Below are 72,089 nucleotides of genomic sequence, written 5' to 3' on the forward strand. Positions count from 1 at the left end.
GAAACCACTACTATTAGGATAAACCCCAAAACAAAGGCAGGCTTCCGTATTCAGGACATGTCATCTCCTAATCCAGTCTCTCAAGCAATGTAATGATACTCCTGACTAATGCTGTTGATCCATATATCACCCCTTATTTGTACATCTTAATAACCACATCAACAGAGAAGCCCCACCTAATCTGCTATCACTTTCACATGTTGTAGAGAGAGAGAGACAACAAACTAGCTCCTACCATATAGCATTTGCTCTGCGATCACCCCAAATCAACAGACATTCCTAAAAGGTTCTCAGTAAACCTGAATGAAAGCTCAAGTCCAGAGGTGGCAGTACCTGTGGGCGCAAGTCTGTCTTTGAGAGAGAAGGTAGTTCTTACTCTATTGATGGGTAAACGAGGTGAGGCAATCTGTCATTGGGGAAATTGTTTAACATTACTTATAGGCGAGTAGATTTCCAAAGAGAAACTATGCCCAAAATGGTGTTCCTCATTAGGCACCTTTGACCTATTGTCCAGCCCTTGGTGACCTAGGACAAGCACTGTAGACAACTGGAACTTTGGGTTTTATCCTTTCAGAGTGCATGACATCTTTAATAGAAAGCTCACTAAAATCTAGACCCTACCTTAAACATACCGGGAGCAGATTAAAGTAACTGAAATACCTCCTTGAAGGCTGTAACACCTACTTTGAGAAGAAGCAGGTGACTGCTATACCAAGGTGTGAATTTGGAAGTAGGTAAATCTTGGCTTAAATCTCTTACTTTGAGCATGCCCAATAGATGGCAATGGAAGAGCACCACAGATTTCCATCATCTATGCCATTTGTGACGTGTCTTCATTCAGCAGACATAGCTCTGCCTTTGTGAGCATCATTGAAAGTTTTCCCCTATCTTCAACCCTCAATATGTGCATAAAAGTGTCCAGTCACTTGAGTTTTTAATTTATGAGTCAAGAATCTACATACTTTAGTCTAAAAAATTGTCATACATTTATACTTTCATTTTCAACTGTATTTTAAATTCTATATAATTGAATAAATTAATGATACTATCAATAGAATTACCATAAGGGTAAGCATCCATGGGGATGATTTATACTGTCCCTCAATAAACTGACAATGACTTTTCTAAAGTGGACCAGGAGTATATGTAAACCGGAAATATATGACTGGATTTGCAGCTCATACTTAATTATAACTGTAATCCAAGCACAATTGGTTCTTATGATGTGGTCCTACTGGATCCTTACCTCCATGAAGATAAGGTTGCAAAGTGAAGAAATTAGTTGGTGTCTTACTACCAGAAAGAATAATATTTTTGTTTCCATAAGTTTGTCTTAAACCATGTAACCCTGTAAGTGATGTGTTGGCTAAGTCCACATGCAAAGAGCATAACCGCGCATGTCATCCAAGGATTATAAAGAATGAGATCCAAGACCAGAAGAGGGAACTGTATTAGAGTTTCTATTCTGAGCCCCCAGTTTACAGAAGGGTATGGATGACAGGGAAAGTCCCAAATCCAGTTCCAGGTTTCCCACTTGGATGAAGCCTCTGGTGAATATCTTCTGGCAATTCATCAGCAATGTGACCAGCTTTGCTATCAAATACAGTGTGTTGGAAAAGTGTAGTTAGTTTAAAATGTTAACACCTTATCATTTGTTCCTTCTTTTGACCCATTTAAAATTTGTTCTAGTTTCATTATTTTCTGCTTTCTTTTTGATTGAGGATTTTCTCTATTTTATGTTGGTATTGAAAAAATTTTTGTTTAAACCTTTGGATGTTTTTGTGTATTTGAAATCCAGGGTAGGTAAATTTACAGAGACAAGTAATTGGAATAGAAGTTTGTTAGGGATATAGGAAGTTGAGGGGAAGTAAGGAGCTAATAATAATGAGTAGGAGAAAGAAGAAATGTTCTAAAATTGATTGTAGTGATGATTGCACAAATCCTTTAAATATGTTTAAACCATTAGATTGTATGCTATGGGAATTATATGTTATAAAACATCATTTTTAAAGGTTAAAAAAAGAAAGAATACAATCATTGCCAGCGTAGTTTACAAATATACTTATAACTTTGAAAAATGTATTTTTGGAATGAACTCTGGGGAAAATAGTGTACTTGATTATCTTTGGGATACAGGGCTAGGCATAGTAGTCTTATTTGAACAGTAAAAATATCACCTATACAAGGAGAAATAACATGAAAAATAGGATTTCAACAAAACTGAAAAGACAATATATACATTGGGAGAAATATTATAAATCACATATCTAAAAAAGGACAACTACTTAGAAAATATCAAGAAATTTAAAAGGCAATAGTGAAAAAACAAATAAACCAATTAGAAAATGGAGAAACACATGAAAAGATAATTTGTTGAACAGGACATACAGAGAGAAAATAAGCACATGGAAACATGTTTAATACTATTTGTCATGGAAAAATGTAAATTAAACCACAGGATAACTTACTAGAATGACTAAAGAGTAAATAATATTAAAATAAAATGCTGACAAAGCTGTAGGAAAACTGTATAAGACTTGCATTGCTGATGTGAATAAAAAATGGCACAGTAATTCTGGAAAACAGTTTGACCAAGTTCTCCAAAAGCTAAATGTACAACTGCTATAGAGCCCAGCATTTATTTATTTATTCTTCAGAGAAATGAAGATCTTTTTCTTTTCAAAAAATCGGTACATCAAGGACTATAAAAGGTTGTATTTGAAGCAAAAGCTCCCTTTATTGTTTTAAGCCTTTTGATACTTTTCGACTTCTGAAAAAATTGGATTTTGAGAATACTTACTAGTATCCTTATTGGTTTTATGAAGGTGTGAAATTTTGGATGTCCTTATTCCACCATTTTCAGAGTCCCTGGATGAGGGGCTGTGCTATAAAGAAATTTAGGTAAATTATTTTAATTGCAGGCACTATTTCCTTAGGGATGCCTAAGGTGTTGCTGTGATTAGTCTATGGGTGCATGGTGGTGGCAGTAAATGTGCAAAATGGAAAATACTGCTTCTTCCAATTTTTTCATGCATATCAATACATACCAAAAATTAGCTGCTTAAGACATGTATTATGTTTTTAACTCACTTATCTATAATTTGTTTAGTTGTGGTGGAATATGTTCATCTCTGTTTGGGATTAGCTTGGCAGCTGCACTGGGCCTAACTGGCTCAATCACGTAACGGACAATTGACTGCTTATTGTCATTTGGGAACTCATCTGCTTAGGGTACAAGGCCATCCTCTCCAGGGATAATTCGTACTTCCTCGCGGCATAATCAGGATCCCTGATGGTACAATAGGTAAAGTACTCATCTGCTAACAGAGAGACTGGTTCTTTGAGCCCGTTGGTGAGAAAAAAACTTGGCAGTTTCTATAAACATTCGCTTCCTCAAATTGTCTCCAAAGACTCACGATGGCTCTATAGGCCAGGCCAGGCCAGGCCAGGACTGTCTCTGGGAATTTCTGAGGCTGCAGATCTTTATGAGAGCAGAAAGCCTCATCTTTCTTCTGCAGAGTGACTAATAGGTTTGAACAGCCAACCTTGTGGTTAGTAGCGCATTGTATAAACCACCACTCTACTAGTGTGGTGTAGTATAGCATTTATCTTGTTCAACCATAAACACCATAGCCTAGAAAACTATGTGGAGTTGTTTTCTACTCTGGTTTTCTATGACCCGGAATCAACTTGAGGGCACCCAACTGCAGCGTGCCATTGTGATGCATTCTAAGAGTATGTGCCTTAGAGAATGAGGAAGAGGTTGCGTTTAATGAGTCAAACTCAGAGGTCATATAACATCATTCCCACTATCATCCAGATCCATGAAGGGGGTACAGAATCTCATGCCATATTCCTACTGCTTAATAGGCAGAGGACCATAGCTTCTTTGTAAGAAAACTGTGTGACATGAGAAATATTGTGGTTACCTTTCAAAAACACAATCTGTCCCAATGTCTTTAAACAAAGAAAAATCACACCCACTGGCACTGAAGTAGAATTGACTCGTAGTGAAACCACGGGGAGAGTAGCACTGCCTAGGTGGCTCTCTGGGGCTTTCCGTCTTTGCAGCAACAGAAAGCCTCCTCTTTCTCCCTTGGCAGTGGGTTGGAAGGGCTGACTTGGTGGTCAGCAGCACTGTGTGACCCACTTCACCACAGGGACACTTAAGACACTGTATGTTTGATCACGTCTGTAAGGGATATGTGTCTACAAGAAAGGATGATCTACGAATAATAAGTAACAAAATCCAAATCCTAAGGAGGGAGCTTTAATGGTGAACACCCAATTTGTAGAAGGCTGTGGATAACAGAGGGGTCCCCAAATCTTTCTGCAGGGTCCCTACATAGATTAAGCCTCTGGGGGGATCCCCTCCGACCCCAGTTGAGGGAAGTGAATGACCTTGCTCTCAGATGGGGACTATTGTAAACTTGATTATGACAGGTAGAATTAGGTGATAATGTGGTACCTGGTCATTTGATCTCTCTCTGGATCTGTTTTCAGTTTTATTCTTCTGTTTTTGTTTTCAGTGTTTCCTGCTTTCTTCTTGACAGAGGGTTTCTTACCCCTCTGACTTATTTGAGTAAGGTTGTTGGTCTTTTCTTTCTTTAAAAAAAATAGCGTTTTTATTTGTTTGTTTTGTTTTGTATGTTTCCCAGTATATAAAACAGGATTTGTGGCTATATAAAGACAATAATTGGTGTATGGCTTATCAGGACTTCAGGGAGGGGCATGTTGAAGGGAAATGTGTATATAGCAAATGACGAATACAGGAGGGAGAGAATGTTCTAGAACTGACTGTGAAGATGTGTATGTACTTATTTTCAATAGGACTGAATTGAAGAAGTGTATGATATGTGATACATTTCTCAATAAGACAAGTGGAGGAAAGAAAAGATGATCTCTGTCAAAGGCTCCTTTAAAAAACTCAGGAACTTTTATTTAAAAGACGACTTCCCTTGTTTAAAGTATGATAAAAGACACACACACACACATCACATCCTCTCTCGCTCTCTAGTGATTGGAGGAAGCTGGAGCGTGTGAGCTGCTGCTGGAGCTAGTCCTCTGCCTCAACCTTTGAGCTACACTATCGGTAGGCCCGGCCAAACTCTGGACATTTGGGTAGAACTTGAGGTTCCTTTGAGACCTGCTTCACCATGCTGCTGGTGGGTACATCACTTGAGCTTCAGGCTGGTAGATCCTGTCGCCTTGCATTGCTTGCATTTGATATCTCATCTGGGCCTGCTTCACTAAGATCCTGAGCTAGACTCTTGGTGACACACCCTGCTGCTTGCTGCCTGTGGGCACACTCTGCTTGCCTTGCCCCTGGAAGGACTCTCCTGTCTGCTTCTTTGACCTTGGACCTGGCAGCCCATGTGAGCTGAAGGACTTCCATTATATTAATTGTTCCATAGAAGTGACTTGAACTGAACCTTCTGTACTGCTGTGTGGACTAAATAGCTGTTATACTCCTTCTCGCTATATCTATCTCTATCTAAATCCATATCTCTATCTATCTATATATATGTATCCTGGTTTTGTCTACACTATTTTTTCCAACTATCATGATGTTGCTTATTGGTCCAGTTGTGATGATATTGTTTTCTTCACATTGAATTATAATCCACACAGAAGACAGTAGGTTTTCATCTTCATCAGTAAGTGCTTCAAGTCTTCTTGGCTTTCAACAAGCAAAGTGTATAATCTGTTTATCACTGATTGTTAAGGAGTATTCTTCTAACCCAGATGCTGATTTATTTTTCATATATTCAGCTTTCTAAGATTATTTGCTCTGCATACACATTGAATAATACCCTAAAAGGACACAACCCTACCGCAAACCTTTCCTGATTTTAAACCTTCAATATCACCCCATTCTGTTCCAAAGATTGCCTCTTTCTGTGTACAGGTGTTAAAAAAAAAACTGTAAGCCATTGCCATTGGGCCACTTCTGATTCGTGGTGACCCTATAGGATAGGGCGACTGCCCCTGTGGATTTCCAAGACTGTTTTTCTTTCAGGAGTAGAAATTCGCCTCTTTCTCCAAGGAGCGATCCAGATATTACACGAACACAATGAAATATTGTGGAATTAGCATTCTTAAACTTACTTTCCTCTAAATGAAAAAAGAAAGCTTGAATGATTTTACATCAATATTAGCTATTTCAATAATAACAAAAGCAATTTACTAGTTGATACTTTTGCTAATATTCAATATCTGATAGTCTATGACTTCATGTCCTTCTTTAAAATAGCTATAACATCTTTCTCATTTTTCGCCTCAAACCAAACCCTCTATAACAGAGTTGCTTCAGACTCAAGTTTTCGGGGCCATTGAGTCAGTTCCACCTTATCCCTGTGAAAGCACCAGTGCCCAATCCTGCACTGTCCCCACAATCATTGCTGTGTTTGAACCCATTTTTGTTGTCTCTGTGTTGTTAATCCATCTCCTTGGAGGTCTTTCTCTTTTTTTGTTTACCTTCCACAATTCCAAGCCTGATCATCTTGTCTAGGGATTGATCTTTCCAAATTACATGAGACAAAGTCTTGTTTCTTTCTAAAGATCATAATTACTCCAAGACAGGTTTGTGTGTTCTTCTAGCAGAACATTGTTCTCAATATTCTTTATCAATACCATAATTCAATTGTATCCATTCTTCTTCATCTCCTTTATTCATCATTCAACTTTCATATGCATACTAGGCTATTGAAAATACCCTGGCTTGGATCACATAGACTTTAGTATTCAGAATGTCACCCTTGTGGTCCAACACTTTAAAAAGGTCTTATAGAGTGTATTTACCAAATGAAATATGTTGTTTGGATATAGCATCTGGGGTCTTAAAGGCTCGAAGATAAGTAACTGGCCATCTAGCTCAGAAGCAACAAAGCCCATATGGAAGGAGTACAGCAGCCTGTGTGATGATGAGGTGTCGAAGGGACCAGGAATCAGTGATCAAAGAACAAAAAAGTATATCATTGTGAATGAGGGGGAGTGCAGAGAGGGGACCCAAAGCCCATCTGTAGGCAACTGGACATTCCCTTACAGAAGGGTCACTGGGAGGAGACGAGCCAGTCAGGGTGCAAGGTAGAATGATGAAACATACAACTTTCCTCTAATTTTTAATTTCTCCCCCCCTCACCCCCACTAGCATGATTCCTCTTCTACCTTACAAATCTGGCTGTACCAGAGGATGTACATTGGTACAGATAAGAGCTGGAAACACAGGGAACCCAGGATGGATGATCCCTTTAGGACCAGTGGTCAGAGTGGCCATAGCTGGAGGGTGGGTACAAATGGGAAACCGATTACAGGGATCTACATATAACATCCTCCCTGGGAGACGGACAACAGAAAAGTATGTGAAGGGAGACATCAGACAGTATAGTTTGTGACTAAATAATAATTTATAAATTATGGAGAGTTCGTGAGAGGGAATGATAAAAATGAGGAACTGATACCAAGAGCTCAAGTGGAAAGAAAATGTTTTGAAAATAATGATGGCAACAAATGTACAAATGTCCTTGACACAATGTATGTATGTATGGATGGATTGTGATAAGAGTTGTATGAGCCCCCAATAAAATGATTTTTTAAAAAAGAAAGTGCACTGCTGCAAACATCAAGAGGATGCCGATACCAACCTGAAAGTCCTGCACAGACTTTAGAAATACAACAGAATGTTTGATCTGATTATAATAAAATTTTAAATGTGTGTTTTATCCATTCAATTGACAAGGGCAATGTAGCAGCAAGGAATTGCTAAACCTGAATAACGGCTGAAAATGATGGTGGGACAAGAGAAAAGTGAAAGGAAATAGAGGAAAGAACCAGGAGGCAAAGGACATTTACAGAGCCCTAAATACAGGCATGCACATATGTAAATCTATATATAAAATGAGCGGGGAATAGAACTATGTAATCATATCTATATGATAAGAATTAAATTTGCAGCTGGACATTGGACCTTGACTCAAGTACTCCCTTAACACAAGAACACTTTGTTCTAACAATCCTGCATTCTGTGATGCTCACCTTCCCTACAGGATCACTGAAGACAAAATGGGTGTATAAGCAAATTTGGTGAAGAAAGCTGAAGGTGCCTGGCTATCACAAGATATAGTGTATGGGGTCTTAAAGGTTTGAAGAGACACAAGCTGCCATCTAGCTCAAACAAAGCCCACATGGAATAAACACACCAGCCTGTGTGATCATGAGGTGTTGATGGGATCAGATATCAGGCCTCTAAGACCCAGAACAAAACCATACCCAAGGTGAATGGTGGGGGAGGGGCATGGAGTAGATACCCAATGCCTATCTGTAGACAATTTGACATTCCCTTACAAAGGGATCATAGGGAAGAGATGAGGCAGTTAGTATAGTACCAATGAAACACACAACTTTCCTTTAGTTTTTTGGTGCTTTCTTCACCCCACTATCATGACCTCAATTCTATCTTACAAACTGTTTGAGACCAGAATATGCACACTGCTACAGATAAGAGCCCGGGAGACAAAGGCAATCAGGATGGATAAACCCCTTGGACCAACGGTGAGAGTAGAGATATCAGGAGGGTTAGGTGAGGGTGGGGGGAGAAGGGGGAGGATAGATCACAAAAGTCAACCTGGAGCCCCTTCCCAGGGAGACGAATAATGAAAAAGTGGGTCAGAGAAGACAGATGATGATGTAAGAGATGGAAATAATAATCTACACCTTATCAAGTGTTCATGAGGGAGGGAGGGCAGTGGGAAGAAATTGGGAGCTAATATCAGGGGCTCACGTGGGAAGAGAAAGTTTTGAAAATGATGATGGCAGTATGTATGGATTGTGATAAGATATGTAAGATCCCCAATGAAAGTATTTTTAAAAAGCAACAAAATTCTATTGAGAATTATGTAAGTATTGGTAATATTTATCAGAAGCAAAAGGATGTGAAACTGGCTATTTATCATACCTCTGTTTTGGGTGTAAATTGGTTGTACATTTCCCGAAAAGCAATTATAAGTATTCTTTAGAACTTATATATTTCAGAGAAATGGGTACCCTAAAACATGAACACTATTTTTAGATTTTTCTAATCTTATTTTGTTGAGAACATGCATAGTAAAACATAGTTTCTCCATGTAAACTTTAGTGTTACAGATTACATTCTTTGTTCTGCACAACAATTTGCACCTTTTCTCATTAACCAACTAATTGCCCCATAAGGTCTCTATCTAATCTTTCAAATATGTATTATAAATTTGATCCCATATAGACAAGCACTAAAATAGTATAATGTTTAAGGAGGCTGACCCCAAGAAGATTTAAGGGGATATGTTGGGGTGAAGCAGAAAAGGCCCATCATAGACATTTAAACATCCACTCACAGAACGATCACAAGGAAGAGACGAGCGAGTCAAGGTGCAGTACAGCACCAATGAAACATCCCACTTTCCTCTGGTTCTTTAATGCTCCCCACCGCTCCCCATCATGACCGCAATTCTACATTACAATCCGGTTAGAATAGAGCATGTACAGTGGCACACATAAGAGCTGGAGACAGGGAATCCAGGACAGATAAACCCCTCAGGACCAATAATGAGGGGAGCCCTATCAGGAGGGTAAAGGGAAAGTGGGGGGAAGAAAGGGAGAACCAATCACAATGATCTACATATAAATCCCTCTCAGGGGGGGTGAACAACAGAAAAGTGGGTGAAGGGAGACAGTGGTCATTGTAAAACATGAGAAAAAAACTATAAATTATCAAGGGTCCATGAGCGAGGGAGGGTGGGGGAGGTAGGGGGGCGCAGGGGCTGATACTAAAGGCTCAAGTAGAAAGAAAATGTTTTAAAAATGATGAGGGCAACATATGTACAAATGTTCTTGACACAATGGATGGATGGATGGATTATGATGAGAGCTGTGAATCAGAGCCCCCAATAAAATGTTTTTTTAATTCACTAAACATGAACAAATTTGAGGGGAAAAGAAGTTTTATCCAGCAACAAATTGGTAGAGATCAATATAATCAGCTTGCAGTGCAGGCTTGAAGTGGTTGACTGCACTCATTTCCTTTTCTAGCAAATCAGTTTATTTATTTTTAACATTTAAGTCGTTTATCACTATTATTATGCTTATGAAATAGGATAGAAGAGAAAGTTTGAAGAGTGGTTTTTAGAAACACTGGCATTTAGAAAAATACATTGTTTGGATTTCAGAGTTGCCATGTAGTGATACAAAAAAAAATCAAGTTAATAGGAGAAAAGTTCATTTATCCAACAGGGACAGATTCCTGGGATCAATGACCTTTATGTCCTGGTCCAAAGTATTGTCCTCCATGACACTTGGTCTTGCATCCCTCCTTTCCCTCTGCTTGGCACTTACCTCCTGCTCTGTCAATATTCCCTCTGCACTGGAGCTCACCAACCTCAATTCCCCTAAGTCCTCTCAGGGTTTTGTGTAATCTTCACAGTCATGACTATTTTGGCCTGAGCTTATATAGCAAAGATTGCTACAGAATATTCTGAATGGGAAGTTCCAGGTAAGTGAATAACCAGTAGCTTATGACTTCTTCTCCTTAATTTGGACTGTTAAAGCTTGAAATTATCCATCGGAAAAACATGGTATGGAATTTAGTCCTGTCTGTGCTACTAATTTGAATATTTAGCATATAATATCAATTCTGTCAGCCTCAACTCTGAGTAACTTTATATTCAAGCAGCATATTAGAACTGAAGGCTATTTTTCCTACTATTGCCACTCCACTTTATCATCTAAAATTAGATTTCTATTTAAATAGAAATAAATGTTAAATTGAAATAAGCACAATACTTACACAAAAGGCATTGGTAAGTTCAATTTCAGCTAACTAGACTACAAGGGGAACAATAATATGAGTGAGGTGGCACATCGTTGAATCTGCAGCAATCTGAGAGAGAAAGGGCAATGTGCACACAAGGCCACAGCTCCGAAGGGTGAAGCAAGACGGAGGCACGGCAGCAAGAAACACCAGGAGAAAGGGGGCAAGTGATGTTCCATTGTGGGTATTGCAGTTAGTGGATGATACAAAATATGTACGGGTTGCTGAATGAGAGCTATATGCTCTGTGAACCTTTTCCCAAATCATGAAGTCATATGAAAATCCTCAGGAAATTCTGGTGGTCAAGGAGGAGAGACGTGATAGTATTACTTAAACTGGATGTACAGATGTCACAATGAAGTAGTATGAGGGCAAAGTTTGATTCCGTCATCCCTTTGCTGATAAACCTTGTACATAAAACTAAACAACCAAATAGACACCCACTGCTCAGACATCAATTCTGACTCACAGTGACCGTGGTGGCTGAGGGTATGTCAGAGTAGTGCTGTTTTATGGGGACTGAGTATGTATTCTGGCAGATTGCCACATCTTTCACACCTGAGTAGACTAAAGGATTCAAATCAGAAACGTTTCCGTTAGCAGACAAGCATTGCACACCAACTGAAAATATGAACCCCTGAACCTGACACTTAAAGGTGAGCCCACAATCTACTGTTCCAATATTATCTCTCACCACTTTATTTCAAACTGAACAAATTGACTTTACCCAGACATACTCTCCACTGTTACATAACCACAGATTTTCCTAAACTTTCTCTTCCCTCTGAAATTCATTGTCCATCCCATCCTAATTTTTAAGTTAAAAATCTTATCAATTTCTATTAAAAGCTACTATTTCTTTGAAAAAATATTGCTACTACTCTCTTTTCAGGCTCTAGACTAGATGCTTTTGACACACTCTCTAATTTATGTTTAAAATATCCCTATAAATTATGAGTCAAGATCCCTAGTGAGGCAGTGGTTACACATTGGGTTGCAATCTGCTTGGTCTGCAGTTCAAAACTACGGCAGTTCCGGCAGAGGAAGACTGGGCTTTCTACTCCCATAATAGACTTGCAAACCCACAGGGGGTCACTCTGAGTCAGCTCTGACTCCATGGCAGTGGGTTTGTGTTTACTTGTATAAATTGTTGTTGTTCTCATTATATACTATCAGACAATGCATATTGTCCTGGTTAACTGCCATCCAGCTGGTTCTAGCTCATAGCGACACAATGTTCACTGCCTGGTCCTGTGTCTTCCTAACAAGGGTCCTTGTATTTAAACCAATGGTTGCAGCCACTGTTTTCAATTCATCTTGTTAGAATCCTCCTTTTTTCACTGCTTCTCTGCTTTACCAAGCAAGATGTCCTTCCCTAGGAACTGGTCTCTAACAGTCAACATGTCCAAAGTACAAGAGAGGAAGTTCTCACAGCTAATGGCTTCCAAAGGCTGAGATTTGGAGGCTCCAAAACACACTCTAGCCTCCCTAGACGAGCATGCTTCCAGATGTTAGCACACATCCCATTTATTGACCGACTCAAAGGTACCTGGCAGTAGAGATGCGTGACTCAATAAAACATGCTTCTTCCCTGATGCCTTATCATTCCTCAGTTCTCTAGGCAGAAGATATTGATCCCTTCCAGTAGCGCTAGATTTAGAAATTGTAAGCAGACTCTGTTATCTTCTTATCTTTCCCTGGTTGCACAATGCTTACAAGCCCACTCGTAGTCCAAAGTCTGCAATTTAAATCTACTCTGCACCAGAATGCGATCGCTTCTGTAAAGACAGCCCTGGAATTTCTATGGGACAATTCTCCGCTGGACAAAATTGATATGAGTTGAAATTGACTCAATGGCAGAGGTATTGGTTTGGTATTAATATTTCATCTAAAAGAAGTGTCAGGAAGGCTTAGATGTTAGTAACTTACCCATTTTTCTTCTAGGTGATAGTATTTTTTGCTTCACACAAGGTACTCTATAATTAAAGGATCCCTGAATTGGACTGAAAAGAAAATTCACACATGAATGTTTGTACAGGATGCTAGCTTAACATGAAGGTTGAGCAAAAATACAGACTACCAGTTAGATCTCAAATCTCCACTTACATGTTCTTGTCAAAGCCCTGAGGAATCCAAGGAAAGGTTTCCAGCAAGAGGAAACCTCACTTCACAGCCGCAATGAATCTATTTGAAATCAGCCACACGTGGGGAAGAGAGTTAAGTGTCTAGGTGAGGCACATTGGGCATACTGTTGGTTTCGTTTCAAAGACAAAGAGACTGCAACCGAGAGCGGTTAAGTTACGGTCTGTAGGGCACATGTGCATGCTATACATTAGTGGTAAAGCAGAGCTAGCCTACTCTGGTGTAATTTCTGAGGAAGTAGATTTCTGCCTAGTTGTTTACAGACGTCGAATCTAAGACTAGTATCTTCTCTGCTGGCCTGTGTAGGACAGCTGGCCCTGTAGCATGCCGTGACTGAACTTAACAAAGGTTCCACAGCAGACGCATGCTCTTTGAAGTGATTAGCTATTCTGTGATTTTAAAACCCAATTGTTTGGTCTAAGACAGACACAGATAATGAACACAAAAATGGTACCACATTATTGGATCACAGCCAACCTAATCATTGACACGACACTTGATTTGTTTTTGAGCCATTCAATAGAACTTTCTATGTTGGAAGAACTTCCTTTACTGCAATGTAGAATACAGAGGCCACCGACTGCACCTGGCCATTGAGAGCCTTTGCAATCTAGCTAGTACAAATATAAGATAATCTTAAATTTAATTTATTTTTAACTAATTCGATTTTAAATGGCTACATGTAGTTTGTGACTATCATTTTGTACAGCACAGATTTGGAACATTCCATGGAGTGTTTCAGTGAGATAGAAAGTTAAACACACACTAAGGCTATGTCATATTTCCCCCCATTTTTCCTATTTTCTGTATCTTTTTGGTATTTTCTTTTACATATTTTTTCAGGTGTCATTATTACGTTTTTGCTAACAAAAAGTGAAATACAGAACACAGTTGTGTATAAAATAGTCATTCAGTTCATTAGCTAGAGTGCTGTCTTCAGAACCAGCCTAGGAAGACCCTTGCTCAGGATCCTCTTTTGCCCGCATCCCTTCACCATGTGGGGCAGCATCAGAGGTGCCGAGAGAACGTGTTCACTGCAGCCGCATTCTCCCTTCCCTTCTAAACCATGCCTCGGGTACTCAAGACCCCATGATTCCCTGCCCAAATACTCCTGATCCCATTTCCAGAGTCTTCCCAGGTCTAGATTCCTGGGAGTGGATGATGATTTACGTAGTAGTCGGTACTCCTAAGTGATGGCAAGTGGTGATAACTGTTTCTGTGAGCGAAGCCAAGGAACAGGACTTGAACACACTTGCTGGGTTGCAGATGTAAATATATTGGAGCCCCTCCTGTGTAGCATGGGTCCAGAGGTGAAATGAAGGACATAGGACGATGTGACCTCTTCCCACTGTTACATTCTTAAGCACAACTAAGATGCTAAGAATTCTAAAATCCACCGGACTTCCAAGCCCATTATGAAAGTATATTAATCAATTTAGCAAGAATATAGTTAGACAATTTGTTAGCTTGACATATAACTTTAAGGATCTAGATATGTAAGTTGCCTCTCTTTGTATTTTGCCAAGGACAAATGTTGGGGACACAATTGGTTACTTTGACTAAATGAATGGATATGAGTGATTTAATAGTACATGAATTAATTTGTATCATTCAGTCCATATATGGAAAGGCAAGACCCAGTATCTAAATATGTAGTGTGATGTGAAGTGTTCCAGGAAGGGATTTCTCCTTACAGATTATCCTTGTTGCCCAGCACCAGAAAGTCTACCATTCATTCAACAAATATTATAAATTTTCTATTGTGTATCAAGCATCTTTAAAATTCTGAGTTAGAAACATGAAAAAGACACAATTTCTGTTCTTAAGATTTTGACTGGCTAGTGGAAAAGGCAAATGTTTAATGATTTGAAGAATAAAATTACATATTTTATATTAAACTTCCATCTGTTGCTTTTATATCCATTTGCAAATAGTAGTTATTATTAGACTTAATGTTGTGTGGGAAATTGGGGGGTAGAAATGGGAATTGTAAACTATACTGCCAAGCCTCCACAATTTATTCTGAGCTGATTCTCTTTAAATGAGTCTTTAAGTCTGCATACAAATATCAGTGCTTGATGAGTGAGGGGTGTGTTTTTAAGTTAAGCTATGTAGTCTAGATTAGTCTTGCAGTTGAACATCTTTTCATGTGTTTATTGATTATTTGTACTAATTTGTTCTTCTGTGAATTGTCTTTGCATGTACATTTTGTGTATTTCTCCTGGTTTTCTATCTTTATTAAATTATAGGTAGCCTTTATGGTCTATTAAAGTCATTCTGTGTTTTTCACATACCTCGATGCTATATTTTCCCCTAATTTTATAGCTTGCACTTGTATTGTGTTCAGTGTATTTTACATGCCCAAGGTTTGAATGGACCAAGTTATATCTGTTTATATTTTCTTTATTACTCTGCCTTGTGTGTCTTGCTTAGTAAGACATTTTCAGGTCAAGGTTATATTTTAAAATCGACTATTTCTTCGATTATATTCATGTCTTATATCAAAATTCAATTTAAATATGTAATATTTTTTACAGTTGGTATAAATCAAAGATTGTTTTATTCCTAACTACTTAGAGTTAGCAAGAAACACTTAATGTGTAGCCTACACTTTGCCCTGTAGATTATGCTAGTTATTATCAAGAAAGATGCACTTTCTTTACCACATGTTGAACTACTACATTCAGTGTACTCGTACGTGTATGTGTTCCTGAACCCCGCTCTGCAACACTTATCTTAGTTCTATTCTATAGTAACATTGCATCGATTTAATTGCTCCAGATATACTTTTATATCTGATAATACCTTATCTTTCATAATTTAAAATATATTCTTGAATTTTGGCTTTTTCCCTTTTTTACATGAACTTATAAATATGTCAGATATCTTAGCAATTACTATTGGTATTTTGTCTAACATTACTTTGAAGTATATATACATTTATTGCGGACAATTGAAATTTATTTACTTACTGAGGTTTCCTATCATTTAACATCACATTCATTTAAAGCATGTAAATAAATAAATCAGTAAAGTTCTATTCCTTTTGTACACTGGTACAGATAGGAACTGGAAACACAGGGAGTCCAGGACAGATGATCCCTTCAGGACCAGTGGTGAGAGTGGAGATACCGGGAGGGTGGAAGGAATATTGGAGTAGAAAGGGGGAACAGATCTCAAGGATCTACATATAACCCCCTCCCTGTGGGACGGACAACAGAAAAGTGCATGAATAGAGACGTCGGACAGTGTAAGACATGACAAAATAATAATAATTTATAAATTATTACGGGTTCATGAGGGAGGGGGAAGAAGGGAGGGGGGGAAATGAGGAGCTGAGACCAAGGGCTCAAGTAGAAAGCAAATATTTTGAGAATCATGATGGCAACAAATGTACAAATGGGCTTGAACATGATGGGTGGATGTATTGTGATAAGAGTTGTATGAGCCCCAATAAATGTATTTTTAAAAAGAACAACTGTTATTTTTTCATCCAAGGCTTAGCTACATTTTGTAACATTTATTCCAGCATATTGTGATAGTATTTGATACCATTAAAAAGTTATTTGATCTATATGAGGGGCTACAAAATACTTGTTGAAAGAATTCTATTATCTTTTACAGAAGCAGAAAGCATTACATTTCTTGTGCAAAGTAGCTCGTGGTTTTGAACGACTGGCTTTGTGGTCAGCAGTCCAAAGCATAACCCACTATGTCACAAGGGCTCCAGAATGCCATGATCTTCCAAAATTCTATTTTCCCATCAGGTTTTAAAGTGTGTTTACATGCATTTAATACTCTGATAAATGAGATTTTCCAGTATTTTATTAGAAATTTTACATCTGTTTTGAATTTGCAATATGCTTATAGTTTTCTCCTTCGCGAATATTTGATAATTGTGTACGCTTGTGGCAGTAGGATTACACTATCACCATTCAAAGGACAGGCGGCTACCATGTTTATCTCTGCTAATCAGTAGATGTTATATGTTCACCCTTCACTCAAAACACACTTAGTAGAATTGCTTACCTACTTTGGCTAGAAATTGTTTTAGGTTCTGTTGATTCAGAAATGTAGAAATAATCTGCCTCTTGGGGTTTGATAGCTCTTTCCCATAAAATATTTTGCAACTGGTGATTTTGAAGGAATTGGTTATTTATTGACTTTTAAATGTCTTTAATTATTGTCAAAGTCGTGTTTTAATATTTAATTCGAAGTTAAATATGCTATATATTTGCAAGTATGTATATCTTCCTTAAATAATATTTATTTCACAAATTTATATTATTGGTGAAACTCTGTCACCACTTTCTTTAGAATGTTTATCTGTATTGTTTGCTCTTTTGGTAGCTCTTACTATCATGTATGTGTGCAAGTTTTCTTGTTTGTTTTGTTTAAACTTTCCATATATTTGTCATAGGCCATTGTTTCATAAAGCCAGATTTAGTGTTATTATTTCCCTAGTGTTCTTTGGGATGAGGGCAGGGGAGAAGAACAATTCAAGTTTCATTTTCTCTAATGTCTTTCCTTTCTGATAGTAGCTTTTGTTGAATTTTTAATTCATAAATTTACTTCTTTCTATTTGCAAATGCTTTGAAATTATTGTCTTATATACTTATTAATCATATTGGTTTACCATGCTCTTCAAATTCTGTGTTCTCTTACCCCCCAACTTCCCATATTGAGTCATATAATAACTACTATTTCAAATGGATATACAAGCAATAGACAAATATTTAATATAAAATAATCTTTGGTTTACCTGATTTGATTGTTTCTGATACCTGGAGTTATTTTTTTCTCCTGTTATTTGAGAGTTTTTATATGCTTTAAAGCTTTATTTTTAGAAATGTAGATCTTCATGGCTGTTATACTTTCTTATCAGATGGTACATTTTATCAATACTTATGGATAAAATATATGCTTTGAATATTATTTCATTTACTATTAGTATTATGGCAAGTGTTTCTTCTGTGAGCATTTGCCAGGATAATTTTCTTTCTTCCTTTTCAAATCATTTTATTGGGAGCTCATGCAGCTCTTATCACAGTCCATAAATCCATCCATTGTGTCAAGCACATTTCCACTTACTTATTTAGTTAATTTGTATTTCAATTGGGTTCACCATTTTTATTGAAGTGGGAAGTATTTAAGGTATGGGATATTTTTCACCTCAGTCTCTTTAGCAGGCAAGAGAAATAGTTCTAACAAATGGGCTGATCCATCTTTTCCTGAGTATTTCTGGCTCTTCTAACATCCACTTTGGTCTTTTTTTTTTCCGTCTTCTTCTTTTGTAAAATAACCTCTTAGTTTTCGTCATGTATGTTATGCTGTCCTTGATGTCATCCCACAACTGTTTTGAACTTTGGTTATTAGTGTTAAATGTGCTCACTACGTTCTTGTGATGATCTCTACATTCAAGTGGAATGTACTCAAAGTAGTACATGACATCCATGAACTTGTGTTATTTTCTAAAACTTGAACTTTAATTCACAAAGGTACATGTGATTATCTGTACCCCAGTCAATCTCTGGCCTTTTTCAGACTACTGTTGGGTTTCTTTGTCTTTCTCTAAATATGTAATTTATTTGAATATTATGTATTACAACTGTGAAAATCTAGGTGCATAATCACCATTTATGTAGCTGAAAATAATACTTTCCACAAATAAGTCCCCAATTTGTCAAAATTCTATCATGAGATCTCTGCTGTAGTTTCTGTCACCAACACCATATTTTTCTTTTGATTTGTTTTCCGAATTTTTATTTATTTACAGACTGTGTAGCTGTTTATAAATAGACGTGGGAGGGGGGAAATAATAATAAAAATAGGCTATGAATACTTCCAGGTCTGTCTGCTGACCCTTATGAATGTTTTCCTGCCAGGTCTGATGCAGTGCCAAGCCCTGTCCCTAGTCCAAAGTCTGTCTTCAGAATTCCTCTGGGACTTTGTCGCTTTGCTTCCCTTGCTGCTCTTTGGAGCTCCCTTCCTGTTATGCCCTGGTGTGGGGAGTCAGACTGGGCACAATTCCCGCACTGTCTGTGGTGTGGGTCAGTAAGGGGACATCTTATCTTGTTGGGGGCTGACCCTATGGTCACTTCTGTTCATTGGCTGCTCAGAGCGGGGATTTCGTCCTTGAAGCTTGGAGGGCTAGAATGCTGTTCTCTCTCTCTCTCCCTTTTAGTTTGCTCCTGTGTGGTCGGGGAAGACCTGCCACTCTCCCTGGGCTGGATCTTCAGTGCAGTCCTCTGCAGTGCCTTCTTCTGTGAGGTGGGGGGTCAATGTAGCTGGAATACGGGCCACCCTGAAAGCCAGAGTTTACAACTACTGGTCTTTCTTTATTCACAACTTATTGTATTTCAATCACCCGACTTATCAATGCACCCTGATTGCATATTAGTTCAAGTTCAGAGTGCAGAGCTGATAAAAATCTTAAATTTGTCCATCTTTGGCATTAGTGATTGATGTGTAAATATTCTAGGTTACAGAGTCAGATTATACTTTCTTTCTCTGCTTCTACTACTAATGAACTGTGTGTACTTGGTCATATCAGTTAACCTGTCTGAATCGCAATTTCCTCAGCTAGAAAATGAAGATAAGAATAATACTGAGCAAACTGGGTTATTTTGAAAATTCTACTATATATATATGTATGTATATATATATATATATGGTACAAAAATAAGCCCATGACGAATATTGGTTTTATTTTTAATAAATGTTCTCACACACACACACACTGTCTTTTGAACCGTATATCTTCGTGAAGTAGGTAGAATGAGTATTGTTATATCATTTTACAAATGCGGAGAACTGAGGCTCAAAGAAAGACTTAGCAGGTCAAGGAAGAACACACTGATGTGTTTGCCCATTCAGGGCCTGGCACATATTAATTAGGGTGGCCAAGTCTAGGTTCCACAATGATGTTTCTTTCTTTGGCCTTTTGGAGACAAGGCAAATGGCTTACTGAGTTCTGAAGACTGCCTTATTCCAGGTTGCACTTTTTCTTTAAAGAAATAATTAAAGTGTCGTCCTCATTACCCATAGCTTGCCTGACAAATGGCTGAGAGTAACTGGCTGCCTATGTGTTATTTATAGAACAACTTACAGAGTTTCTTAGTGCTGTACTCACGTGCTGTCAAGTCTGCCCCGATTCATATACACACAGAGTGCGACACCACCTGGCTCTGTGCATCCTCACACTTTGGCTGTATTTGAGCCCATTGTTGGCAACACTGTGTCAATATGTCTGTCTGAGGATTTTCCTCGTTTTCCTTCCCTTTCACTTTCTCAAGGATCATGACCCTCTCTAGGTTCTGGTCTCTCTTGGTAACATGTCCAAAGAACCCGAGATGAAATATCACCATTCTTGCTTCTAATGAGCATTCTGGTTTTTGTTGTTTCCCCCCCACCCCCGCCAAAATAAATGTGTTTGTTTGATGGCAAACCATGATCCTTTCAATATTCTTCACTAGCACCAAAATTCAAATGCTTTGATTGTTCTCTGTTTCCCTAAACATTACGCATATTTCACATGCATAAGAGGCAATTAAAAATACCATAGTTTAGGGAAGGTGCACCTTAGTCCTCAAAGAGATAGCTTTGGTATTTAACACTTCAAAGAAGTTTTGTTTTGTTTTTTTGCACTCATTTGCCCAGTACCATCCATCGTTTGATTTCCTAACTGTTGCTTCCAGGAGTCTTGATTGTGGAAATGCGCAAAATGAAATCTTCGACATAATCTTTTCTATGATTTTTATTTTGTTGTGTGCTCTTCTCTTATGAGAACATTTGCATGAGCTGTAATCTATATTGGTCTCCTTTGATTTTCACCAGGAAATGCTTGAAATAGGCTTCACTTTCTTTTTAAAAAAATCATTTTATTGGGGGCTCATACAACTCTTATCACAATCTGTACGTCCATCCATTGTGCCAAGCACATTTGTACATTTGTTGCCATTGTTATTCTCAAAACATTTGCTTTCTGCTTAAGCCTTTGGTATCAGCTCCCCATTTCCCCTTCTTCCTCACTGCCCACTCCCTCATGTACCCTTGATAATTTATAAATTATTGTTATTTTGTCATGTCTTACACCCTCCGACCTCTCCCTTCACCCACCTTTCTGTTGTCTGTCCCCCAGGGAGGGGGTTATGTGTACATCTTTGTAATCGGTTCTCCCTTTCTACCCACCTTCCTCCACCCTTTCGGTTTCGCCACTGTAACCATTGGTCCTGAGGGGTTATCTGTCCTGAATTCCCTGTGTTTCCAGTTCCTATCTGTACCAGTGTACATCCTCTGGTGCAGCTGGATTTGTAAGGTAGAATTGGGATCATGAGAGGGGGAACTGGGAAAGGAGGCATGTAAGAGCTAGAGGAATTTAAGAAGTGTTTAAGAAATATGCTTTTATAAATATGCTTTACTTTTATTAATCAAGCAAGGTGTGTCAAATGCATAGCAAAAGTTTGTCATGAGACTTCCTCTGATCCTGTTGTCACATTCTGTTTTCATATAGTTCATATAGTGACATGTTCCAGGTGCTAAGATTATTTGTTCAGCAGCAGATTCATTAACTATGGAACAATGGTAAAACCCTGACACATCTTTCCTCATTTTTTCCCGAAGACTTTTATTGGCACCAGCTAATCTGTTCCACAGTCAGTCATCGGCTTTGTTTTAGCTGCTGATCTTGAGTTTATCCATCATCCCTTTTCACATAGGGAGTCCATTAGATTTCTGTGTATTTTTGTGTATTCTGTGTATTTTCATCTGTAGAAACTACATACACAGTTCCCCTTTATGTTGCTTCAAAGTGGCATTTGCAGTGAAAGAACTGTTGGACTTGTTAATTTCTAGCATGCAATTTCCAGATTAATTTATATCATCAAGGCCCGATTTTCCAACAAGTACTCTGTCCTCCTTGGGAAGATTCCAACTTTTGGATTTCAAACAGAAATAACAATGCATCTTGATTACATGTTTGAGCATCTTATACATAAGACATTGATCGAGCTTTTCAACTTCTTCATCACTTGTTTTAATGTTGTTGGGCCAATTTGAATAACAGTTGTATTAACTGGATTTTCTTGTATGTGGATAGATATTGTCCTATCACTGAAAGTATTGTACTTCAAGCTAGATCTTGAAATGTCCATTTCGATGATGATTGTGATGCTATTTATCTTGAGTTTGTAATTCCCAGCATAGTAACCCATCTGATCGTCTGATTCAAAATGGCCACTACCAGTCCATTTCAGCTCACTAATGCTTAGAACATTGATCTTGGAATGTTCCCTTTCACTTTTGATGACTTTTAATTTTCGTATCTTCATGGATCATTCCTTTCAAATTCCAATTGTTTATAGGTGTTTGCAGCTAATTTTTTTCCTCATTTTGAGTTGGGCCCCATCCGCAAATGAAGGTCCATGCAGAGCATTGTAGTGGACTCTACTGGGAGAAGCCAGCCCTCCTTCAGTCCCAGTATGAGTGCCTTCTGACCTAGGGCTGGTCTTGTAGCGCTATCTGACATGGTGCTGCTGCTCTAGAGGAGGTTTCTGCTGTCTGGTACTACTCTGATGTGCTCCAGAAGGTTGTCAGCTGCTAATGCCTCAGAAGTGGACAGCCTGTTCTTCGTAGGCTGGTCTTAGTCGGGAAGCTCTGTTGGAATCTGTTCAAATTAAGTCACTCTGCTTATATGCAAATGCCAGTGACATAACTTCCGGCATCACAGTAATATGTCAGTTTGTCTTACTGTGGTGCTTGGTCAGGTAACTGTCTTAGAAATTTCTTGTCATAGACTAGGGAGTGCTTCCAGGACGGCATCAGTTTGCTGAAACATTTACATGATTATTTCATCAACTCCTGCACCCGAGTTTTCACCAAGGCCTTCAGTGCAGGTTGGACTTCTCGCTTCAGTGTCACTGGTTCATGATCAGATGCGACCTCGTGAAATGGCTAATCCTTGCCTGATACTTTCTGCTACAGTGTTTCTGTGTTCCTTCTGTCTTCGTTTATACTTTCTGCATGCTTTGATATTTTGCCCACAGAATCCTTCACTATTGCAACAGCAACTCAAGGTATTATTTTTTCGTCTAGTCTTTCCTTTTGAGAGATGTTGAGCCTGGGTTTCCTTTTTGAGTTCTAACTCCAGATCTTTGCACCCTTCATTATATACTCTATGTGGTTTTCTTGAGCTACCCTTTGAAATTTTCTGTTCAATTTTTTATTTCAATTTCTTCTGTTATCCACTTAGTTTTTTTTATGTATTTCTTGTCTTTTTTAGTAACCTTTTGTTTTACTCGTGTTTGATGTTCTTGATATAATCCAAAAATTTGTCAGGATTTCTATCATTAGTGTTCAATGTGTTAAATCCATTCTTGAGATATTCTTGAAATTTAAGTGGGATGTGCTCAAGGTTTTGTTTTAGCTTTTGTGGATTTGTTTAAATTTCCTTAAGTGCAACCTGAACTTACACATGGGTTATGATGATTGAAGCCACTGGCTATGAAAACTATTAATAAAAAACATGCTTAGATTCTTTTGTTTTTAGTCTTACAGACTCTACCCATTTCCATATTACTAAGGTCAGTATCTTATTTCCCACTACCTTCAGTGAGTCTGTTTCATACATTTGTAATGCTATTAGACTATTTTGTATAATCTATATTTCATTTTGGGATGCACTGGAATTCAAAATAATTTTCAATAATCTTCATAATTTAAGGATAAGTTTTTTCAAAAATTTACATAGTTTTTACAAATGCATAGTGTCATATATCAACTATTGGGATGCATTATAGCATAGCCTAAAACAATCCTCTGTACTATATCTATGCAATGGTATGAAAGCCTAAAAGCTAATTAATGGTTTGCTGAAGGCTGGTTTACAGTGAGAGCTTTAGCCTCATATTTATTGACGTAATGTCAACTTTCATTTGAGTTTTCTGACCAGCAATGTAGCAGACACTTTGCCCTCAAACAAAATTTATTTAAAAATAGATTAAAACAACTCTGTTAAATGTACAAACATCCTCCATATACACAAAATTCATTGAATAGACACCCCTATGAAGGGTTTTCTACAACATATACTGGAATTTGAAGTCTTCCAATCCCACTCATAATCATGAAGTTATTATCTTTATAACTTTTTTCAGAATGGCATATAATTGGAATGATATAGTAAGTAGCCTTTTCAGACCAATTTCATTCAGGTAAACACATTATTTAAGATTTATCTGTGTGCTTTTCTGGCATGATAGCTCATTTATTTTTATCACTGAGTATATCATGGTTTACAGTTTTGTCTATTAAAGTACATTTAGCTGTTTGTTTGCTTTTTGATAGTCATAAATAAAGCTGTCGAAAACATTCATAAGGAAACCAGTGGCAGGGTGATTTGGTGTTCAGCTGTTAGCTTCAAAGCTGGCCATCCAAACTTCCCAGCTGCTCCTCAGAAGCAAGATGCGGTAGTCTGTCCCACAAAGAGGCTGTTCCCAAGGCAACCCCAGAAACCCTATCCACCGTCACCAGGAGTCAGAACGGATTCAATGGCAGTGGCCTTGGTTTAGTTATGGATGTATGGGGTTGCACACACATCCGTGGGTAATGACCTAGTGACATGTCTGCCAGGTTTTATGGTAAGACAATAGTCACTCTGAAAGAAATTGCCAACACGTCTTCCAAAGGGTCTCTATCTTTTGCATTCACATGGACACTGAGTGAGAGTTTCATCTTAGCAAGCAACTGATTTTGTCAGTTACTTACTTTTTAGCAATTTTAATAGTTTTATGATGACTCGTTGATTTTTAAATTTGCTATTCTGTCATGACATAAGAAGCTTAGTGTCTCATATTCTTATTTGTTCACTATGTATCTTCCTTAGTGTGGTATCTATTCTGTTGTTTCCTCTATTCTGTAATGTGATTTTTGTATCTTTAGGGTTTAGTTATAAGAGTTCTTTGTGTATTTTGTGCATGAGCCTTTAATCACGTATATGTTTTGCAACTATTTTCTTCCCATCGTGGCTTTCCTTTGAGTCTCATAATAATGTCTTTTGAAGAGCTGACAATTTTCAATTAATAGATTCATTTTATTTTTAAAATAAATTGTGATTTTAGTGTGTCAAAAACATATAACAAAATCCAAAGATATGTGCATTTTCACCTGTTTCCTTCTAAAATTTTTTGCATTATATATTTAAGCCTATGATTCATTTGAGTTATTTTTCATAAAATAATGACTGCATGCTACTTTCTAGGTCTTCTAATTCAAAAGTCTAATTCTATAGTCAAAAGATATCAAATTACAAAATACTTAGATACCATTTTTCCTAATGTAAATAAAAGGTGAGGGAAGTGAGATTTCAGGAAACCAGAGAATTACTCATATTTACAGAACTGATCACTGGCATAATTTAAATTAAGTTTCTGACTAGAAACCTTTCTTCTACAATGATTTCTCCAATCTTTATGGGTCTTTATCATTGATTCTCATATACAAAAAAAGTATCAATTTATGTGGGGTTTTATATCCCTGATGTTTGATGAAAGCTATATGATGCTACGATGTTTGTTATTAAGTAATTTGAGTATTACATTCTTGGCATGGTAAGTGAGATTTGAAGGCTTTTGAGGGTACTGGACACATTATTTCAGAAAGGTTTGTGTATTCCACGATGAACATGTTCCTTTTTACTCAACAGGTTCATTCCGAAGTCATATCAAGCAGATGAATCCAGCCAACCATTCTCAGGTGGCAGGCTTTGTATTTCTTGGGCTCTCTCAGATATGGGAGCTCCGGTTCCTCTTCTTCATCGTCTTCTCTGCAGTTTATCTTATGACTGTAACTGGAAATCTACTCATTGTGGTGTTGGTAGCATCGGACCCACGTCTACACACCACCATGTACTTTCTCTTAAGCAATCTTTCTTTCCTGGACTTTTGCTATTCATCTATCACAGCGCCTAGGATGTTGGTTGACCTGCTCTCACACAACCCTACCATTTCTTTTGGTGGATGCCTGACGCAGCTCTTCTTTTTTCACTTCATTGGTGGCATCAAGATCTTCCTGCTGACTGTCATGGCATATGACCGCTACATCGCCATTTCCCAGCCCCTGCGCTACACACTTATTATGAACCATACAGTGTGTGGGTTCCTAATGGCAGCTTCTTGGGTCGGGGGCTTCATCCACTCCATTGTACAGATCGGGCTGACTGTCCGGCTGCCATTCTGTGGGCCTAACCAACTGGACAACTTTTATTGTGACGTGCCCCAGCTGATTAAACTGGCCTGCACGGACACCTTTGTTTTAGAACTTCTGATGGTGTCTAACAATGGGCTGGTGACCCTGATGTGTTTTCTGGTGCTGCTGGGGTCTTACACAGCACTCTTAGTCATGCTCAAAAGTCACTCACAGGAAGGCCGCAGTAAGGCCCTGTCCACATGTGCCTCCCACATCGCCGTGGTAACTTTAATATTTGTGCCTTGCATTTATATCTATGCAAGACCATTTCGAACTTTCCCAATGGATAAGGCTGTCTCTGTGCTGTACACAATGGTGACCCCAATGCTGAATCCTGCCATTTATACCCTGAGAAACAAGGAAGTAATTGTAGCCATGAAGAAGCTCTGGAAGAGACAAAACTGCCTTCTTAGTCACTCAGAGCACTGACTCTTAAGATTAGTAGAGGCAGGAATCCTGAGACATACATGAGGGCAACAACCTGGTTAGAAGGATTCACGGACTAACTGGAAAAACGTACATACTTCTGGAGGGCTTTAGTCAAACCCTGGAGATCTGAAATCTTAGCCACATTAGCGTCTAGGATGATTATAGAACTGCTTCCAACACTTTCCTAGAGAACTTCTCAAGTGCTGTACACGAGTGATGACCCTTTCACAGATTAGCACAATGCCCTGCCAAAGACGAACTAGCAAACAAATGCTTCAATTGTAATATGCATGGAGATGAAAATTCTAATATATACATTTTTATTGGTATAATTTCTTGGATACAAATACATTTAAGAAAATCAAAACATTTCTAAACGTTTGGGAGGCATGATAGGTCCTCATGTTAAAAGAAATGTAAGTCCACGTGTCTTGATGTCAAGAGGCTGATTAAAATTATTATCAATATGGAGAGTGGCAATTATCTTGGAAAAATTACCTTCTTCTTAATAATTTCTTAATGTTATCACTATTGTAATTGCTTCATAAATTAACATTTTCAATAACTTAATATAGGAAATATTTTTCCAAGAGACTTACATTTAAAATTCACTTGAACTCTACCAAAATTCTTTTTCAAAAAAGTTTTATAGGCACACCATCCACATTTCATACAGTTCCAAAGTTCAATCAACCTTCTTGTGAGGTAGGACTCATTCCTCTTTTTATGAGGCGTCCACTGCAGGCTCTAGTGGATTCTGACCATAACCTTACCTGTCCGAGCACACCTGTTCCATATGGCTCTCAAGTCTGTGATTTTTGGAAGCCGCGTGACAGGTTGTTTCTTTTTTCTGAGACACTGGTGAATGTCACCCTGCTAAAATATTAGATCACTACTTGATTAAAACCCTCCAAAGGCCTTGAGTTGTTGTTCTTTTTAAAGAACCATAAAGTCAATATGAACATTATAGATATGGCCCCGTTTGATTTAGCCCATGCATGTATTTCCATCCTCATTATTCCATTCTTCCCTACACATCTACACTTCTGGTTCACTCTTGCTCAATCGTAATCAGTTCAAATTTTCCTCCCTCAGTGGTATACTCTCTGGTTTCTATTCTAAAGCAGTTCATCCTGTCTTATTACAAAACTTAACACTCTTCCTAAAAGCATTTAACACAAATTAGAACTACATACTTATTTGTACATTCTGTTGATTTTTGTCTGACAATCCTCCTGGACTAGAAATTCTGTAAATTGACAGTCATGTCCATTTTGCTTAGTAGTGTAAACAGAGCCTTAAAATAAGAGAGGTGCCTCTAGCAAGACACTTAAGGAGGCACTCGTTCTCATGTTTGTGCAAGAATTAACCCTTCTTTTAGATGACGGTGGGGTTGAGTGCATCCTAAATTTTTTTGCGTTAATTACTAATTGATTTGCTCTAGTTATAGTCAGGCCAAGCACAGGGCCTGAAACATGTTAGGAATTTAATAATATTTATTAAAATAGTGATTAAATGATTGTTCTGATATTCAGAAAATGTAAAATAGAATAGTCTTAGAAATTAAAGCTATTCAAATGTTTTATTGGTCTTAAATTTTTCTCCTATAAGATTTCTGCAAGAGCTGCTAGTCAGAAAAAGAAGAGTAAAATTGAAATAAGACAACTCTTTATTACTGCAGCCAAAATTTGCACACAGCAACCCTCATTAATCTTATTCGTAGTACTCAATCGAAATGGAAAGCTCCACCTCTGAATATTCATATTCTGTGCTCTCAAGATTGGGTGCATGGAAAAGATACTGAAATAGTAATAACGGTAGTTAAGACATATATGAATAAGAAGAGCTGTTTCCCTGCATAAAGAACACATGAGATTAAAGTATTTCAGCCTAAGGGAAATTGTGCAAAAAAAACAACAAGGAACATGAAATGTGATCAGTTGAATGAGTTTTCTCTGTGTGGTATTAGAGCCACATTAAAGACTATAATAAGGAAAATTAAGCTTGAATTTATATTATATATTCATAAAGACTAATATTTTATTATTAAAAATAAAAAACATTGACTGAATTATTTTTACCTTGTAATATATTTTTTTAAATATTGAGTAAACCGTAATCTCTCACGCTAACAGGAACTTTTTTCCTTGTGACCCTCATACTCCCTAGAAGCAGTGGGTCAATATCATTACAAGTGTCTTCATCATCTTCTCATTGTGGAGATAGAAGATGAAGGGTTTCAGGAAGAGATTAACAAAGTAGGTCAAGGCAGAGCTTCCTTTGTTGATCACAATGGACTGCACCTCTGACATGCAGATGTGGATGAATCACCACTGTAAGGGTGAATCACCACTGTAAGCTGCTGTAGATAATCACCACTGTAAGGGGTGAGGCACATATGGAGATGATTTTCTTCTTTCCAGCAGCTGTGGAGACCTTTGAAACAGCAGTCAGATGCAGGCGTAAGTAAGTGCCAGAGAACTAAGTAACATTGACAACAAGATCACAAAATCAGCAGCTCCAACATTAGGAGAGGCTTGGCCAAGATCAACTTGCACAAAAGTACTGGTCGGTGCATTCAAGTAGGCTGGTTATGAGAATGATGAAGCAAAGGATTCCCATTAGCCAAGAGGTCAGCACCTGTTGGTAATGAATTCAATTATGCAGAAGGATCTCCTTGTGGAATCATCTACAGATTGTCAGATAATTATCCAGATACAATGACTAAATAAAGATATTTCCAGATAAAGAAAAATGAAGGGAATAGATTAAAAACAAGATGAAAATTACACACACACACACACACACAGGATCATTATGGACAAAGAATCAACAACAGCAGACAAGCCTCACTAAAACATGCAGGACAACACCAGCTAGAAACCAGTCCAATGAAAACAACACAGAAATAAAGGAGGACTGAAGACACCAATAAAATCACACAAAAAAGCAAACACACACAGAGCAAAATGAGAGCAAAAAACCCATGCACATAAATAATGACACTGAATATCAATGAATTAAATGCACCCATCAAGAGTCCAAGAGTGCAGACTTGATTAGAAAACAGGACCCATCTATAAGCTGTCTACAAGAGAGAAACCTTAATTTCAAAGACAATAACAGACTAAGAATTAAAGCATGGTGAAGAAGCTACCAAGCCAATGGCAAACATAAAAAAAAGCAGAGGTGGCAATATTAAACTCTGATAAAATAGACTTAAGGCAAGCAACATAATGAAACACAGAAAGTAACAATACATAATGATTTTCAAATAGTAGAACTATAACATATAACCATATTACACATATCTACACACACCCATGAGAGACCCTCTAAATATAGTAATTAAACTCTGAGTGAAGACAGAAAAAATAGATATAAATGGAAATAAATATGCCATTTTAAAGGAAAGACAGATCTGATGAAAGAAACTCAATAAGGAAATAGAAGAGCTTAAGCAATTGAAATGATTGATATGTGAATTATATGATTGTTTTTTATTTTAAAGTTTAATAGAAGACCTAAGTAATGCAATTAACTACCTCGACCTCATAGGCATAAGATGCACATACCAGCACTCTACCTGTCAACAGCACAGTATACAATATTTTCCTTTGCACATGGTACTTACCTTGCATAGATCACCTGTTAAGTCACAAAACTAGCCTTAATTAATTAAAAATACTGAGGTCCCACTATCCATTTCCTCAGATAACAATCTATGAAACTGGAAATGGACAATAGAAAGAACAAGAGCCGAAAGTCAATCACAGAGAATGAACAATATACTACGTTAAAACAAATGGATGGTAGGTCATAAAAGGAATGAAATTAAGAAATTCTTTGAAAGAAACAAGATCAATAACATAACATACCCAAAATTTGGGAGACAGCAAAAGCATTTTTAGAGGTAAATTTATCGTAATCAATTCACACATGAATTACAGAGGAGAAATCCAAAGTTAACACCTTAACACAACACCAATAACCAGAACAAGAGCAACAACATATATCCTCAAACAATAGGAGAAAATAAATCTTAAAGATTATATAAGAAATTAACAAATTGGAAAACAGAAAAATAATGGGAAAAAATCAACATGAAAAAAAGTTGGTCCTTTGGAAGAATTAATAAATCTGACAAACTGCTGGCAAACTTAAAAAAGAGAAGATGCACATATCTACAATTAAAAATGGAATGAGTGACATCACAACAGATTCAAACGAACTAAGAATTATAAATACTAATATGGGACACTGTGTTCCAAAAAGTTTGATAGCCAAGAAAAAAAAAAAGAACAAATACCTGGAAATCACAGTCTACCTGTGGTGGTTACATAATTTCATGTCAGCTTGATAAATAAAGTGAAGAGGTGGAATTAATCAGTCAGTAAGTCACAGCCTGATGGTGCTTCCTGGTGGCAGTGACCTTCTCATAAGGATTCTGGGAACTTCCTTTCTTTTGACCTGGAAGTGGGCCACACACTCTCTCTCTGTTTCACCTTCCTGCGATTTAGTCATTCAGAAAGCTAGAGGAGGCAATTGGAGACCCACGCCAGCATTAAGATATTTTCTCGATATGCAATTGCTCTTTGATAGAAAGCTCTCTCTTACACATATATGAGTGTCTCTGGATGTGTTTCTCTAGTCAACCCAGCCTAACACACTAATCAAATTAATGTTAATGGATGTAGAAAACCATGACAGACCCCTAACTAAAGAAGAAAGAGAAGGCCATCAAGAAAATCTGAACCAAGAAAATCCCAGGACTAGATGACTTTACAGGGAAATCCTACCAAGTATTAAGTGAAGAGCTGTCAGTAATTCTACACAAATTATTGTAGACTATAGAAAAGGAGAGAGAGCTCTCAAACACGTCCTAGGAAGGGACCACAACATTAATGTCAAACCCAGGCATGAACAATAGATGCAAAAATTCTCACCAAAATTCTGTCCAGTACAACATATCACAAAAATAATTCATAGTGATCAAGTAGGATTCTTACCAGACATACAAGGATCTTCCAACATTAGAAAACCAATCAATATAATCCATATAAACAAAATAGAGAATAAGAACTTCGTGATCATATCACAACATGCAGAAAAGACATTGGACACTATCCAACACCCATTTCTGACTAAAATACTCAACAAAATAGGAATTGAGTGGATGTTCCTCAAAGTAATAAAGAATATATATGAAATATCAATGTCAAACATCATACTCAATGGGGATAAACTGGAAACTTTTCCCTTGAGAACTGAAACCAGACAAAGGTGCCTTGTATCACCACTGTTAGTCAACATCCTGACAGAAATCTTAACCCAAACCATTAGAGAACAAAAATGTGAAACTCTCCCTATTTACAAATGATATGGTTTTAATATAGAAAATCCCAAAGACTCCAGAAAAAGAGTGTAGGGAAAGAACTCAACTAGATTCCTCTGTACCAGTAAAGATAGCACTGAAAAAGATATTAAATAATACCATTTTTTGATAGACACACAAAAGATGATATCCTGAGGAATAAACCTAAACAAAGAAGCAAAAGACCTGGACAAAGAAAACTACAGGAAACGATTACAAGAAACAAACAAAAAGGCCTACATAAATGAAAGAATACACAGGGTTCGTGGATGTTATTGTTACTGTTAGGTGCTATCAAGTCGGTTCCGACACATCAGGTCCCTTTGGATAACAGAATGAAACACTGCCTAATCCTACACCATTCTCACCATTGTTCTTATGTCTGGGCCCCTTGTACAGCCACTGTATCAAGTCATCATATGAAGACCCTTCTCGTTTTGCTGCCCCTCCACTTTTTGAAGCATGATGTGGTTCTCCAGGGATTGGTCTCTCTTGATAACATGTTCCAAGTATGAAAGATGATACCTTGCCATCCTTGCCTCTAAGGAGCACTCTTGCTATCCTTCCAACACAGATTAGTTCGTCCTTTTATCAGTCCATGGTACTTTTAATGTTTTGCTCCAGTATCACAATATAAATGGATTGATTCTTCTTTGTTTCAAACTACTGACCTTGCAGATCCCAGCCGAATGTGCAATCAGCATGCCACCAGGGCTTCCGATGCTCATAAATAGGTAGACTTAATACTATGCAAATATCAATCTATAGACACAATGCAATCTCCATTGAAATCTCAACTTCATTCTTCAAGTAACTGAAAAAAACTAACTACCTAAAACAAGTAGGACTAGAAATACCACATGATCCAGGAATGCTGACTCTGGATATATCCCTTTAAGAAGTAAAGTACACTATGTGAAAAGACACATGCTTTCCCATGTTGATTCCAGCATAGTTCGCAATAACTAGGACCTGGAAACAACCCAGGTCCACCAGTACAAGAATGTGTAAAGAAACTCAGGTACGCACACATAGTGAAATACTATGAATCCCTAAAAACAATGATGAAACTATGAAGCATCTCATGACACGGACAAACCTGGAAACTGAGCGAAGTTAATCAATGACAAAACGACAAATGTTGTATGAAACCACTACTATTAGGATAAACCCCAAGACAAAGGCAGGCTTCCATATTCAGGACATGTCATCTCCTAATCCAGTCTCTCAAGCAATGTAATGATACTCCCGCCTAATGCTCTTGATCCATATATCACCCCTTATTTGTACATCTTAATAACCACATCAACAGAGAAGCCCCACCTAATCTGCTATCACTTTCACATGTTGTAGAGAGAGAGAGACAACAAACTAGCTCCTACCATATAGCATTTGCTCTGCGGTCACCCCAAATCAACAGACATTCCTAAAAGGTTCTCAGTAAACCTGAATGAAAGCTCAAGTCCAGAGGTGGCAGTACCTGTGGGCGCAAGTCTGTCTTTGAGAGAGAAGGTAGCTCTTACTCTATTGATGGGTAAATGAGGTGAGGCAATCTGTCATTGGGGAAATTGTTTAACATTACTTATAGGCGAGTAGATTTCCAAAGAGAAACTATGCCCAAAATGGTGTTCCTCGTTAGGCAGCTTTGTCCTAATGTCCAGCCCTTGGAGACCAAGGCCAAGCACTGTAGAAAACTGGAACTTTTGGTTTTATCCTTTCAGAGTGCATGACATCTTTAATAGAAAGCCCACTAAAATCTAGACCCTACCTTAAACATACTGGGAGCAGATTAAAGTAACTGAAATACTTCCTTGAAGACTGTAACACCTACTTTGAGAAGAAGCAGGTGACTACTATACCAAGGTATGAATTTGGAAGTAGGGAAATCTTGGCTTAAATCTCTTACTTTGAGCATGCCCAGTAGATGGCAATGGAAGAGCACCACAGATTTTCATCATCTATACCTTTTTGTGACGTGTCTTCATTCAGCAGACATAGCTCTGCCTTTGTGAGCATCATTGAAAGTTTTCCTCTATCTTCAACCCTCAATATGTGCATAAAAAGTGTCCAGTCACTTCAGTTTTAGTCTATGTGAGTCAAGAATCTACGTACTTTAGTCTAAAAAATTGTCTTACATTTATACTTTCATTTTCAACTGTATTTTAATTCTATATAATTAGATAAATTAATGATACTATCAATAGAATTACCATAAGGGTAATCATCCATGGGGATGATTTATACTGTCCCTCAATAAACTGACAATGACTTTTCTAAAGTGGACCAGGGGTATATGTAAACCGGAAATATATGACTGGATTTGCAGCTCATACTTAATTATAACTGTAATCCAAGCACAATTGGTTCCTATGATGTGGTCCTACTGGATCCTTACCTCCATGAAGATAAGGTTGCAAAATGTGGGTGCAAAGTGAAGAAATTAGTTGGTGTCTTACTATCAGAAAGAATAATATTTTCGTTTCCACAAGTTTGTCTTAAACCATGTAACCATGTAAGTGAGGTGTTGGCTAAGTCCAAATGCAAAGAGCATAACTGCTCATGTCATCCAAGGATTATAATGAATGAGATCCAAGACCAGAGGAGGGAACTGTATTAGAGTTTCTATTCTGAGCCCCGTTTACAGAAGGGTATGGATGACAGTGAGAGTCCCAAATCCAGTTCCAGGTTTCCCACTTGGATGAAGCCTCTAGTGAATACCCTCTGGCCATTCATCAGCAATGTGACCAGCTTTGCTATCAAATAGAGTGTGCTGGAAAGGTGTACTTGTTTAAAATGATAATACCTTATTATTTGTTCCTTCCTTTGACCCATATAAAATTTATTCTACTTTCATTGTTTTCTGCTTTCTTTTTGATTGAAGTGTCTCTCTATTTTATGTTAGTGAAAAAAAAATTGTTTTTGCTTTTGGGTGTTTTTCTGTATATAAATTCCAGGGTAGGTTAATTTATGGATACAAGTAATTGGATTAGAAGTTTTTTAGGGATATGGCATAGGAAGTTGTGGGGAGGTGGGAAGCTAATATTAATGAGTAGGAGAAAGAAGAAATGTTCTAAAAATGATTGTAGTGATGATTGCACAAATCCTTTTAATGTGTTTAAACCATTAGATTGTATGCTATGGGAATTATATGTTATAAAACAACATTTTTAAAGGCTAAAAAAAGAAAGAATACAATCAATGCCAGCCTAGTGTCCAAATATATCTATAACTTTGGAAAATGTTTCTTTGGATAAAGTCTGGGGAAAATAGTGTATTTGTTTATCTTTGGGATACAGACCTAGGCAAAGTGGTCTTATTTTGACCATAAAATATCACAAATATATTTATGAATTGTGATGATAGTTGCATGAGCTCCTAATAAAATGAGTTTTAAGAAAGCATCACCTATAAAAGGAATCAAAACCCTGACAAATAGAATTTCAACAAAACTGAAAAGACAACAGATACACTGGGAGAAATATTTTAAATCGCATATCTAAAAAAGGACAACAATTTTAAAATATCAAGAAATTTAAAATGCAATAGTGAAAAAGCAAATAATCCAATTAGAAAATAGGGAAACACAAGAAAAGATAATTTATTGAACAGAACATACAAAGGGAAAATAAGCACATGAAAACATGTTTAATACCATTTGCCATAGAAAAATGTAAATTAAACCACAACATATAATAATACATTTCTCAGAATGACTAAGTAGTAAATAATATTAAAATCTAATACTAAAAATGTGTAGAAAACTGTATAGCACTTGCATTGCTGATGTGCATAAAAAAATGGTACAGTAATTCTGGAAAACTGTTTGACATAGTTCGCCAAAAGCTAAATATACAACTGCCTTAGAGATCAGCATTTTAAAAATTTATTTCTCAGAGAAATGAAGACCTTTTTTCTTTTTAAAAAAGTCCATACATAAAGGATTATAAAGGGTTTATTATTTTAAATAAATGCTCCTTTTATTGTTTTAAGTGTTTGGCTACTTTCCCGACTTCTGAAAAAATGGATTTTGAGAATACTTACTAGTATCCTTATTGGTTTTATGAAGGTGTGGACTTTTTGATGCCCTTATTCCACCATTTTCAGAGTCCCTCAGTCATTATAAAATGCATGAGGGGTTGTGATATAAAGAAATTTAGGTAAATTATTTTAATTGCAGGCACTATTTCCTTAGGGATGCCTAAGGTGTTGCTGTGATTCATCTATGGGTGCATGGTGGTGGCAGTAAATGTGCAAAATGAAAAATCCTGCTTCTTCCAATTTTTTTCAGCATATCAATACATACCAAAAATTAGCAGCTTAGACATGTATTTATTTAAGTCTTGTATCATGTATTTAACTCACTTATCTATAATTTGTTTAGTTGTGGTGGAGTATGTTCATCTCTGTTTGGGATTAGCTTGGCAGCTGCACTGGGCCTAGATGGCTCAATCACGTAACGGACAATTGACTGCTTATTGTCATTTGGGAACTCATCTGCTTAGGGTACAAGGCTGTCCTCTCCAGGGATAATTCGTACTTCCTCGCGGCATAATCAGGATCACTGATGGTACAATAGGTAAAGTACTCATCTGCTAACAGAGAGACTGGTTCTTTGAGCCCGTTGGTGAGAAAAAACTTGCCATCTGTTTCTTTAAAGTACCACTTCCTCAAATTGTCTCCAAAGACTCGTAATGGCCCTATAGGCCAGGACAGAACTGTCTCTGGGAATTTCTGAGGCTGCAGATCTTTTTTTAAAATCATTTAACTGGGGCCTCTTACAATTCTTATCACAATCCATACATACATTCATTGTGTCAAGCACATATGTACATTTGTTGCCATCATCATTCTCAAAACATTTGCCTTCTACTTGAACTCTTAATATCGGCTGCCCATTTTTCCCCTCCCTTCACACTCCCCCCTACCTCATGAATCCTTTATAATTCAAAAGTTATTATTATTTTGTCATGTTACACTGTCTGACGTCTCCCCCCACCTTCTTCTTTGATGTCCATTCCCCAGGGAGGAGGCTATACGTAGATTCTTGTAATCAGTTGCCCCTTTCTATCTCACATTCCCTCCAATCTCCAGGCATCGCCACTCTCACCACTGGTCCTGAAAGAGTCATCTGTCCTGGATTCCCTGTGTTTCCAGCTGCTCTCTGTACCAATGTACATTCTCTGGTCCAGCCAGATTTGTAAGGTAGAATTGGGATCATGATAGTGGTGGGGGCGGGACGGGGGTGGGCGGAGAGAAAGCATTTAAGAACTAGAGGAAAGTTATATGTTTCATCATGGCTACCCTGCACCCTGATTGGCTCATCTCCTCCCCACAACCCTTCAGTAAGGGGGGATCCGTTGCCTACCGATGGGCTTTGAGTCTCCACTTTGCACTCACCCACATTTACAGTGATGTGACTTTTTGTTCCTTGATGCTTGATACCCTGATCCCTTCGACAGCTAGTGGTCACACAGGCTGGTGTGTTTCTTCCATGTGGGTTTTGGTGCTTCTGAACTAGATGGCCACTTGCTTATCTTCGAGCCTTTAAGACCCCAGATGCTATATCTTTTGATAGTCGGGCACCATTAGCTTTCTTCACCACATTTGCTTATGCACACGTTTGTCTTCAGTGATGGTATCAGGATGGTGGACACCCACTTATATGAGTTTTAGTGCTTTGATGTCTTGTAACTGGTCCCTTCTACACCTCATGGCCAGATAGGCTGGTGTGCTTCTTCCATGTGGGCTTTGATGCTTCTCAGCTAGATGGCTGCTTGTTTATCTTCAAGGCTTTAAGACCCCAGATGCTATATCTTTTAATAGCCGGACACCATCAACTTTCTTCACCACATTTGCACACATTTTTCTTCAGCAATTGTGTCAGGAAGGTGTGCATGTGAAATACCAATTTAATAGAACAACGTGTTCTTGCATTGAGTGTAAGCGTTTGAGTGGAGGCCCAATGTCCATCTGCTGCCTTAGTACTAAACCTATAAATATGTGCACATAGATCTGTTTCCCTACACTCATATGAATATATTTACATATGTACTTTCCAGTATTTAGACCTCTATAAATACCCTTTGTCATCTAGTTCTTTCCTCTATTTCCTTTTACTTTCCTCTTGTCCCACTATAATGCTCAGCCTTCATTTGGGTTTCAGTAATTTCTCTCGGTTACCTTGCCCTTGCTGTATCCCTACCAGGACTCTCACACCCTTCTTGCCACTGATTTTGGATCACGTGTTGCTCTCCTGTGCCTGGGTTGGTCAGCAACACCTCCTTTCCTCCTCCTGCCCCTCTCCCATGTCCCCCGGACCATTGGTCCTATTGTTTTCTCCTCCAGATTATTCATCCAGTCTATCTTATCTAGATAGATCTGTAGAGATAATAATATGCACCAAAAATCAAGCCAAAGCAAGATAGGTGATGAGTGAGAATACAGTGATGACAACAAAAAAGGAAACCAATTACCCATAGAAGAATAAATTAATGAAAAGAAAAAAATTTTAAAATAAAGAAAAACCTGTAAATAGATCACCTTTTCTTTCCTCCACTATTTCTATTGAGAAATATATCTCACATCATACAGTTCTATAGTTCAACCCTATTTAAGGTCCCCAAATCCTTCTGCAGGGTCTCTACATAGATGAAGCCTCTGGGGGATCCCCTCTAACCCCAGTCGAGGGAAGTGAATGACCTTGCTCTCAGATGGAGACTATTGTAAACTTGATTATGACAGGTGGAATTAGGTGATAATGTGGTACCTGGTCATTTGATCTCTCTCTGGACCCGTTTGGATCTGTTTTCAGTTTTATTCTTCTGTTTTTGTTTTCAGTGTTTCCTGCTTTCTTCTTGACAGAGGTTTTCTTACCCCTCTGACTTATTTGAATGTCGTGTTGGTCTTTTTTTCTTTAAAAAAAAATAGCTGTTTTCATTTGTTTGTTTTGCTTTGTGTTTCCCAGTATATAAAATAGGATGTGTGGCTATATACAGACAATAATTAGTGTATGACTTATCAGGAATTCAGGCAGGGGGCATGTTGGAGGGAAATTTGAATACAGCAAATAAGGAATACAGGGGGGAGAGAATGTTCTACAATTGACTGTGGTGATGTGTATGTGCTTTCTTAAATAGGGTTGAACTCTAGAAGTGTATGATGTGTGATCTAGTTCTCAATAGAACTAGTGGAAGAAAGAAAAGGTGATCTAGGTTCAAAGGCTCCTATTAAAAAATCAGGAAGTTTTATTTAAAAGACGACTTCCCTTCTTTAAAGTATGGTAAAACTGATCATCTATTTCCAAAGCTTATATTTTCACAGCAACCCTCGGCAAGTATTTTTCATCATGGCTTCCTATAATCTATGTCATCTCTGTTGTAATATTTTCAGACATTTGCCTTAATTTGCATGGCAGTACTATTAGTAATAGGAAAATAACTAAAATAATTAAAATAACACATTTAACAACAAGAACTCTAATTGTAAGGATATTTAAATGATATTTTATCAATTTCTAGTACTTGAATTTTAGGGCACACTGTTTGTGAAGAAAAAATAAAATTATATGTATTTCAGAACTTTTTGTTAGTAGTGAACCTTCTTGACCTCATGACCCCCTTGCACATTCATTATCTGAATGCAACTGCTTCTCTGGAGGTCCTTTGTTTATGAGGAAATACAGACTACTTGATCATGTGTGCTGCATTTCCCTTTGCATCCTCCAGAGAGTTCCACGGCATCCAATCACCAATAGTGGGTATGCATAATCACTCTTGTAGCAGGTTCTACACTGTCAATTTCCATAAACAAATAATAATTTTGTTTTCTGTCCACGTGAGAGATGTTTATTGTAAGCAAAATACTGGTTTGTGTATTTTGTATTCAAGGAAGTCCAGATAAGGAAAGCCTCACGCAGTTCTAATCTTTTTGCCAAATTGTTTTTCATTCTCATTACTAATTGATTCTCTAGTCCCTTTTCTATAAATTTCAAGCAATATTTCTGTAATAGTGTAAACACGGGTTTCTTAAATCTCGCATCAAACTCAAAATGGCTATATTTTAAAAGAGAAAATTCTTTTTCTATTAAATATCTCTAATTTAATCCAATAAATGTCTTTCATCTCTAATGTCATCATCCAAGTTAATGATGCGTTTGCTAATGTCTGAGATGTTATAATAGTCTATTGACTGTTCATTTACTACCTGGCTTCTTTCTATCTCTTCTCGTTTATCCAACGATTCACAATTGAAAGTATGTGGCTTTCAGAACGAGGCTGTTTCCATGCATCTCGATGTTATAGTCAAAGAATAAGAGGAGAACTGAATCGGTGTTATCCCTGATTGATGAGTCCGTCATTCAAAAGGCACATCCCCTCTTCTGACTATAATATGAGTCCTCCTTGTCCCATGACAAGCTGTCTTCGCTAGAACCTAGATTGATCTTTTATTACCTTGGAGTCATCTTTTTTTGTAGCTGCTGTATAAATGTTTTTCAATGAATATATCAAAAGCCAACTTTTCAGAAACAGTTTGTTAAAGCTTAACTGGTAGAATAAACTCTTTGACTTATCTAACATCTGGCAATAAATTGGTGCACTTATTCTCATCAGGTTCCTTAGATAATTACTTAGTCCTCATAAGTTTCTGCAGGGCAGTTATTATTAAGCATATTTTCAAAAGAGAATACTTAAGAATTCTAAAATTTTCACAAGACCAGTATGCAGTTGGTGCTCTGACTACAGGCCAAATCCTTCCAGAGAGCAAGTGCCTTTAGGCTGTAAGATGTAACACACAATAGAACCCATCACAGGGTTCCACTCACTTTATTTTGCATGGTCTACACAATCATTGTGAGGGGTCACAAAGACTATAGTAACAAAAGCCATATTAAGTAATTCACTGCAGAACAATAACTTAAATGTATGTTAATAGCATTCCTTTATAGGCATTATATATTTCATAATATTATTTCATAATATTATTTCATAAAATGCAAAAAGAAAAATATTACTAAAATAAAGGAGAATATTAATAGCATTCCACATGCCTCTGAATCCTAGAACTAAGATCTTGAACACCTCCTCATCTAATCTTTTTATTTTATAATTTATGATTGAGACATAGAGGCAGGTCATTTGGCCAAAGGTGTAGAACATTAGTGACTGGGCTGAAACTCAGTTATTTTCACTTGGATAACAGATAATCCATTTTTAATTTAATAAGTGAATAGTTGCATTCCGAGCAGCAAATAAGACAGTCGCAGTGAGTTTAGGGGTTTAGGCTGCTTTCTAGAGACTCCTGGGGGCCTGGACACAGAAGCCTTCCAAGGGCTTGCTTCACTTCCTTGTTCCGCAGAGTGTAGATGAAAGGATTGAGCATGGGAGTGACTACTGTGTAGAAGACGGCAGGGACCCCGCTCCCTGCTCCACTGGAGTGAGGCTGAAGGTAGATCCACACAGCCGGCATGTAGTACAAGAGTACCACTGTGAGGTGGGCAGTACATGTAGAGAAGGCACGCTGCCGACCCTCAGCTGTGCGGATTCTCAACACTGCACCCACAATGAAGACATAGGAGGCGATGATAAGGATCAGACAGCCTGCTGCCACAATGCCAATGTTGGCAATCATGACAATCTCACTGATGGTCGTATCTGCACAGGCAAGCTTTAGCACAGGTGGGATATCACAGAAGAAGTAAGAGATGTGGTGTGGTCCACAGTAGGGCAGGTGGAAGGTGAGGGAGGTATGGATGGCAGAGTGTACAGCACCTGTGGCCCACGTGATTGCAGCTAGCCCTGTACACATTTGTTTGTTCATGACCACTGGGTAATGTAGTGGTTGACAGATAGCCATGTAGCGGTCATAAGCCATGACAGTGTACAGGAAGCACTCAGCACTGGCCAGGAAGTGGAAGCAGTAAAGCTGGATAGCACAAGCCTCAAAGGATACTATTTTCCCTTCCAGAGTCAAGAGACCTGTCATCACCTTGGGCACTGTCACGGTAGACAAGCATGCATCCAGGAAGGAGAGGTGACCCAGGAAATGGTACATGGGGGAGAAGAGATGAGGGTCGGAACTCACAGTTATGAGAATTAGAAGATTCCCAGTCATGGTGATGCTGTAGATGAGGAAGAAGAGGGGGAAGAAGAGGGACGGGTGCTCACCTGTATACATCAGTCCCTCTAAGAAGAAAAAACTCACCACAGTTTGATTGGGGTACTTTGTCTTCATGGCTTTGTTTCCTCCACACAGAAGAGTTAATTATCTTCTCACAGCAAATATATTATCAAGAATGTAGCAGATAGGCATTTGCTTCACCTGAAATATCATTATCCATAGGCCAACCCACCTTGGTCTTGCTCACTGAGCAGGATACGGATACATAGCAGTAACTCACTGTTTTGCCCAGCTTTAGTGTTTTCTTGCTATTCCATATTGAAAGGAGTCCGGGTGATGCAGTGGGGTAAACAATGAGCTAGCTGCTTATTGTAAATTTGATGGTTCAAATACACCAGCTGCTTCACAGGAAAGAGATGAGATTGTCTGGTTCCTTGAAGATCTATAGTCTCAGAAAATCGAAAGAGTAGAAAATCTAAAAATCTACTCTGTCTGCTACTATGCATCAGACTCAATGGCAGTGGTTGGGTTGTACTCCATACTGAAAGATTTCCTCTTTCAGAATTATGCCTTTGAAATAGTGAATTCGTTAAAGGAATGAACCTTTCAATATGAGTTATGGAATATTTGTGAGGCACACAGAGAGTATCAGGATTATTAGTGCCTTCTAACTAATGGCAATGTAAGAACAGATTGCGAATCACATTCTTATTGGCTGCATGTTTTTGCATCTCTTCCACAATTGTGATGACTGCCATTGTGATTTGGCCTTCCGTGTGGCATATATGGGTAGGCACGTTCTTAACTCCTAGAAACCTTGCCTAAAGTTGGGTCCTATTACATCACCCAGAGCAGGCCTCGCCCAGAGGGAGCTCTTTGAAGTGTCACCTACCCACAGTTCTCAAGTGTATGACAATGAGACCTTGGAGAGTTGACTAAGTAATTATCAGGATAAATTGTGCAGCATATTTCATGCTTGTCCTCTAAAATCTTGTCTTCTTTATTTTTATGGAATTGTCCTTTCTTGTCGAGACTTTGCATTGGCAAAAAATGAAATTAAAATGGGAGAGTTCTCTGTTTTTTGTTTTCCCCTTTTCTCTTACTTTCTAAAACCAAATGCATTAGGCAAATATTGCATCTAAAGACATTGCATTAGGTACTCATTTTGTTTCAACTGTCTTTTTAATTACCGTGGGTACTACTGCTGTAAAGAGTTACAGCCTCAGAAACTCATAGGGCAGTTATACCCTGTTTAACGACCCTGTTTCTGGGGTCATTTTGGGTCAGAATTAATTTTGTGGTAGTGAGTTTGGGTTTTGGGCACCAATGATTAACTTAAACCTAGAGCTTTCACAATGATCCTTAATGTCCCATTTCTCAATCATTCTTCTATTCTAACAAATGGTTCTATATCCAATTGCTTTGTTAGTCTTTAAGTAATATGTGTAATTCATTTGTCCCCTATCTTAGTCTTCGTTACCTAAAGGTTAAAGTACTTCCCAATCTGATATTTATAATTATTGGTAAATTATTAAAATTATGATGAGAGCATCTTAATTCCTGCAAACACTTAAAGAAATGCCCCTGGATGGGGAATGCTGTCCGTCTCTTCTCAATTTGCCACAGCATAACTATTTTTGAACTTCCAAGGAATACCTGTGCTCTACCTTTTAAAATCTATTTTCTATCCTTATATTTGAATTTCAAATAAGTCCTTATGAAAATATTTTATCTTACATTATTTTTTTATTATTGAAACCTGATAAAATGTAAGGTTAACTTATCTAAGCATATGCATAACAGACTGCTTTATTGCTCAATGCAAATGAATATGTTACTTCTGCGTAAAAGGAACAGAGGGGATTAAACAGACACAAGCCTTCTAGGGTTTCCTCTAGTTTTGCTTACATGCGTTGGCACAGAGCAGTAGAAATTGAAAGAAGTCAAGTTTATCAGTAGTCTGAACCCTGGTGGCGTAGGGGTTACTAGTTGGGTTGCATTCCACAAGATCCACAAAAGGGAACCAGCAGCCACTCCTCCGGAGAAAGACTGGGCTTTCTGTACAATTGAAGTCTCAGAAACTCAGAGGGGCCATTCTACCTTGTCTTATAGGGTCACTATGAGTCACTATTGACTCGATGATCATGACATTGTTTGTTTATAAACTTTGATTAATATAAATCATGGCACAGTATTGATATCCTTGTTCTAAGGAGCATAGTGCTGACACCTTCTCCAAGAAAAACTTGCTTCTTCTTCTGGAAGTTCATGATATGTACAAAATCTTTTGTCAGCACCGTAATTCGCCAGTCTTCTTTATTCATTGTCTCGCTCTCACATGCATGTGAGGCAATGAAAAATAACGTGGCTTGAGTCAGGCGCTCCTTAGTTCTACAAGTGAAATCCTGAACATATTAAAGAGGTTGTTTTTTGCCTTTTGTATTATAGATTTACCCCAAACAGAATGCCATTGATTTCTTGACTAATGCTTCCAGGAGTGTGAATCCTGAAATGAAATCTGTGACAACTTTGATCATTTCTGTTTATTATGATGTCTATTGTTTCAGTTGGCAGGTTTTATCTCTTTTACATTGAGTGTAATCATGGATATGTATATATCTGAGATTTTAAACATTTTCAGATTTTCCCTTTTATAGCTATTAAAATGGATACAATAATTTTTAAAGACACAATAACAATTATTGGCTGTAGAGGAATAGAAGCATAGATGCATCCATAGTACATATGCAAAATGACGCAGACACTTTGGGAAACGGTCAATTAAAAAAATCTCTAAACATAAATTTGCCTTAACCTTACCCACTACCATGGAGTTGACTTTGACTCACAGCTACCTCTTAGGAGAGAGAAGTACACTGTCTTTGGGTTTCTGAAACTTGAAATCTTTCTGGAAGCAGAGAGTCTCATCTTTTCCTGGTGGACCAACTTGTGGGGTCAAACCATTGACCTTGTGATTAGCAACTCATTATGCCACTAAAGCTCTTTCAATTTTCCATATAACTCGGCAATTCCACTCCTGGATATCGAACATAGAAAAATAAAAATATATACAAATACTCTTCAGTTAATTTTTCTTAAATGTGTAAGAGAGAACTTTATATACAAAAGAGCAATTGTATTTTGAGGAAACATACCAGCCCAGTAGTCCATAAGTTCCTCTTCAGACTCACACAGCACATGCAATGATGCCAAATGCAGGAAGATCACGGGCCAGTGGGTAGAAGGTCTTGTGGATCCAGTGGCAGTGGAAGCACCTCAACGCTGGTATGGGTTCTCCACATGTGTCCTCCAACTCTCTGAGTGTCTCATCAGCAAGAAAAGGAAGGCAGAGAGCCTCTTCAGTTAATTTTATGTCATAGCTCTCAAGCTAAATAATCCAAAGGTCCACCGACTGGTGAAGAGTAGGGCAAAACAAGTATATTCATACCACGAAATGCTATTCAGCAATAAAATAGAATAAATATACGGATAAAATTTATAAAATGGATGTAATTTAAGAATATACTAATTAAAAACAAACATAAATGTGACATATTGAATGATTCCAGTTATATAAAATTCAGAGAAAAAAATTTCACCTTCAAAGTTATAAAATCCAATTTATAAAAGCAAAGAAAGAAAATCCCCCCCAAACTTATAAAATTAGGATACTTAGGACTGAGTTTCGGAATAGGGGTACACAACTATATAAATTCGATTATATCTTGTGGTAGTTAGGTCTATTGTGTCAACCTGACCAATAGGAACATATAGGGTTAATAAGGTCATAGTTTGATTGGAGGGTAGAGATAAATGACTCTTCAACACACACACACACACACACACACACATACACACTGCATCCTCTCTTGCTCTCTGGTGAATGGAGGGTGCTGGAGCATGTGAACTTCTGTTGGAGCTAGTCCTCTGCCTCAACCTGTGAGCTACACTATCTGTAGGCCGGGCCAACCTCTAAATCGTTTGGATAGAACTTGAGGATCCTTCGAGACTTGCTTCACCATGCTATTGGTGGGTACATCACTTGAGCTTAAAACTGGTAGATCTTGCCTTGCTTGCATTTGATATCTCATCTGGGCCTGCTTCACTAAGATTCTGAGCTAGACTCTTGGTGACACACCCTGCTGCTTGCTGCCTGTGGGCACACTCTGCTTGCCTTGCCCCAGGAAGGACTCTCCTGTCTGCTTCTTTGACCTTGGACCTGGCAGCCCATGTGAGCTGAAGGACTTCCATTATATTAATTGTTCCATTGAAGTGACTTAAACTGAACCTTCTGTACTGCCGTGTGGACTAAATAGCTGTTATACTCCTTCTCGCTATATCTATCTCTATCTAAATCCATATCTCTATCTATCTATATATATGTATCCTGGTTTTGTCTACACTATTTTTTCCAACTATCATGATGTTGCTTATTGGTCCAGTTGTGATGATATTGTTTTCTTCACATTGAATTATAATCCACACAGAAGACAGTAGGTTTTCATCTTTATCAGTAAGTGCTTCAAGTCTTCTTGGCTTTCGACAAGCAAAGTGTATAATCTGTTTATCACTGATTGTTAGGAGTCTTCTTCTAACCCCGATGCTGATTTATTTTTCATATATTCAGCTTTCTAAGATTATTTGCTCTGCATACAGATTGAATAATACCCTAAAAGGACACAACCCAACCGCAAACCTTTCCCGATTTTAAACCTTCAGTATCTCCCCATTCTCTTCCAAAGATTGCCTCTTTTTTTAAAAAGGTCTTATAGAGCATATTTACCAAATGAAATATGTTGTTTGGATATAGTGTCTGGGGTCTTAAAGGCTTGAGGTAAACAAGCGGCCATCTAGCTCAGAAGCAACAAAGCTCATATGGAAGAAGCACAGCAGCCTGTGTGATGATGAGGTGTCGAATGGATCAGGTATCAGGCATCAAAGAACAAAAAAGGATATCATTGTGAATGAGGGGGAGTGCAGAGTTGGTACCCAAAGCCCATCTGTAAGAAACTGGACATCTCCTTACAGAAGGGTCACTGAAAGGAGACGAGCCAGTCAGGGTGCAGTGTAGCAACGATGAAACATACAACTTTTCCTCTAATTCTTAAATGATTTCTCCACCTTTCCCTCCCTCCCCCACTATCATGAGCCCAATTCTATCTTACAAATCTGGCTAGACCAGAGGATGTTCACTGGTTCTATAGGAACTGGAAACACAGGGGATTCAGGACGGATGATCCCTTCAGAACCAGTGGTGAGAGTGGTGATACCAGGAGGATAGAGGGAGGGTGGGTGGAGTAGAAAGGGGGAACTGATTACAGGAATCTACATATAACCTCTTTCCTGGGGGCAGACAACAGAAAAGTGTGTAAAGGTAGATGTCAGACATTGTATGATATGACAAAATAATAATTTATAAATTATCAAGGGTTCATGAGGGAGGGGGATGGGGCAGGGAGTGGGGAAATGAGGAGCTGATGCCAGGGGTTTATGTGGAAAGCAAATGTTTGAGAATGATGAGGGCAATGAATGTACAAATTTACTTCACACAATGGATGTATGTATGGATTGTGATAAAAGATGTCTGAGCCCTCAATAAAATGATTTTTTTTAAAAACCAAAACAATAAACAAAAAAAGGAATTCCAAAGTGAGCTCAAATACCAAAGATGTTTCCAAAAATTTCAGGAAATATTACATTCTCTCTCTCTCTCTCTCTCTCTCTCTCTCTCTCTCTCTCTCTCTCTCTCTCTCTCTCTCTCTCTCTCTCTCTCTCTCTCTCTCTTGGGGGTGGGTGTTGGTTTTAAATGCTAATAACTATGTAAATAAGGTTGAATAAATTGTTTTTGTATTTTTAAATTTAAAAAATAAGTTTTACACTTCTCTTTTAAAATAAAAAGATCAAGAAGATTTTTGTTGCTGTTCTGTGACTCATTTTTGTGCAGTATGCTAACTTTACCCTGGGCTCTATCCTGGGACCATCTAGGGACCTGATTATCTTTATCCCTTGAGAGCTATGGAATGTTTGGGTGCGCGTGGCACAATTCTATGCCAAATAAAGTTTGTGACTGCCTGTTCTCACCCTAAAGTAGTTAAAATTAGATCTCTCTGGAGAATTCCTCTAGGGTTTTCCCCTGGGATCTACATTCTCATTATATGGGTGTTTTTTTTTCTACTCTTGAGCACATCTAGAGTCTGTGTTTATGCATATGTTCTCTTAATCTGGGAGTTAGGCTGTTTCAGTAGGGAGCAAAACAAACAAATCACCAAAGAGCATGTGTTTCTTCCTCCAAAGCTCCTGTTTCATGGAAAGCAACTCTCTTCCAGTGATTACTCTCTTTAATTGGGTCTGAGTTTGGGAAGTGCTCAGATTTTTCTTGGGCTGTACTGGCCCATGAACATTGAAAACACCAACAAAATTACCCCTAACACTATTCAACAAATAACTCAGGAGGGAACTGTACCCAGTTAGAGATTGGAAATAGTCATATAGGCAAGGCAATAATGATTGGCTTTGGAGGCTCAGGTCAGTGGATCCTTTCATTGCAACCAGAAACATGACTCAAATTGAGCTTTGTTTCCACTTCATCTGAGCATAGCTCACACTGAGGCTAAAAATCACTGGACACACTTTTTCCTACTATAGAATATAATCTACTCCATAAAGAGCTATGTAAGTATCAGAGAGTCAAAGATTCTGTTTTTGTATTAAGAAACTGCATATTAATTTATCTACCTCAATTTTAATAAAATGAAACTTAGAAGGTTGGTTACTGTTATTGTTAGCTACCATCAAGTTACTCTGGATTCACGATGCCCCCATGTGCTACAGAGTAGCACTCCTCGGGTCCATGCACCTGGAGTTGCTTCCTCACAGTGTGGCAAAATCGCAGATTCAAGGTTAAGTTTACCTTTTGCCATTTTTGACAAGGTAAAAGGCAGATGTTGAGTTTGGAAAAGTTACTTGACCTTTAGTTTCTCCATAGGTATATGAGGAATGATCCTACACACCTCACATGACTGTTGGCAAGGTTACATAGGTGGCTTGTAAGAGAACTATTCACACCCCTGTCAAGACCTATTTGTTCGTGGGTCAATAGTGGCGCAGGGAGAAATATCACCTTCTGTGTTAGTCTAGGGAGAGTAGAGAAACGAATCCACACACACTCTTATGTATATAAAAGGGTGTTTTATAGAAAGGGTCAGTGTACCTTAAGAAAGCATTCCCACCCCGTGTTGTCCAAGCCCATCGGTCCAACATTAGCCCATGGGTCCGACACCAATCCACAAAGTCCTCCATCTCACAAACCACACACAATGGCGTGTAATGCAGGATGAAAGTGGAACCAGTCAGCGTGTAAGCATCTCAGCGCTGGCTGGGGTCTCCACGCGGCTGCTCCAGCACCCAGGGCTGCAGCAGGCTATGATGCGGCTTCTCCTTACAGATATCTTGCAACATGTGTCCATGTGGCTTCTCCTCGGGGATGTCTCGCAGAAGTGAGCCTTGCCAGCTGAGGCAGAGAACTGGCTAAGGCAGCTGCACCCTGGCCTGACCATCAGAAAGCAAGAGACCCGAGAACCAGAATGATGAAGTTCCCTGAGCCATTTATCTCTCCACCCTTCAATTAATCTCACATGTGTTTATTGGCCAGGTTGGCACAATAAACCTTAACTCTCTCATCTTCAATGAGAGAAGCCTGGTTTTCCTTACTGGCCAGCGGACCTGCAGTGTAGCAATCACATACACATCCATTAGTGGAAGTTTGCATATGCTGCGATGCTCACTGTTTCCATGGAGGTTTCAGACTAAGACACTAGTCTGATGAAAAGGCCTGATCGCTTATTTCTGAAAATCAGTCTATGGGTCACAAGTGAGCATGGGAAAATAAGGAACAATTCAAGCATCAATATAGAACTTAGAACTATATTATATATGTAGATGGACACCACAAAGAAATGAAATTTTACGTGGACAGCTTACTTAGCTTGGATCCTATCTTACGTAGCTTGATGCTATCTTTGTTGATTACTTTGATTGGGTTTTTTTAATGGTACTGAAAGAAGAAATATTAGCAGTCATTTTCTGAGACTGGATTACAAGATAAATTCTTCCAGAGTTTCCACTTCTCCACCTAGATGTCCTACATTTATCATGAGTAATATTTAGACATATTTAATAAATCTGTCCAGGGGTGTCCTGAATTTTAGTTTCTATTCTGTGTATAATGGGTAGGGTCAGTGACTGTGCATGTCTTTTCGGCCTCCTAGCCTCCCCAGTGCTGCCTTCATTTCTTTATTACGGAGTGTATAGATGATGGGGTTGAGCAAGGGAGTAATAACGGTGTAGAAGACAGCCACCACTCCATCCAGGGGCTCATGTGAGTTAGGCCGCAGGTAAATGAAGGTGCAAGGGACATAATAAACAATGACAACAGTCAGGTGGGCAGCACAGGTGGAGAAGGCATTGCGTCGCCCATCAGAAGAACGGATTCTCAGGATGGCAGACACAATATAGCCATAGGAAGTAATGATCATCACAAAACAGGTGAGAGCCAGGAAGCCAATGTCCACAAAGGTGACCAGCTCATTGATGGTGGTGTCAGCACAGACCAGGTGCAGCATGGCAGGAATGTCACAAAATAAGTAGTCTACCTGGTTTGGGCCACAGAATGGCAGTCGGAATATGAACGTTGTTTGAAAGAGTGAGTGAAGGGTTCCTCCAAACCACGTGCCCAAAGCCAGGTAGGTACAGACACTGCGGGTCATGATGGTGGCATAGTGCAAAGGCTTACAGATGGCCAGGAAACGGTCATAAGCCATCAGTGTATAAAGGAAGCACTCAGTGCAGCCCAAAAAATGGAATGAGAAGAGTTGGATTGCACAGCCCCCAAAGGATATAACCTTGCTGTCTGAGAGAAAGCCAGCCAGCATCTTGGGGACAATGGCAGAGGATATGGTCATATCCAAAAAAGAAAGGTGACATAGGAACCAATACATGGGGCGGTGGAGCCGGAGATCCACCAAGACTGTGAGGATAATGAGCCCATTGCCGGAGACAGTGAGGACATAGATGACAAGGAAGAGGAGGAAGAGCGGCACACCGAGCTGCGGAGGGTGGTGCAGGCCCACCAAAATGAAGTAGGAGACCCACGTCTGATTTCCACTTTGCATGTCCCTGTTCACATCTGCCAAGAGAAATGGGAGAAGAGGAGGTTCAATTCCTTCTAAAATCTCTAGGCAAATATTTAAATATTTACATCATACCTAATATGGACAGAAAAAATAGATTGTTCTGATTCTTGCTATCGTTGTTTTCATTCTCTCTCCCCACATCCTCTCAATATTTATTCTGAGATCATGCTTCGTTCTAAGAAACTGTTCTCTCCAAGGTTAAAATGTATATCATGGAGTATACATTACAAGGGGATACTGGAAAAACAAACAAACAGGAACTTTGCCCCCATAGCTATGTATTTAATTTTTTTTAACAAAACAACAACCTTATCATCTCAAAGTACTCTCCATTACACTTTCTACATTTGTCATTTATCATTTCTTGGAAACATTTTCCAAGCTCATCTGTGTGGATGGATGGCTGACAGCACATCCCTCGGTTTTTTTTCCTATCTCTTCTACATCTTCCAACCACTGTGCTTTCGTGACCCTCTACATTCACAGAAACAAAAAGAAGTTGCACAGAGTGAGATCAAGCGAGTAAGGTGCATGGGTCAAGAGAGACATGCTGTTTCTTGTCAAAACTGGTGCACTGAGATGGCTGCATGAGCAAGTGCATCGTTGTGGTAGCAAAACCAGTTCCCCATCTGCCACAAGCCAGGCCTTTTTTGTCACATGCTGTTATGCAATCTTTTCAGAACTTCTAAATAGAAAGATTGATTAACAGTCTGACTTGCTATGAACTTCAAGTGCACTATGAGCCAACATGTTTATCCATTTGGGAAGTTGAGCAACATCAAGACTGAGGTGTGTCATCAATCGACATTTCACCTTTTATGAAACAAGAAAACCACTTGTACACTTGGTTTTGTTCCTAGAGTGATGTACTTGTAAGCTGTGTTCAACACCACAACAGTTTTTGCAGCATTTTTCCCAAGCAAGAAATAAAATTTCACATCCACACACTAGTCTCATAAATTGGCCATCACAAAAAATGAGGTTTGAGCAAAACTGCTTCTATGAAAAAATCCTCTGTGACCAGAGAGAAACTTCCCAGGCCATGTCACTGGGTGGATGCACTAACTGGATGTTCACCTAGGGGGAAATATGCCTACTAGGAAAACTCCACTCTACCCTGCACAATTTTGTGGGGTTTTTTTTTGGGGGGGGGGTAGTTCACATATATATAAGAAAGGGAAGGAAAGACGAACAAGAATTTGCACATCAAGAAAAAGCAGTATACTCATCTAAAACCTAAATTAATCTGCAAAAGGCTAGTCTATAAAATTCTTTCACCTTAATCTCTGAATTGGGTACCAGGGAGTTAGTTTTCTGATTTGGTTTTCTAAGAAGCAGAAAGTTGGAATGATTCTTCATAAGATAAATGTGCCAAATTTGTACAGATTTGTTAAAATGCATTAATCTGGGTCACAAACTGGACCTAATAATTTTAGAATATCAGGAGGTGTAACCAGAAATATCTACTTTCAAAATACTGGTTTCAAAATTGTACGTGCCACTCAATGTCCTTCCAGACAGTGAAGCAGCACAAAAGGCCACCCATCTAGGCGCACAATAAGGCAGAGTACATGGTAATTGTTATGGTTTCTGAAGTCAAGCTGACTGGATCAAAATTCTTGCTTTTGCACTCAACTCAATGGTAATCTTGGAGAACCCACGTACTTTCCTTTGCTTCGAACTGCTAAGTGGAGAAAACAATACTTCCTACTTGAAAAGATTGCTGTGTGGGTTAAATTCACATAACGCACCTCAAACAGTACTCAGCACAATAGAATTTAATGAATGCTAGCTATTATTTGTCTATCAAAAACATCTGTTTGGGGTTACATGTTATTCCCCATTTGCACACATCTGCAAAGATCCTTAGCTAGGAACAAGCAAAGCAAATTCCGAGTTTACACATTGGGTGCATCCTTCCTGGTGTCACGTGACTCCCCACCTCCATTAATCTGATTGCAAACATACAAATAGAATGTCCTCTCTCCCAGGTTCAGGAGGCACCTTGACGGACTCTGGGACCCCAGAGGGCATATAGAATGGATATGGAATTTGCTATCCAGTTGGGCCAAGCGAATCGTAGTCACAGCTATGGCTTGGACTGGCTTTTTGTCTATTCTTTGCTGCACCATTCATTATCATATGTCCATATGTCTTGTTCCTTCGAATCCTCTTCAGTGACACAAAGACTACTCTTCTCTGTGAAAATGCATTTTTGAACACTGAAAAATTTTCAGGAATGTGGGACTTTTGTTCCTAAAGCGAAGGGAGTCCAGAATAAATAGAGACAGTTTGTCATCCTATATATCTAAACGCCACAGAAAAGTCTTTCAACATATAGCTACATAATCTATTTTAAAACAATTGTGGAGGTAACTCAGTGATTTCCTAAGCTTTCCCGTGATTACCAACTGATATTGAGGCACAATGCCTTAGGTGAAAGCCCCAACCTTATAAGCATGGCTTATAAGTACAGATCAGCGCTGGAAACACAGGGAATCCAGGACAGATAAACCCCTCAGGACCTATATTGAAAGTAATGATACCAGGAGGATATGGGGAAGGTGGGGGGAGAAAGGGGGAACTGATCACAGTGAACTATATATAACCCCTCCTAGGGGGACGGACAACAGAAAAGCGGGTGAAGGGAGACATCAGTCAGTGTAAAACATGAAAAAATAATCATAATTTATAAATTATCAAGAGTTCATGAGGGAGGGATGGGGGGCGGGGAGGCAAAAAATGAAGAGCCAATACCAAGGGCTCAGGTAGAAAGAAAGTGCTTTGAAAATAATGATGGCAACAAATGTACAAATGTACTTGACACAATGGATGGGTGGATGTGTGGATTTTGATAAGAGTTGTATGAACCGCAATAAAATGATTAAAAAAAAAAAGATCCTCAGCATCTGGTATCTGGTACTTCTCTAGCCTCCTCTCTTAGCACTCCCATCAAATTGTGCTCCCCCAAATAGGTTATTGTCCTGTGTTCTTATACACTGGGCCTATTTATTTAGAGCAGCCTAGGTTCTCCAATATCTAAGACATTGTTGCTAATATTTCAAGATCTCTTTCAGATCTTGGTACTCAGTGTATAGCCTCTCTCTTCTTTCCCACGGATACTCACTTGGTTCCAAAGCACTTACAGTACATCATTCTTGTCGAAAGGCTGAATCTAAGCATCTTGTAATACATCCTTCTATCTGCCTCATCTTCCACAAGACTGTGAGCTTCCACGGGGAGTATGTCTTGAGGTATATAACTTTCACTTTATTGAATGAACACATTTCCCTCGTTTAAATATCTCTAAAATACATAATAGCACTGAACCCAGAATTGTGTAGTACAGTTTTACAGTCCTGCTCCTCAAATCATAAGAATTCTAGTGTAAGACTATTGCATACTATTTTGAGCAAATATATTTTCTAGCATCAATTGCTAATTTTAAAAAAGGGCATGTGTATTTGTAGGTTTCTGTATATTCCTACTACAAAAGAAATACCTATATCTTTTTCATCTATATCAAATCACATTTTAAAATGTTATCATAAAATAAGTTTTGCTCAAGTTTCAATTCTTCCTCCACCATAACTCTTTTCTCTGCCACTATGCTACCTCTGCACTGGCTTATTTCTAGAATATATTATTCTCTTTGTCCCCTAATACTGATTTTCTTCCTGAAAAGATGGGAAAATGGCCCTGGTGTACACAATGAAAACTTAAGTATTCCATTTATCTGGATTATACATCCAGCAGTAGGACACTGCATTATTAACATATCATCTGTGTAATGAACATTTTATTTTAATTTATGAAAATTAATTTATTCATCTGTATAATGAAAATAGAAAAAAATTCCATAATGGGTATTTGTACTCACATATTAGCTTCATATGGCTATTTCAAAATCCTGTGAACTGAGCTAGACTAAAGGTGACCCTGAACAGAAAGAAGAGAGATACATTGATCTTGGTAAGCAGGGTACAAGTTCCCCTTCCCCAGACCCCATTTCTTTGAAAAGTAGAAGGGGATTAGTAGGACTCGGCTGATTTTTTTCAGATCCAGTATCCCTAGTATATTTTCAATGCAAATCCGCTTCAGTTGAATTTCCTGAACTCCATCTCTACTGTCCTTCTGGAACCTTTCCTCCAGGTAGCCACTACCTGGAAATGAATCTGGAGTGTAGACATAGCCTGTTGCTCGCTTCAGCTTCTTGCTCTTTTCAGGGAATCACTTTCAATCCCAACAGGTTTCCTGGTCTCCTCCTCTGACACTCCCCTGTTTACTACTCTCCTGGTGTCTTTTGTACCATTATTGTGATCTCACCTCCTCCTCTTTTTAGCTATTCCTAGACTTTGATCTCCAGAGTCTCAATTTCTGGCAAGCAGTTACTCCCTAAAGGATGGAAGGTGCAAGGGAAGCACATCACCTTTCAGGGGCAATTAACTGTATAGAACTAAATAGCAGTGGGTTTTGTTAAGAGCAAGACCTAAGCTATGGCTCTTCTGGGAAGTTGCTAGCAGTGTTCCTGTTGCATGGATCCTGTTGAGACCATGCCTTAGATCAGATGGCAAGGGTCAGAAATAGACGCCCTTTTATTCCTCTGGCATTGTTCCATCACCTATAAACTATATATAATATTGCTCGATTAAATAAAGATATGGGATGGAATTTGAAATAATATTAAAGTTACTCCAGTTCCATATATACACTAATTAGAAAGAATTCTCTTATATGTAAATATAGTTATGATTATGGGGGAATAGACCTATGTGCATATATTTATAGGTTCAGTAGTAGGGTAGCAGGTGGACATTGGGCCTCCTCATGCACACTCCCTCAATACAATAGCACCTTGCCCAGCTAAACAGTCATTCCATGATACCCACCTTCCCGACATGATCACTGAAGACAGACGTGTGCATAGCAAACGTGGTGAAGAAAGCTGATGGTGCCCGGCTATCAAAAAGATACAGCATCTGGGGTCTTAAAAGCTTGAAGGCAAACAAGTGGCCATCTAGCTCGGAAGCAACAAAGCCCACAGAGAAGAAGCACACAGCCTAAGTGAATACTAGGTGTTGAACGGACCAGGTAGCAGACACCAAGCACAAAAACCATCATTGTGTGATCCCTTCCTCACATAAATGCTGAAGACGAATGTGTGCATAAGTAAGTGTGGTGAAGAAGGCTGATGGTGCCCGACTATTGAGAGATATAGCATCTGTGGACTTAAAGGCTTGAAAGTAAACAAGCAGCTATCTAGCCCAGAAACAACAAAGCCCACATGGAAGCAGCACACCAACATGTGTGATCATAAAGGGCTGAGGGGACCAGGTTCAAACAACAAAGGCATGGGGGGAGGTGAAATAACATCACCGTGAATGAGGGGGAGTTCGTGATGGGAACCCAATGCCCATCTGTAGACAGCTGGACATCCCTTGCAGACGGGTAGTGGGGAGGAGATGAGTCACTCAGGGTTCAGTGTAGCAACAATGAAACTCAAAACCTTCCTCTAGTTCTTGAACGCTTCCTCCCCGCCCATTATCATGATCCCAATTCTGCCTTGCGGACCTGGTTAGACCAGAGGATGCACAGCGGTGCAGTAGGGATCTGGAAACACAGGGAATCTAGGGTGGATGAACCCCTCAGGACTAGCCGTGAGAGTGGCAACACCGGGAGGGAAGGGAAAGGGAGAACTGATCTCAGGGATCTGTGTGTAACCTCCTCTCTGGGGATGGGCAACGGGAAGGTGGGTGAGGGCAGACGCCGGGCAGTGTAAGATAAGGTAAAATAATAATTTATAAACTATTAAGGGTTCATGGGGGAAGGGGGAACAGGAAGGGAGGGGGAGGGAAAAAAAGGAAAATGAGCTGATTCCAGGAACCCAAGTGGAAGGCGAATTTTGAGAATGACGAGGGCAATGAATGTATAAGGGTGCTTTACTAAATTGATGTATGTATGGATTGTGATGAGTTGTATGAGCCCCAATAAAAAGATTTATTTAAAAAAAAGAAAGAAAGAATTCTCTTGTGTTGAACTGAGATAGCAGTAAACTACTGAGGCATTCTCAACTTGTGGGTCACGACCCCTTTGGGGGTTGAATGACCCTTTCACAAGGGCCACCCAATTCATAACAGTAGCAAAATTACAGTTAGGAAGGAGCAACAAAAATAGTGTTATGGTTGGGGGGATCACCACAACATAAGGAACTGTATTAAAGGGTCGCAGCATTAGGAAGGTTCAGAATCATGGAATAAAGTAAGTTGTTAGAGAGTTGATTGCTATTCACAGAAATCCCTTTTGTGTCGGTGTAGAAATGTGTTCCATAGATTTTTCAATGGATACTTTTTTTGAAGATCACTAGGCTTTTCTTATGAAGCATCTTTGGGCGGACTTGAACTACAAAACTTCCAATTAACAACGGAGAACTTTAATCATTTACACAATCCAAGAAGTCCGGAATCTGGATAGGTAAATGCCTGTATCATCAAATGAGCAAATGAGAGAATAAATTAGGTGGAATATGAAAACTGTGGTAGCCTCCTTACAGCAAAGCATACTTACTGTAGTTGAGATTCAGAAGGACTTTTAGAAAAATTATCTGGAGGACATTCCAATTTCACATGTAAAAGAATTGACCTGAAAAGAAAATAAAGAACTTTTGCAAGAATGATGTCACTGCCATTGAATCAAGTCTGATTCGTAGCAACCCTATAGGGCAGGATAGAACTGCCTCTGTTTCTGATACAGTAACCCCTTACAAGCATAAAAAGCCTGGTCTTCCCCTGAGAGGCGTGCTGTGGCTTCAAAGGGTTGTACCTTCCAAGTTTTGATTATTAGTAAATTTTTGCAGCTGTTCTTCTTACCTTGACTTGTCTTCCATCAGCAAATGAAGACCAAGATGGCTCTACTCCCACAGTCTTTACTCTGTTCGCTTCACCTATGTTGACTGTACTTTTGAGAAAGCATCTCCTCCTCAGTCACCTCCAGACTCAAGGGACTCATTCTGTAGCACTATATCCAACAATGTTCTGCTTCCATTCAGCAGACCTTCAGTAGCTGAGGTAGTTAGTTTATTGTGCCAACCTGGCCAATAAACACATGTGGGATTAATTGAAGGGCGGAGAGATAAATGGCTGAATGAGCCTTGCCTTTTGAGTTTTCTGGTCTCTTGCTTTGTGATGGTCGCGCCAGGGTGCAGCTGCCTTAGCCAGTTCCTTGCTTTAGCTGGCAAGGCTGACTTCCTGCAAGACATCCCATAGGAAAAGCCACATGGACCTTTTTTGCTGCAGCCCTGGGTGCTGGAGCAGCAGTGTGGAGACCCCTGCCAGCGCTGAAATGCTTACACGTTCACAGACTCAGCTTTCCTCCTGCAGTCTGCATCGTTGTGTCTGTTTTGTGAGATGGAGGAAGACTTTGTGGACTGATATTGGACATATGGGTTAATGGGTTAATATTGGACTTGTGGGCTTGGGCAGCACTGGGTTGGGATGTTTTCTTGATGCACACTTACCCTTTATATAAAGCTCTCTCTTATACATGAGTTGCTGTGGATTTGTTTCTCTAAAGTTCCCAGACGGACACAGCAGCTGAGCACTGGGCTTTCAGTGGCTACTTCCTCCGTAGTGGGGAGACAATTCCTGTTCTTAACTTTGAGTGACCCTTCTGGCATATGACATGCTAGTGACATAGCTTCCGGCCTCATAGCAACATAAAAGCCACCGTGGTAAGGCAAACTGGCAGACAAATGATGACAGACAAGTGGCTAAGGTGTGCATATGTCTATGTGTGTCACATAGGTGTGCATATGTCTGTGTCACTTTTATTAGTTTTTGAGAATATAAGCCCAGGGGAGAAATTCATGAACAGACTGCAGTTCTTTTTCTAGTTTCCTCGAGAGGGATACCCATTCTAGGGTCCAAAGAACCATGGATAAGCGTTCCATTTCTCCCACAGCCTCACCAGCATTTATTTTTGTTTTTGACGAGTGTGAGATGTTTTTATATTGAAATTTTTTATTTCAACGTCTCGAATCGCTAATGACTAATGCGGTAGTTACATCATTTCAAGTAAAAGGGAATTTCATGTCAACTTGACATGCAAAGGCAATGGACACAGCCTAAACATGCACCATTCCCACGATTGCTCGTTGCCCAGATCACGATGGTTCGTAGGCCTTTTACAGACTGATTTTCAGAAGTAGGTCAGCAGGACTTGGTCCTAGTCTATTTTAGTATGAAACTCCATCAAAACATTCCAACATGATTGACACTGCTGGTATTTGAAATATTGGTTAGATTGCTGTCAGCATCATAACAACACAGAAGCTACCAAAGTACAATGACTTGACAAGCTAGGAGATTGGATATGTATTTTTTAATGTTACGGAAAATGGAACACAAAATTTACTCCTTTTCTTTATTCACTTGATTCTATGTGGTATTGAAATAAGGAAGCAGCCATTCCACTTCCAAACTTCTCTTTCTTGCAAAGAGCTATATAAAAGATTTAAAAAACCCTATGATCTTCATTAGAGAATATGCATTTTCAATTTTCATATGCAATTAGTAATTACTCATGATTTAATTAAATGAAATACATCTCACTATTTCATTTAGCTGACAGCTAGGCAATGTGTTATGGGGTCATTTTATTTAGTGTTAAGGCAAATGATGAATGCATCAAAATAGAGAAAGTAATAGATATAAATAAATTCTTAGATTAGATTGAAGTGTCTAATTTCGAAAATGAGGGGCACATGATAAATATATTTCAGAATTTCTGTCCGGTTCAGCTCTCTTATTTTTTCACACGAGTTAAATAAAGATAAAAAAAATCTTTTGTTTCCATTTTTAAAACTTCTATGTTGGTCCCTGATATAACTCTCTCAACTGTTTGGATTCCATTTCTGCAGCGCTACTGATGTCACACCCTAAATGCAAAGGTTCTATTTCCAGCAATCTTAAAATTACTTTTCTATGTAAAGTGGGCATTGGATAAATGATAAACATACAAAAATAATCAAATACACTTTGACCAAAATACACAGTTAAAATATTCAGGGCGTTTTCCATTTAGAAAACAAAGTCATTGTCCACACTTTTTATGAAATTACATTGTACTTGTAACTCACATTTGCTTGATTTAAAATGTAAAATGGATTTTAGACATCATCTGTATTGGAATATAGTGGGATTTGTTTTCAGAAGTGGTAAGGTTTGAACCATCAAGCTTAGAAGCCAACATCTCAATATGTATGTGTAGTAAAGTATTCATTCATTTATCTCAAAATAAAAGCTAAATTTTAATTTCACATTCATAATCTCAATGCATAAATGGTTAGCATACAATGATCTGAAAAGGAAAAAAAAATCTTTAGAACTGAGGAGGACCCACTCAGGACCCCTCAGATTTTCAGCAGCTGCATTTCAGAGTTGTTATAACAAGAACGTAAGTTCTAGCTAGGGAGACTTCTACACTGAAGTGCAATTATTAGTACGGCTCTTCTATCCAGTCTTGCCCAGTGTGGCTGAGAAGAGGTGCTATGGACAAAAGATCTTTTGTAACCTAATAAACCCCATTTCATTAATATAGACTGTGAGTTCTGTGTGGTCCCTGCACACCACTAGAGAACACTGAGCTCCTCAGAGAAGTAAACTGTCAAGGGAGAATCGTTGGTGTCAAGATGAAGGTAAAGAGGGTTTGGGGTGGAGGTATGTCTAACCTCTGTTTCATAGGAATTATCTTTGGGCAGCTACACAGTTGGAGTCTCCTCTTTTCTGTAGCCAGAGAAAGTCAAATGTGGCTCCGTGCCATTGCCTCGTCTGTGTTGTTCTGGATAAAGTGTGAGGCAAAGCTGAGCATAAAAGCATACCATCTGTGGAAACTTGACCGAAATAAACCATGAAAGATTGGTATATGAAAGAATTGAATTATCAGTGGTCACCCCAATGAGCCAGCCTGATCGGAGTCCATTATACAATCCAAATAATTTTACCAAGGGGAAAATTGAAGTACAAGTAACAGAAATTATTTACTTAAGATTTAATTAAATGAAATACTTTGCACTATTTAATTTAGTTTACAATTAGGCAATGTGTTAAGGGATCCTTTTATTTAGTGTTAAGGCAAATGATAAAGCTTATCAAAATAGAGAAAGTAGTAGAAATAAGTTCTTGGATTAGAGTAAGTGTCTAGCATTGAAACTGTGTGGCACATGTAGAAATTTCAAGTGAAATAATCTGATTGATAGTGTAATAGAAGAGGAGGCAACTGAAACCTAGAAAGTTAGTAAGAGAACATATTAATTATATACTTTTATTATTGTTGGCTGCTAAATATCAATTTTAAAAAATAATTCTATTGGGGACTCATACAACACATCACAAACCATACATCCATCCATTGTGTAATGCACATTTCTGTACATTCGCTGCATTTAACACTCTCAAAACATTTGCTCTCCACTTAAGCCGTTGGTATAAGCTCCTCATTTTCTCCTCCCTCCCCAATCCCCACTTCCTCAAGAACCCTTGACAACTTATAAATTATTATTTTGTCCTATCTTACACTGTTCGATGTCTCCCTTCACCCATTTTTCTGTTGTCCATCCCCCAGGGAGGAGGTTATATATAGATCTTCGTAATGGGTTCCCCCTTTCCACCCCACCGTCCCTCCACCCGCCTGGTATCGCCACTCTCACCACTGGTCCAGAAGGATCATCCACCCTGGATTCCCTGTGTTCCCAGTTCCTATCTGTACCAGTGTACATCCTCTGGTCTAGGCAGATTTATAAGGTACAATTGGGATCATGATAGTGGGGGAGGAAGTATTTAAGAACTAGAGGAAAGTTGTGTGTTTCATCGTTGCTACACTGCACCCTGCCTGGCTCATCTCCACCCCGCCACCCTTGCACGAGGGGAAAACATCCCTTTCTCAAACGTGTGGGACAGGAGCATTTGTGGAATGGCGGTCAGGAGAAAGCGGAAGCGTTCTACTCCTGCAGCGTTACACTCTGAAACCCGCAGGCGCACTCGCACACTCTTCTGCAGGTTGCTGTGAGCTGGAATAGACTCGTAACAGGGGACCTGGCTTCACTTTGGGTTGCTTTTTCAGGAGCTTAGCTATTAAACTATTATACGACAGCAAGAATATTATATGACAGCCAGAATGCTTCTTAGAAGCAAGGATGACAGGACTTCTCTCATGTATTTTGGACATATCATCAAGAAGGACAAGTCCCTGGAGAAGGACATCTTGTTTAGTAAAGCGGAGGTGCAACAACAACAAAAGAGGAAAACCCTCTACAAGTTCCATGGACACATGGCTGCTGTTGATTAGATTCTGATTGATAGCAACCCAAAAGGACAGGCAGAACTGCCCCTCTTGGTTCCCAGGACTGTAATTGTTCATAGGAGCAGAAAACTTTGTCTTTGTCCCAAGGAGCAGCTGGTTGTTTTGAACTATTAACCTTCAAGTTAGCAGCCTAATGCTTAACCACTATGCCACCAGGGCTCTTGTACCACTAGGATGATATTTAAATTTGTGTGTGGATCTAAAGTTAGGACTTTCAAAAACGACATTGATTTATGTAAACTATATAAAATTGTGTGTTCTGTTATTTCTATGACTATTGCCTTGTTCCCCAAAGTCATAGAAAATTATTGAAACTTAATGATAACACTGAGATTCAGGGTTAACAATGTGGGTTTTGGTACCAGAGATTAGAGTTAAACTGTGACCATATCCTTACTATCTGTGAGAGTTTGGGTAGGTAACTTAATCTTGCTCAGTTTTCTAATTTTATATAAGAATATTGGCTAATATCTTAATGTTTTTCTAATGATTGATTGAGATGAACTTTGTAAATTGTCTAGAATAACCCACGTTACATAAATACTTTCTGTTTTTTACCTTTGATATCTGATTAAATGATTATTTATGTCCAATGTTATTTTAATGTTACATAGATTTTATTATCCTTAATGTAATTGAAAATAAGGGAATATGAGAACTTAAAACTTAGTGTACAGTTAATCAACCATACGAATAATTATATCAACAGTCATGTCAATCACCATAGTAATTTATTATCAGTGTTTAAGGTGGAATGATTTCTGTATTTTCAGAAATACTACATAAATAATGGGGTATTGATTTAAATAATATAAAAAGGGAATATTACAATCTGACATGCAGTCTCAAGTTTTGATTAGTAAATCTTAGTTAAGACTTTATTATGAATCAGAATTGTTCAAAGCACCTTAACCTCCTTTAATTTCTACCAAAAGTGCATGAAAGGAGATATTTTATAGATAGGAAAGTTGAGGTACAAAATAGAAAATTATTTCTAAACTTTTAAATGTTTGCATGAAAAAAATGTCCACATATACCATTATATGTGAATTATAGGCTTTGTTTCTAGGTGGTAGGGCTTGTTTTTATTTTTCAGTCTTGTTGGGTGTTTCATTTTTACCAGAACATATTTTTGCAATGTGTGAAAGAAATGCATTAAAATGTCACTAAACCAAGTTACTTCATTATAATCTCATTTCTCTAAATAAAACTACTATTGTCCCTAGCCTGCCATATAGGACAGGTCTGTTCCAGAGAAGGTTGTAGTTTTGTGTTAAGCAGGGATTTCTAGAGAAACAAAACCAGGAACACTTATGATTATATATGTAGTGGTTAAGTGTTAGGCTGCTAACTTCAAGGTTAATAGTTCAAAACAACCAGCTGCTCCTTGGGACAAAGACAAGGTTTTCTGCTCCTATGAACAATTATAGTCTTGGGAACCAAGAAGAGCAGTTCTGCCCTGTCCTTTTGGGTTGCTATCAATCAGAATCTACTCGACAGCAGTGAGTTTATAAACAGATAACTACCATACCTATCTATGCAGTTTCTATCTTCTTGGTTTCAAGCTAGATATCACATATATATATATATATATATATATATATATATATATATATATATACATACCTATATGTATATATATATATGATAGGTTTATAGGGCATGAAGGAATATAACAGCTAATTCGTCCACACAGCAGTACAGAGACTCAGTTCAACTCGCTTGCATGGAAGGGTCAATATACTGGAAGTCCTTCAACTCACTAGAGCTGCCGAGTCCAAGGTCAAGGAAGCAGAGAGCTGAGTCTTCCTTTGGGCAATGCAGGCAGAGTCCACCCACAAGCAGCAAACATCAAGGCAGGTCACCAACAGTCAGCAGCTCAGGAGTTTAGTGGAGCAGCCCCAGATGGGATATTGAACTCAAGCAATGCAGGAAAATACAATCCACCATCCTTAAGCTCAAACAATGTACATGCCAACAGTGTGGCGAAGCAGGTCTTGAAGGAAACTTAAGCTCAGTGACATGGTCCACGGGTTGTCCCACAGGTAGTGTAGTTGACAAGTTGACGCAGAGAACTAACTAAAGCAGCCACACCCTGGTCCTATCACCAGAGAGAAATAGAGGGGTGGGCCTTGCCAAGCCATTTATCTATTTGTCCTCCAATCAAACTGCAACCTGATTAATCCCACATGTTCCTATTGGCCAGGTTGGCACAATAAACCTCCCTATCATAGTTGGATATAATTGAATTTCCAGGACTCTGAGAATGTGAGAAAGAGAGCTCTCTGGACAGTATGGACAGTCAAGCATTTAAAATGAAAAGATTCAGCATAAAATTTTTATGTGCGAGGGACAGGAGTTGTCTCAGAAGAGCAGAGGTGTTTGATGATGTCTACTTTTAAAAAAATCATTTTATTGGGGGCTCTTACAGCTCTTATCACAATCCCTAAATAAATTCATTGTGTCAAGAACATTTTTACATATGTTGCCATCATCATTTTCAAAACATTTTCTTTCTACTTGAGCCCTTGGTATCAATTCCTCATTTTTTCCTTCCCAACCCTCCCTCTCTCCTTCACGAGCTCTTGATAATTTATAAATTGTTATTACGTTTACATGTCTTACACTGACCGATGTCTCCCCTCACCTGCTTTTCGGTTGATCGGCTTCCCCTTTCTGCCCCCACCTTCCCCTTATGCTCCTGGTATCACTACTCTCATTATTGGTTCTGATCTGTACCAGTGTATATGCTCTGGTCTAGCTGGATTTGTAAGGTACAATTGGGGTTATGATAGTGCGGGACAGGAAGCATTAAATCTCTCCCTTATGACCCTTCTGTAAGGGGATGTCCAAGTGTCTAAAGATAAGCTTTGGGTCTCCATTCCACACGTGCCCTCATTCACATTGATATGATTTTTTTTGTTCTGGGTCTTTAATGCCTGATACCTGATCCCATCAACACCTAATGATCACACATGCTGGTGTGCTTCTTCAATATGGGCTTTGTTGCTTCTCAGATAGGTGGCCCCTTGTTTATCTTCAAGCCTTTAAGCCCCAGATGTTATATATTTTTATAGCCGGGCACCATCAACTTTCTTCACCACATTTGCTTATGCACCCATTTTGTCTTCAGTGATCATGTCATGAAGGTGAGCATCACGGAATGCAAGGTTATTAGAACAGAAGTCCACTCTTAATCTTACTTTAAAAACCTGGGGGAAAATGTGGAGTTCTCAGAAGGTGGTAATTGCTGCCAGTTATTGCAAAGAGGGTGTCGGCACCAGAGCTTATCCTGACATTTCTGCCTATCAAGACCCAGGCTTTGTATTTTAATGTATGGTCAATTAACAGGGTCAAGATTTGTTTAAAAAGATGGTCAGCACCCTTGGACTCCCTTACATACATACACAAAGAAAGCCACCATTACAAAAAGAATTGAGAAAGCTGATGCACAAGTTTGGCCCCAATAATTTGCTACTGGAATTAATTGCTACCATTGTACAGTATTTCCAGAATTATAAATTCATCTGTACACAAGAAAAGTACAAAGAAGCACATTAGAGAGATCCAAGTAGCTCAACACTCTATAGCCAAGCAGCATAGGTTTTGTTTAAAAAAATAAAACTCAATTGCAGAGAAATACATTTATACATCAAAATATAGGCATACTAATTGCCAATGAAAAAATTGTAATTTTATAAATTCTAATGGAGAATCAGTGAAAGAAATATTCTAAGCAGCTACTTTTAAATAATATTTAACACTGAGAATTACACATGTAATAAATGGCATGTTGATGACTAAATCATATAACTATTTTTTTACTGAGTATCTGTACTTCCTACTGTTTATTTGCTCTAAGAATGTGTTTTGTCATTAAGTTTAAAAAGAGCTATTTTCACTTCCTTGTTCCTCACGGTGTACACAACAGAGTTCACCTTCTACATTCCATATAGAGATACTGACTTGCAAGGTATTATTCAAAGATTCATTCAAAGAAAAGAAACAACAGTGATTCCTTGCTGTGAAAGAATTGTTTGTTTCTATTGAAGGACTTAATGAGCTCCAGGGCAGAAAATGGAAGCTCTCACAAGTAAAGCTCAACTTGACTGAGTCTCTGGAGATAGATTGCTCTTGGGACCCCAGTATCTCTAGATGAGCATAAAAACAATGGGTGGTTTTTAATAGGCATGATCTTCATATGTGTTTATTAAACTTTTGAGAAGAGTCTATGTGTTGTGTAACTCATTTTTTTAATCTAAGAGGAAAGAAGATCACATTAGGGAATATTTGGTAACATTTTTCCTATATTTGACGATGGCAAAGATCAACTCTTTCCTAAATAGGAGTCCTTTTGCTACCTCTCCTTCACTCTCTTAGTCTTTGCTATTTGTTCATTGTAGCCTCACATACCTTGTTCCAGAATGAACGGAATGATAAAATTAATATTGTTCTGCTGTTAAGTGCCATTGAATCGGTCTGATTCCTAGCAGCCCTATGTGCAAAAATACACTGACGCTGTTCTAACAATAGTTGCTGTGCTGGAAAGTGTGGTTGCAGCCCCTGTGTCAGTCAGCTCGCTGAGAGGCTTCCTCATTTTCACAGCCTCTTCTCCAAGTATGTTGTCCTTCTCTTGCCTAGGGACTATTCTGGCAGGACTTCATACAAGACAGAGTAATACGTTTTTCTGACACTAAGGAGATCTTCAATATTCTTTTCCAAAATTCAACCCAGAAACATTGGTTCTCCTGTGGGGTTTTTTTTTTGTCTTCTATTGTTTAATTTTCATATAAAATTGAGTCCATTGTTAATATGATGACTTGAGTCAGGAAGACTTTAGTCCACAAAAGTATCTTTGCTTTTGAACTTTAAAGAAGTTTTTTGCAGCAGATTTTTCCCAATATAATATGTCTTTTGATGATTTTACTGCTGTTTCCATGGGCTTCTATTTTGACCCCAAATAAAACAATATTCCTGCCAACTTTCATCTTTTCTCAATTTATAAGAATGTTGTTTTTGATCTAGATATGAAATTTTGTTTTATACTGAATTGGAACCAATACTGAATACTGTAATCTTCCATGTTCATCAATATGTGCTGCAAGTCCATATATATTACATAGGGATCCTCCAATTGGGAAGGAAAGAGCATCAAACAAATACCTAAATACATACTTGAGAACTGAAAAAGAGAGAAATAGATATTCAGAAAAATGTAGACAGGGAGATAGATGATAGATAGATAGATAGATAGATAGATAGATAGATAGATAGATAGATAGAGATATGCTTGAATAAAAGCTTAATGCTGGTAGGAGCTTGCCATCTAATGGCTACTTGATATTTTATGACTTTTTTTAGCTTCCATTGAGAGATCATCAGTTCTTGGAACTCTCTAGCCTGTCAATCAGGTCACAGCCTGATGGAACCTCCGTGTGGGTGTGACATTCTCATAAATAGGGCCCTGGGAACCTCTCCCGGCCTCTCTCTGATTTTACTTTCTTGTTGGGGAGCCATACTGAGACCTTCCACAGCTCTGTGATGCTTCTACCACCATTGAATCCACAAGTTAATTTTTCATTCTCCTGCCTGTGATCTTTCTTCATTTTGCCTCATTTTATGTGACTATGTGAGTCTTCAGAGGGAGTATGGGCTAGTATGGGATTTATGGCCTTCAGTTGGACTGGGCTGGGATGTTTTATTAAAGCATGATTGCTTCTTGGTATAGCCTTCTCTCTTATACATATGATATAACTCTGATATAAAGCTCTTTCTTACACATATATGAATGTCCCTGGATTTGTTTTAGTCAACCCAGATACGTGCCTATCAGGATAAAACTAAAATGCATACAATTCAAAATCTGTCAGCTTCATTTAAATACAATATTCTATAAATGCACAAAACAAAAATATTCTATACTTAACCATTGCAGTTATTTGAACACCTACACCTGAATCCTATAATTCTATCAGTATATTACACCACCTGTGTTAGTTTGGGTAAACTAGAGAAACAAATTCATAGAGATTCATATGTACATGAGAAAGTTGTTTACATACAAGAGCAATTAAATATTGAGAAAATATCCCAGCCCAGTCCAGATCAAGTCCGTAAGTCCGATATTAGTCCATATGTCCAATACCAATCAATAAAGTCCTCTTCAGACTCAGGAAACACATTCATTGACACTGAATGCAGGTAGATCACAGGCCAATGGGTTGGAAGTCTTATGGATCCAATGGTGTTGCAAGCATCTCAGTGCTGGCAGGGGTCTCCACGTGATTTCTCCAGCTCAGGGCACCAGTGTAGTTCCATGTGTTTTAGCTGCTATGTCTTCCAGGAAGTAAGCAGAGAAAGAGTGCATCTCCTGCCTCCAAGGAGAAATTACAGGAGTTCCCAGAATCCTCAAGAGAAGGCCATGCCTACACAGAGGCCTCATTGGCTACAACCCCATTGACAGACTAGACACCACTCCTGCCCTCTTAGTCCTCCAAAGTCCCAAATTGACACCAGATTATCTAACTCTCACACCACTTATGAAAGTTTATAAGCCAGGCACTCCATGATTTTACCCTCCCTATTTTGGGTATCCACTTTCTATAGTGTCCACTTATATCAACCCAGTCCTCTAAAGACACAGGCATGTTCTTTGATGTGAAGAATCTTCATTCCAGTTGGAACCTTGTAAGTCTGCATGCGTAAGTAAAGGCAAGTCAGGACAGGCTGTCCATAAAATTAGCAACAAAATGCACCAATGGACAGGCTCAAAAATATTCTCTTCATCTATTGGGTTCTGGTCATCTCACTGTGGGCAGCCTCACTTAGCCTCAGAGGGGTGCCCACTAACACATTATGATACCAGGAGTGGAGTTTGAACCCAGACAGACATATGTGCATTGTATGTGTTAGTCTAGGTACTTTAGAGAAACAAATCCACAGAAACTCATGAATAAGAGAGAGTTTTATATAAAGTTTAAGTGCACATCATGAAAACATCCCAACCCAGTGCTTCCCAAACCCACAAGTCCAGCATTAATCCATATGTCCGACACCATCCTCAAAGTCTTCCTCCATCTTCCAAAACACATGCAATGGGGCCGACTGCAGGAGGAAAGCAAATCAGTGAACTTATAAGCATCTCAGCATTGGCAGAGGTCTCTACACGGCACCTAGGGCTGCATCGGGGTAGGTTCATGTGGCTTCTCCTCAGGGATGTCTTGCCAGAAGTGAGCTGTGCCAGCTGAAGCAGGGAACTGGCTAAGGCAGCTGCACCCTGGTCCGACCATCACAAAGAAAGAGACCCATGAACTCAAAAGGCAAGGCTTACCAAGCCGTTTATCACTCCACCCTTCAATGAACCCCACATGTGTTTATCGGGTAGGTTGGCACCATAAACTAACTCCCTCAAAGGCCTTATGCCTCTGACTGCATCAAGTCTGGGCAGGACTCTGTCAGCCATTTTGACTAAGCAACATGGTCTCAGCAAAGTTCAAGGGGTGATTTCATCCCCTGAGCTCAAATTTTACATTTATCACGTTTTGTTTGTTGTTGTTGTTGTTTTTTGCCATTTCAAACTGGAATAACCAAAGAGAACAACCAAGGAAAAGAATAAAAACTTCCACTTCCCGAGTTTTGCCCAGAAAACACCATAGCGGACTGCATGGCCCAGTCTGACCACTAGCTAGCCGAAGAAGAAACTACTATGAGGCAGAGGTCAGACAAGCATCTGCTATCCATCTTCATGACTTGTTTCTTTAGTACCCACGACAAGGTACCATAATGTATTAGGCTGGCTTGATTAGAGGAAGAAATCCAGAGACACTCATATAAGAGAGAGCTTTATATCAAAGAGCAATTGTATATTAAGAAAACATCTCAGCCCCGTCCAGATAAAGTTCAAAAGTCCGATATTAGCCCATATGTCTAATACTAGTCCGTAAGTTCCTCCTCAGACTCACATAGCCACTAGCAATGATGCTGAATACAGGAAGAGATCAGAGGCCAGTGGGTGAAAAGTCTTGTTGCTCGAATGACAGTGGAAGTATCTCCAGGGCTTTTCAGCAGGAGGGTAAAGCAGAGAGAGAGTGTGTGACCCTCCTCTAGAGAGAAAGAGGAAGCTCCCAGAATCCTTATGAGAAGGTCACACCCACAAGGAGGCATCATTGACAAGCTAGAATCCACCCATTCCCTCTTTTTTTCCCCCACAAAAGTAAACAGTATTATATTTTAAGCAATTGACATTATATGTTGGGGTTTTGGGTGTTTTTTTTTTGGCAAACCACACGTTGACATGAGATTATGTAACTACCACATAGAGTTTTAATTCTTACTTGTCAATTTTGATCTTTTAATTTTTCTTTTAAAATTTAAAAGACAATTCATTGTACACATTTTGTTTAGTTTTTTACACTTAGTATGATTGGGACTGTTTCTACTTGAACCACTTTAACTAGAACAAAATAACCTAATTAATTCAAAGTGTTTAAAAATAGCAATAATATAGATCCACAGACATACTACTTATAGTCAGGTATATAATTATGATATTTCCATTTTAAAAATCCACAATTATGTTTAGTAAATTACACATTCATAAATCACAGATTTGGCTAAACAGCATAAATTTGTAGTAAAGCTTTGTAGTTACAAAATTTTAAAAAATCACCAATAAATGGACAAAAGCCTTTTTCCATCTTTGTGTCATATTCCTGGATCCTTCACCAATGTTGCATGAGGAAAAAGAAGAAAATCAAACCAAATGAAATACTGAAATTAGAATCACTAATATTATTAAATAGGAAAAGAAATAAATTAAAATCTAGCATCCATCAGTAAAGTACAGAAAATTAAAAAAAATGCTGTAAAACATAAACAAAGAAATTTGTTAGAAAACTGTATGCATCATACACTTTCAAACCAACACAATATGATCTTTTTTTTTAACAATTTATTGGGGCTCATACAATTCTTATCACAGTTCATACATATACATACATCAATTGTATAAAGCACATCTGTACAGTCTTTGCCCTAATCATTTTTTTCTCCTCTTTTCTTTTTTTACATTTTATCAGGGACTCATACAACTCTGATCACCATCCATACATATACATACATCAATTGTATAAAGCACATCCATACATTCCCTGCCCCAATCATTCTCAAGGCATTTGCTCTCCACTTAAGCCCCTTGCAACAGGTCCTCTTTTTTTTTCCCCCTCCCTCCCCTTTCCCCCCTCCCTCATGTGCCCTTGGTAATTTATACATCGTTATTTTGTCATATCTTTCCCTATCCGGAGTCTCCCTTCCCCCCTTCTCTGCTGTCCCTCTCCCAGGGAAGAGGTCACATGTGGATCCTTGTAATCAGTTCCCCCTTTCCAACCCACTCACCCTCCAC

At 38.5% G+C, this 72,089-nt stretch overlaps 3 protein-coding genes across 3 annotated transcripts; 1 reads left to right on the forward strand and 2 right to left on the reverse strand.

Annotated features, from left to right (window-relative positions):
* Positions 1–25,708: 25,708 nt before the first annotated feature.
* On the forward strand, positions 25,709–26,653 carry LOC142446029 (olfactory receptor 4D5). The gene has a single exon (XM_075547845.1). The coding sequence runs from the start codon at positions 25,709–25,711 to the stop codon at positions 26,651–26,653; it is 945 nt and encodes a 314-aa protein (XP_075403960.1).
* Positions 26,654–41,294: 14,641 nt separating this feature from the next.
* Positions 41,295–42,257, reverse strand: OR10S1 (olfactory receptor family 10 subfamily S member 1). Its single transcript, XM_075547846.1, has one exon. It carries the CDS (start codon positions 42,255–42,257, stop codon positions 41,295–41,297), a length of 963 nt encoding a protein of 320 aa, XP_075403961.1.
* An 8,120-nt stretch (positions 42,258–50,377) lies between these two features.
* Positions 50,378–51,313, reverse strand: OR10G6 (olfactory receptor family 10 subfamily G member 6). Its single transcript, XM_075548810.1, has one exon. The coding sequence runs from the start codon at positions 51,311–51,313 to the stop codon at positions 50,378–50,380; it is 936 nt and encodes a 311-aa protein (XP_075404925.1).
* Between the last annotated feature and the right edge of the window lie 20,776 nt (positions 51,314–72,089).

The sequence above is a fragment of the Tenrec ecaudatus genome, chromosome 4, assembly GCF_050624435.1.
Source record: "Tenrec ecaudatus isolate mTenEca1 chromosome 4, mTenEca1.hap1, whole genome shotgun sequence".
Taxonomy (NCBI): domain Eukaryota; kingdom Metazoa; phylum Chordata; class Mammalia; order Afrosoricida; family Tenrecidae; genus Tenrec; species Tenrec ecaudatus.

What these genes read in the sequence shown, in the direction of transcription:
- OR10S1 (XM_075547846.1), bottom strand. Translation starts at nt 42,257, where the DNA reads ATGAAGACAAAGTACCCCAATCAAACTGTGGTGAGTTTTTTCTTCTTA.
- OR10G6 (XM_075548810.1), bottom strand. Translation starts at nt 51,313, where the DNA reads ATGCAAAGTGGAAATCAGACGTGGGTCTCCTACTTCATTTTGGTGGGC.
- LOC142446029 (XM_075547845.1), top strand. Translation starts at nt 25,709, where the DNA reads ATGAATCCAGCCAACCATTCTCAGGTGGCAGGCTTTGTATTTCTTGGG.